The sequence below is a fragment of the Petaurus breviceps genome, unplaced genomic scaffold (assembly GCF_028583685.1).
Source record: "Petaurus breviceps papuanus isolate PSGF00001 unplaced genomic scaffold, PetGlider_PUasm1.0 183, whole genome shotgun sequence".
Lineage (NCBI taxonomy): Eukaryota > Metazoa > Chordata > Mammalia > Diprotodontia > Petauridae > Petaurus > Petaurus breviceps.
Window position 1 is genome coordinate 15541590 of NW_027185791.1, and position 72089 is coordinate 15613678.

The window sequence follows — 72089 nt, forward strand, 5'->3', positions numbered from 1 at the left end:
CTTTCTTACAGTATATTTTTTCTTTTACTTTGAATTTATTACTTTTAGCCATGATATTACAGGTATTTTCAGTTTGGAGTTTCAGGAGATGGCCAGTAGATTTTTTTTTTTTAATTTTCATTTTTTCTTTGGTTCTAAGAGGGCTGGGCAGTTTTCTTTTATGATTTCTTGACATATGGTATTCAGGTTTTTTCAAGGGGTCATTGGTATTCAATGATTTTTAAAGTATCTCTACTAAACCTGTTTTCCAGGTGAGTTTTTTTTAATAGTAGATACCTTGCATTTTCTTCTACTTGACCTTCTAATATTCTCATAGAATAATTGAGTACTGATCACTCCATTTGATTTTTCAAGGAGCATACTACTTAGGTAAGATTTCCAACCTTCTGTTCTAAGCTATTTGTTCTTCTTTCCATTTTTTCCCCTTCAGAACTAAAATTCCATTTTTAAAATCTCTTACTTCATTTCCTCTAGCACCTTTTCTAAAACTTCTGGCCAAACCAATTTTTTTTCCTCTGAGATTCAGCTTGCAGTAGTTGAGGTAATCTTCTTCTTCAGAGTTTACCAGCTGGATTCTCTGCTAAAAGAAGCATTTCTTCACTGTTTGCTGTTCTCTTCTATTCACTTGCATCTTCAGCCTCAGTTCTTAAATTTGGGGATATGGCTCAGACCAGGACTCTGGCACTAGCAGACGCATTGCATCTCCTTGTGTGACCCTATCCTCTATGTGGTCCAGTCTGCTGATCTGATATAGAATTATTATATTACTATAATTAGAGCCCTCCCTTTGACCCAATCCTGGTTAACGATGGATTCTGGCATTGGCCACTTTGTCTCCTCCTGGCATAATTCCTAACTATATATTAGTTTTAATCCTTATTTGTGTCCTGATAGGCCCCAAGGGGATATTAGAGATTGTGCTATTCTCAGGCCTCTTGTATGGTCCACCTGGACTAGTGTCCGTCCAGGACTCTGCAATGGTCCTGTCTTCTGCTCCAAGGATTGCACAGCTAGGCTCTGCCTCCTTGGACAGAGATTTCCATAGGCTGGTTCTGTGTCACCTTCTATTCCTACAGGCCAGGGCCAGGATCTGGCTTCCAGCCCGTAATTACTACAGATTGTACTGGCCTGCAACTCTGCCTGTCATTTCAGAGTATTGGAGGTTTCAGATCAGTTTTAAGGAACTTGTGCTGGCTTCCCTGGCACTCTTCTACCTGCCTCCTCTAGCTTCTAATTCACTTCTTAGAGTTTGCACTGGGTCCCTCATGCAGCCTCTCTCTGCCTCTGAAAGCTTCTGAATTAAGCTGTACTTGTGTCAGTTACCTTGATACCCCCTCTCCCCACCTTTGGATCATTTTTTTTTTTTTAATTCTGGACAGAATGGAAGAGGTTACTTCTGATTATTTTCAGATTTATCTTTGGTCTTTCTGGAGTCCTCTTCATATATTTGCCAGGGTTTATATAAGAGAGATGAGCTACTCTATGTCCTTTCATATCTCCATCTGCAGAGGCAGACGGGTGATACAGTGGATAGAGTGCTAGGCCTAGCTTCAAGTAGATCTGAGTTCAAATCCTGCCTCAGATACTTATTAGCTATGTGACTTTGGGCAAGTCACTTTAACCTCTGTCTGCCACAGTTTTCTCAACTTTAAAATGGAGACAATAATTTTATCACAAGGGTACAGTGGGAATCAAATGAGATATTTATAAAGTACTTAACAGTGTCTGGCACATGGTAGGAGCTTAGTAAATGCATACTTCCTTTTCTTTCCATCTTAACGAAAAGCGATTCTCTTAATTAACAAATCTAATGGCCTTTTTTTTTTCAGTCCTTATTCTGCTAGAACCCTCTACTGCATTTGATAATGAGGTCTACTGAATTAGTCATTAACTTGGTGGTCTCATACCTCCCCTCTTCAATCAATTTTTCAACCACGTGTCAAAACTGTCTAAAGTCTGAGCACACCATCTTGTTCAAAAATGTTCCAATGGCAGCCCTGACTGCAGGTAGGATGAGATACAGACTCTCCTGTTTGGCACCTTTGCTGTTCTCCACTTCTGTCTCTGTATCTCCGAAAAAACCATCCCCCAAGCCTGAAATGCACACAAAGTCTTCTCTCCTCTGCTTCTTCTAAGCCCTGGTTTCTATTAAAACTCAGCATAAACATGACCAAATACAGCCGCTCCCTGATACCCACAGGACTTATTCCTGCCTGACATTATCTGGTATGTACTTTGTATATGTTTTGTATTTGCTTAGATCCCTACATGTTTTTTCTGATACAATTTTAGTTCCGTGAGGGCAGGGACTATTTCATATTCATTTGTAAAATTTTGCAATTTTCCAGTAATCAGGCAGGAAAAGTATTCTGGGAATGAGAAGGAACCAGGTGGATAACACTGCAATTCCACCAGCATATATTCTGCCATTCACATGGCCCATCCTGAAGTAATCAACCATAGTTAGAATAATGACTTCTCTGAAATTCCCAAGCTCCCAGGGAACCAGTAGTGAACTGTTATGGGTCATCTCCCAATTCATTTCTATGGTCTTCTTCATTATCTCTCTGTCACAAAGCACTTCAGGCAAATCTATTCATCTCCATATGCTTGAGTCTGCCCATCTATACAACAGGTAACATTCTTTTATTTCTGAACAGGATTAAAAGAATCACATTTTCAGTGTAAAACTATTTTGTATTCTGTCTGATATACAGGACTATGTGACCTTGAATGATATTCACAAAAAATAACATCCCATGTGAAAAACACCAATTATGTTTGTTATGTGTACTCATTCAATTTTAAACACAGCTAAACATTTCTCTTCCCCCAGCTTAAACTGTCTTAACAGCAATTAGTTCTATGCTGTGGCACTAAAAATGGTCTCAAAAGTTATAAAATGTCATAGGGAGACAGAGTCATCCCTTATAATAAAGAATTTTTTTGAAAAAATAAAGTTTACTTCTTCGTTTTATTTTATTTTACTTTTTGCTTTTTGGAGGGGAGAAGGCAGGGCAATTGGGGTTGTGACTTGCCCAAGGTCCCATGGCTAGTTTTTGTGTGAAGTGTCTGAGACTGAATTTGAACTCAGGTCCTCCAGACTCCAGGGCCAGTGCTCTATTCACCGTGCCACCTAGCCACCCCTCCTTCATTTTATAGAGTAAGAAACTGAGGCCCAGAGAAGGGAAAGTGACTTGTCAAAAGATGGTATAGTTACTAAGTAGCAGAGCTGGCTGTAGAGATAAGAATCAGACAGAAATCAGCAAACTAAAGGCCAAGGTTCTGTTTTTGTATGCTTGTTTTTACATTTTAAATACAATAAAATCTTATTTTAAAAAGGAAAAACCATTCCTAACTCTGGCTGCCTCTCCCAGCCCGCCCCAGAGATAGCCAATAGTACAAATAGGTGAATATAAAGCTGAATAGCCAACCCAGAAAAGAGTCATTAATGATCTGTCATTAGTCAAAGTGGAAGACCCGGGAATTTGTGCAGGACCCCGTACTACTTAACATTTTTATGAAGGACTTGGATAGTCACTGATGGTTCTCCTTCTATCTGCAGATGGCACAAAACTGGGTGAAACAGCTAATACACCCAATATAAGAGTCAGGTTCAAAAAAATTCTTGAGAAGCTAAGTACATTGGGTTGAACCTAATCATGAAATGTAACAGCAATGAATGGAAAGCCTTCATGTTGATTCAAAAAAACTGCTTCACAAATACAAGAGATGGAACAGGTATGGGCACAAAGAAATTAATCAGATAAAAGGTCTGGGTTCTGGTGGACGATAAGCTCAACAGGAGATAACTGTGCAACACGACAGTCAAAAACGCTAATGCGATCCTGATTTTAGGGATAAAGTGGTGATTTCATCCATACAGGTTACTCTCAATACAGAACTTTCCTCCATTGGTACAGACCTGCACTGCCTGTACCTTAAAGTCTTGGGGAACTTGCTGGGACACTGAGACGGGAAGTCATTTGTTCACGGTGGGATAGCTGATATGTGTCAGAAGCAGGGCTTAACCTAGGTCTTCCTAATTCCCGGGCAAACCTCTCCTGTGCTTAAGCAGTGATGCACTCCCAGGCAATTTTAGGCCGCCTTAAGAGAGTCACAGGCTCTAGATGAGGGCTGGGGAGCCTGTGGCCCTCTCGATCTTCCAAACTTCACAGAATAAATCCCCTCAGTAAAAGGATCTGTTCTGCTAAATCTGAACTCGGTCACAGGGCGGGGCCCAGGTTCCCCACCCCTCGGCTAGGCGATGAGTGGCCCTTCCACTCTGGTTCAGCCTACATCTGGAACATCATTTTCCGTTCTGGGCATCACATTTCTAGGAAGGGCAGTGACTGGCCGGAGAACGCGCCGCAGAGGGCCAAAAGGGGCTCTGGGACCAGGCTGCACATGGAATGACAGCTGTCTGCCAGAACCGGAAGGTGGGACAAGTGGAGGAGGGATCGGCCTCGCACCCAAGGCCCAAACTGGGAAAGACGGGTCGGATCCGGGGGTAGCGGGAGAGCGCCCTCCCTGCGGTCCGGGCGCGGCCCTCCCTGCGCTACGGCAGGACCGGCCCTTCCCGCACAGGCCGGCCCGCGGACTCACGCTCAGCTCGGCTCGCAGCTGTCCGTACTGCTCCGAAACCCAGAAGCCCCTCCGGTCCTCCAGCGCGATGTACGGCTTGTCCGGGTACCTGGCCCTGAACTTCTTCAGGAAGCCGCCTTCGAAGTCGGCCAGCACCCCGTCCATGTCCACGAGCACCCGCAGGGCCCTGCCCCGCGCCGGGCGGCAGGACGAGGGCCGGCGGAGCAGCGCCCGCCCCAGCCGAATCATGGCGCCCGGGAGATGCGGCAGGGCCCCCGCCCGGCAGCATACGCCCCCGGGCCGAACGGCAGCTCGGGCCGCGGCCTTCCTTCTCCTCCTCCTCCTCCGTCTCCTCCCCTTCTCCCTCTCGTAGCTGCCCCTCCCTGCCTGGGCCCACTCAAGTGCATGATCCCCGCTGGCAGCGCCGGGGAGCCGCCGCAGCCGCCGCCGCCCCCCGGCGACCCCGAGCCTCGAGGGCCGGCGTCAGCGGGCGAACATCTGGGCGGCTGCACGGGCAGCTCCCCGCGCGCCTCGGCCCCGGCTCCGTCGGACCCCGGCGCTGGCGGCAGGAGAAGGGGCCCGGGAAAGGCCCTTGGGCTGGGCGGAGACGGAGGAGCCGGGCCGCTAGTGCCCAGGAGCCGGGCGGAGGTCACGGAGCCCCGCAGCCCAGCAACTGGAAACCGCCATAACCCGGCAGCGCTAACCTCCAAGTTCCTGTTCTGGTCGCGGGTAGGAAACTTAAAGCCACACGACCGTCTGAGGGGCTGGAGCCACGCCGGGAGGGCGTATGTACCTTTAAGAGAGAGGCTGACGTTCAGACTTCCTCCTCTCAGCCCCTCCCTCCTTCCGTCTGCCTGTCAAAGTAGTGTGGCCGTGGGAAAACCGGGAGCCCAGCGCGCGCTGGAGGCGGGGCGGGATCCGAGCATTCTGGGGGGCAGTAGAGAGCCGTGGCCGATGCCCAGCAATGTCACTGCTGCGCTGTTTCTAAAGAGATCAAAGGACAAGGAAAAGGACCCGCTTGTTTAAAAAGATAAACGAAGCCGCTCTGTTGGTGGGGGCACAGTATTGGAAATGGAGGGGATGCCCCCCAAGTGGGGAATGGCTGAGCAAGCTGCAGCCTGTAATTGTGGTGGAATGGAAATGCTCATGGATTCAGAAAAGCCTGGGAAGGCTTATGAACTGATGCAAAGTGAAGTGAGCAGAACCAGCACGCTGTCGTAACTGTGGGAGATGTAGCTATTCTCAGCAATTTAAATTCAACATTCCTTTTTGGAAAGATTTTGAGTTCCAAAATTTTTCTCCCTCCTTTTCTCCAGTTGTCCCTCCCCAAATGGCAAACCACCTGATATAGGTTATACATGTGCAATAATGTAAAACAGATGTCATTAGTTATGCTGTGAAAGAGGAAGCAGAAAAAAAGGAAACAAAAACCAGGCGAGAAAAACAAAAAGAAAGTGAAAATAATGTGCTTCAGTCTGTATTCAGACAGCATCAGTTCTTTCTCTGCATATGGATAGCATTTTCCACCATGAGTCTTCTGGGTTTGTCTTGGATCATGGAGAGGAGGTAAGTCATAGTTGATCATCAAACAATGCTACTGTTACTATGTACAATATTTTCCTGGTTCTTCTCACTTCACTTATATCAGTTCATGTAAGTCTTTCCAGGTTTTTCTGAAATCCGCCTGCTCATCATTTCTTATAGCACAATAGCACTCCATTACATTCATATGCCATAACTTGTTGGGTCATTCCCCAATTGATGGGAATCCCATCAATTTCCAATTCTTTGCCACCACAAAAACAGCTGCTATAAATATTTTTGTAGTGGGTCCTATTCCCTTTTTTATGATCTCTGTGGGATACAGGATCTGTGTCTTCTTTTGCAAAATGGCTAATATAGAAATGTTTTGCGTGACTGCACAAGTATAATCTATATCAAATTGCTTACTTTCTCAAAGAGGGTGGAGGTTTGGAATGGAGAGAGACAATTGGGAACTCCAAAGTATTTGGGGAAAAAAAGAATGTTAAAAATGTTTTCACATGTATTTGGAAAAAATAAAATAGAAAAATTTTCCAGAATAATATATGTATGTCTGTATATATATGTAAGTGTATATACATATATATGTACATATATATACACATACACTTATAGCTTTAGAGTTCAAAAACCTGACTTTGCTGGTGCTTCAGAGGATCCCTCTGGCCCTGGTCTATTGAGCTTAACAAACATTCACTTTTAACTAAATTTATGCATTACTGTCTTTATTAAGATTTTGACAGAATGCACCCACCAAAGGCCCTGAGGAAGGACAAGCATGTATTGCACCCCTCTGATCTGGGAGAGAGGTGATGGGGGAGGAATGACTACCCCCAAGTTCAAGGTACTTTGTGAGTCACATTCATAAAACTATAGTTTATGAGTCCCTACAGGAACACTAATTTTTTAATAGTAGGCCAGTAGACATGATGAACTCAAAGCAAAGGCATTTACTGAGATAACAGCCTAAGAACAAACATAGGAACTCCCCTACCTCCACAAACCTGGGGTGTACTCTTCCAAAACTACATACATGGACAGTGTGAAGAGTGGGCATATACAGAGTACAGTAGTGGAAAAGAACACACAGTGAACTCCTGTAGCCAAGCTAAGCCATACCTCCTGCACTGCAGGGACCTGATGCTTCCCCTCGGTGCATTATCTACTAAGCAGGCTCCTCAGCTGGGCTCCCTGGGCTGGCTACTCTTGGAATATTAGTACCCAACAGCCAGGGTTGGCACTCTTCTCAACTCACAGATCTCGCTCTCCACATTTTCTATTCCCTAACCATCTTCTTGGCAACCACCTTGCACCAGGATCACAGACTGTGTTCAGGAAGTATTAAACCTTTAATCTACAGAAATTCTGTCATAAGGGGCAGCTAGGTGGCACAGTGAATAAAAGCACGGGCCCTGAAGTCAAGAGGACCTGAGTTCAAATGTGACCTCAGACATTTAACACTTACTAGCTGTGTGACCTTGGGCAAGTCACTTAACCCCAATTGCCCTGCCTTCCCCCCTCCGGAAAAAAAAAAAAAAAAGAAATTCTGTCACAGTGGCTATCACTGTGGTGGCTATCACTATCCTGATTAGGGCCTGCTTCACTAAGATCACAATTTTAGGTAAACCATTATTCCCAGAAGGGGTGTGGCAATCTATGCCCTTTGGAGTCTTTTACAATTCCTGTAAGTTTTTGTTTCAAAGTGATCCTTCCATACCAATACTCACCTATACCAGTTGTTTTCCCTTATTGGATTGTAAACTCTTTGAAGGCAGTGAGTCTTTGTTTTTGTATTTATATTGCTGCCTAGCATTCTTCCCTAGTGGCTGATTTTGCTTCTTAAAGGGCTCTGGGTATTTGGTACTGACTAAGAAAAAGAGTGGTGGATTGGTGGGATAGATTAGGTACATAAAACATAGTAGTAAATGACTATAGTAATCTGTTTGACAAACCCAAGCACTCCAGCTTCTGGGATAAGAACTTACTATCTGACAAAAATTGCTGGTAAAACTATAAAATAGTATGGTAGAAACTAGGTATAGACCAATATCTCATACTGTATACCAAGATAAGGTCAAGATGGGTACATGATTTAGACATAAAGGGTGATACTTTAGCAAATTAGGAGAGCAAGAAATAGTTTACTTGTCACATCTATGGAGAAGGAAAGAATTTGTGACAAAACAAGACAGAGAGAGCAGAACAAGATGCAAAATGGATTTTTTTATTTTATTAAATTTAAAAGAGTTTCCACAAACAAAACCAAGGCAATCAAAATTAGGAGAGCAGAAAAATAGGATACGATATTTACAGCAAGTGTCTCTGATAAAGGTCTCATTTCTCGAATGTATAGAGAACTAAGTCAATTTTATAAGAATACAAGTCAAAATGGCCAAAGGTACAAACAGGTAGTTTTCAGAGAAGAAACCAAAGCCATTTACAGTCATATTAAAAGTTCTAAACCACTTATTGATTAGAGAAATGCAAATTAAAACAACTCTGAAGTACCATTTTATACCTATCAGACTGGCTAATATGACAGAAAAGGAAAATGATAAATGTTGGAGAGGATGTGGGAAAATTGGGACACTAATGCACTGTTGGTAGAGTTGTGAACTGATACAACAATTCTGAAGTGCAATTTGGAACTATGCCCAAAAGGCAACCAAACTATGCATATCCTTTGATCCAGAAATACCACTACTAGGGCCATATCCCAAAGAGATCTTTTAAAAAGGAAAAAGGATCTACAGTGAATGACTTAGCACTTCTCAGCAATACAATGATCCAAGACAAGCCCAAAAGACTATGATGGAAAATGCTATCTATATCCAGAGAAAGAACTGATGGAGTTTGCATGAAGATAGAAAAGCATACTATTTTCACTTTATTTTTTAATAGGTTTTTTTTTCTGTTTCTTCTTTCATAATATGACTAATATGGAAATATGTTTTACAATATTGCATGTAACCTACATCAAATTAATTTTTTTTTTTGCCTTTTGGAGGGCAACTGGGGTCAAGTGACTTGCCCAAAGTCACACGGCTAGTAAGCGTGTCAAGTGTCTGAGGCCGGATTTGAACTCAGGTCGTCTTGACTCCAGGGCCAGTGCTCAATTCACTACACCACCTAGCCACCCCCTATATCAAATTTCATACAGTCTTAGGGAGGAGGAGCGGGAAGGAAGTATGGAGAAAAATTTGGAACTCAAAATCTTATTAAAATGTATGTTAAAATAGTCTTTATATGTAATTGGAAGAATAAAATTTATATAAAATAAAGGGACTTGGGACTAACCAATGGCTAATACCTTCTAATTCTATCAAGCTTGAACAAAGAATTTCTTCCAGCCTCATAAATAGGTAATAACATATAGACCTTGATTTCAAATATGACTTCAGATTGTGTTGACCCTGGGCAAATCACTTAACCCTGTCTGCCTCAGTTTCCTCATCTGTAAAATGAGCTGGAGAAGGAAATTGCAAATCACTACAGTATCTTTACCAAGAAAATCCTAAAAGGGGTCATGAAGAATAGGACATCACTGAAAAAGATTGAAAACAACAATAGACGTTTCTTTATACAGCCTTTAAGATCCTTACATTAACAACTCATTATCTCTGCTGCCACTTTAGAAATGTAAATATTCACAATGAAATTTTAACAGTCAGGTCCCTAAGCTCATCTGTATGAGCTGGCTACCACAAGCACCTGCCTGGAACTCATTTGCATCACTGCATTCTTCCTTGTCCTATAGCTGGTTGTGTATTTGACTTATTGGCTTGTAAACTCTTTAAAATCAGAAAATGTTTCTTAGTATTTTGTATCTCTGGCATCCAGGACTGTCTTGAACAGAGGAAGTGCACAATGATCATTGAATTGAATTCTCTCAAAAGCATCATGGAGTGTAGATTCTTGGGAAAAAATCTTGCTGACTGTCGCCTAGCGTGTTCAGAAAAGTAGGGTAAATGACCGAGAGAATTATCTTTCTCTCCTACTTAGGTCCCCAGCCTACAGGTGTTCTTTCTTTAAATCTGCCCTCTCCTTTCAATTTCCACATCTGACAATTTGGGGAGGGTGGGAAGAGAGTGGATATTGGAACTGAACGATTTTTAAAGTTACCATTCTAAATGTAAAGCGATACAGCTTACAGACAATAAGATAGCAAGGACAGAGTCTCTGGCGTGATTGGCCTTCTTTGCCGCCATCCTAATCTAATTCCAATGCAGGCAGTTTTCCTCGTTCCTCATGCTGCTAAGATCGGAGTGGGATAGTCAGTCACTTCACTGCTTTGTTCTTAAACTTATATGGTAATGTTATTATGAGTTTTGCCCATTGCCAACCAACCCCCTAAGTGAAGTTCTCTATAATTTAGATTTTTATGAAATTATCAAGGCTTCAGAGAATAATAGGGATGCCCCTTACCTTTGTAGTCCAATTGGAGTGTTTTGCTAAATTAAAAGTTTTCAAGGTTTAAAGTAGTTAAGTTTTGAATCTGTATTCTTCAGTAAATATTTGGGTAGATAACTTTTTTTTTTTTAATTCCAAGCGTCTGTTTTGTCTCCCTTGGATTCCTCCTAGATCTTCCCGGTGTTGACTGGTGTTTTTTTGTGTGTTTGTTTTTGTTTTTGTGTCGTTGCTGTTGTTTTTACAAAAAAGTTGGGGCAGTGTCACTCTAGGGATTTAGCACTGTGTGGATTGAATTCTAGTAAACTGAGCTTGTAAAAGGAACTAAGATTGAAAACCTGTTTGGCCAAGAGCTATTGTGTTGTTATAAAAGACTGTTGAGGCAGATTTAAATGTTTTTAACTGATTATGAAAGCAATGTGGGAAAGAATTGTTCATTCAATTAACAAAAATTTTTTGGTTGCCTACTATGTGCAAGGTCCTGTGTTAAAAGCTGGAGATACAGAAACAAAACAAAAATGAAACACTCCCTGACTCCAAAGATGTTCCAGTCTTTAGGGGGGATGTTGCATGTATACATATTATTATAAATACAAGGTAACTTAAAGAGGAAAAAAATACTAGCAACAGGGAAAATTGGAGATGATAAGAAGCCTAGCTTACTAGTTGTATGATTTTCAATGAGACCCTTCCCATATCTGGGCCTCAGTTTCCTTGTCTGAAAAATGAGGGGTTTGAAATATTTTCTCAAGTTTGAACATTTTTTAAGATTCCCAAACCAAAAAGGAAATGTGTTCAGTTATTTACTTAATTGCGGGTAGGAAATGTCAACCTAACAGCAAAATAATGAAATGTGAGTTTGGGGATGTTACGTGTTTAAGTTAATTATAAAGATAAATATGCCAGAGGAAATGTTAGCCTTTTAACGGTTGTTCTTTGGTCCTTTCTTGTACGACTCTAACTGACTCCATTTGGGGTTTTCTTGGCAAAGATACTGCAGTGGTTTGCCATTTCCTTCTCCAATTCATTTTACAAATGAAGAACTGAGGCAAATAGGGTTAGGTGATTTGCCCAGGGTCACACAGCTAGGAAGTGTCTGAGGTCAAATATGAACTCAGAAAGATGAGTCTTCCTGACTTTAGGCCCAGCACTCTATCCACTTCAACACCTAGTGCCTTAAATGAGGAGATCCTGGGCTCAATGTCTTTTAAAGCACTCTCTTAGAGCCAAGCTGGTTTTCATACAGATTGATAATTCTAGCAGGCACTGTGCCTTGGGCTAGGAGTATAAATAAGAAAAAGACGGTCTCAGCCCTCAAGGACCTTACAAGGTAATACATAAAAAGGAAGATGAAAAGAAAGGGGAGTTGCCAGGAGGGTCCCTAAGCAACAAGTTTGTGGAATGAAAACCAAAGCTGAGCTGCTACCGAAAATGAAGGTTGGTTGGGAAATTCTGAGCCCTTGGTCATGGGAGGCTTTGGGAGTTTTCCCACCTTGCAGTCAGAGGGGAGAGATGAGTGAAGGTGCAGAGGAGGTGTTCAGGACCAAAACAAGGCCAATCTCACGATGAGTTTATCCTAGAGGAAGCATAGTCTTCTTGGGTGGAAATCAACCAGAGCAGCTAGAAACTATTTCTATTTTCCATTTGCAAGCATGGAATGAATTCCATCCTTACTACTCCTCTACATGTTTATATTTCTTAGGACTCCTCTGGCACTTATCTGGTATCTTATGTGGTTATCTTTTCATATGTATATTGGGAAGGGTAAATGGTCCAGTAGGACCTCAGACTCTTCTTCAAAACTATTGAGCAAGAGCACAGTCCATCTAAAATAGATAGATGCTGCTCAGCTTTGAAACAATCATCTGTGATCAGCGTCATGTATTTAGGGTTGGAATAGACTTTAAAGATGACTTAGTCCAGTAGTGTCAAGCTCACTAAATCATATCATATATAAGGATCCATGTGGGCTGCATATTGACTTAGAAAAACACATGTTAATACTATCTATATTTTCTTGCATTTTATTTATTTTTCCAAATATTCCCAAAGTACGTTTTAATCTGGTTTGGGTTTGACACCTGTGATCTAGCCCAATATCCTTATTTTTCAGATGAGGAAACTGAGATTTAAGAAAAGTCAATCAGCTAGTTAAGGGGCGGGGAACTTGCAGCCTTGAGGCCACAAGTGACCCTCCACGTGTGTGGCCCTTTGACTGAATCCAAACAAATTTGGTCAAAGGACCGAACTTGAGGAGCCATGTGTGGCCTCTAGGCTGCAGGTTCCCCATGAGTGACTTGGTTCTGGAATCCCTCCTGGCCTCTCTGTTTTTCCCTACAGTAACTTTTAGTCCAGAAGCTTTTCTGTCCCTTATTCAAAAGCTCTTCCCCCTAATTATTTCTGTAATGCCATTCTCATTCTTCAGACCACTCAGGCTCATATCTTTGGTCATTTTTCTTAGAAGTTTTCTTTATCTTTCTCTTTAAGCCAGTCCCTTCGGCCAACCCAGTTTTATTTTCACAGAATCATTGCATTGGGAGGATTGTTTAGATATTAACTATACTAACTTCCCACTGAGTTCAGGAAACCCTTCTGTAGCACCACGAGGGGTGTGGGGGGGGGGTGTGGGCAGTCAAATGGAAGAAGGATTATTATTCATTTCTGTGTCAGTTAAACCTATAGTTCAAATATTCCAATAAACCAATGATTTCATTCACCAATACATACAGCAACTCATTCATATCTGTCCATCAAATACAAATCTTATCCAGGTCTTCCTATAAGTTCAACACAAGGGATCCACCCAACATGCTGGGTCAACTCAACATTCTTGAATTCTCCTAACATCTGGAGAATACAGCATGTGGGTTGTCCATCATTTATCCCTCATTTTTGACATGTGACCAGCCTATTTTTTCAATCTTATATATTTTTGTTGACTTCCTTTGAACTGCTTCTGCTCTGTATTTGCTTTCTTTATAATGTACTTCGATCTACTCTGCTCATGCCTACCATCAATCAGCAAACACTTATTAAGCATCTGCTACATGCCAGGTACTGAGATATAAATACAAAGAGGTGGGAAGTAATCTAAAAGAGAAGGAATGAATAGTTCAGGGGCTAGGAAAGGTCTTTCTCAGGAAGTAGACTTAGAGCTGAGATTTAAAGGAAGCCAGGGAAACTAAGTGGAGAAGGTGACACGGAGGCAAAGTGTTTCAGGCATGGAGAACAGCCGATGCAAAGGGCCAGAAAGGGAGACAGGATGCCTTGTTTGAAGAACAGCAAAGTGTGCCAGTGAAGCTAAATCAGAAATGGAAAGGGTTAGTTACTGCTAATGTGTAATCAATCTGGAAAGACAGGCTGGAGTCAGATTGGTGAGTCATTCATTCATTCTTTCAGCAACTAATATTTACACAAACGTGGCCCCTGCCCTCCTTGGAGCTCACCTTCTAGAGAGGGAGACAACATGCAATTACAAAAGAGCTATAGACTGGATGAATTAGAATTACAGGGCGAAAGGTACTATCTTTAATGGGGTAGGGGCAGGAAAGGATTCTTGTACAAGGTAGGATTTTAGCTGTGACTTGGAGGAAAATAGGGAAGCCAGGCAGTGGAAACTCGGGAGAAAATTTTAGGTCTTGGAGAAAGACAGTGAAAATTCAAAGAATAGAGAGGTCAAATGTCCTGTGGGAGGAACAATGCAGAGCCAATTTCCCCATGTCAGAGAGTATATTGAGGGATAAGGGGCTTAAGAAGACAAGAGAGATGATGGACATATATGCAGAAAAGCAAATGTATTTTTGGACATTGTCAATTTGAGCATTTGTTTTGCTTGACTCCACTTATATGATGTGAGTTCCATTTTTTTCTTTCTTTCTTGTTCCTTTCTTTCCTTCTTCCCTTTTTCAGCAGGTGAAAAGTGGGAGAAAAAAAGAAAGGCCTGATAATATAAAATTTTTTAATTTATTTTAAAAAGGAAGAATCTAAAGGCAGGACTGGGTCAGGTTATGAAAGGCTTTAAAAGCCCAGGGAAGGATGTGCATGTTTGGTCCTGGAGGGTGTAGCAGCAAGCACCCCAAGCGTCCTCAGGGTTTGCTGCCAACACAGGTTCTTGGATCTGCTTTGATAAAGGAAAACAACTCAAAATGGGTTAACAAGCTTACTTTAATCAGTCAGATGTGTATCATTTACCTAGTTCAAGGGAAAAAGGTCAGCACCCCGAATTTCAGAATATACAGACAGAATTATCAAGACAGAAACAGATCAAATAGACAGTTTCCAAACTGTCCAACCATTACATCCATACCAAACATCTGGGTTTCAAAGCCGGGGAGCTCTGGACAATGGCTAGCCCAGAGTTTCATCAAATCAAACCACAGAACACTTCTCAAAGTGAGCCCCAAAACAAAGCCTCACATCAGGGCTTATATAGCCTTCTCCTGGTTCAGAGAATGTAACAACCTTATTGACTCCCTGGCCAATCAAGAAGTATCTACTGAAAAACAAGCCTCCCTCCCCAGGCTTCAGGTGCACTTTAGCCCAGGGGCAGGGAAGATCTTCAGATTTACATTCCCATTACAGAGGGTTACTGTGGTTTAGTGACACCGTCAGATCTGCATCTCAGGGACATCAGTCTGACAGCTGAGACTGGATCAGGCAGGGCAGGCAGGGCTGGCTGAGGTAATGACCGCTCGGGGCCGCAGTCGGTGCCGTCAGACGTGATGCGATGACGACATCGGTCCAGTCCGCGCTGCGCTGTGCGCGCGGGGGTGCATGCTGTGTGATGCGGCCCCAAGGGGTCACGAAAGCAGAACGGAGCAGACGTGCTGCAGATTGGAGCCGGGGCAGGGAGCGTGGAGGCAGAGAGGACGCCCCGGGGTCACCTGGGTCACCCGGAACTTGGGGGCAGCCCGGGGAATAACAATGGCAGCGATAATGTAGCGCTTTCAAGGTCTTCCAGGTGCTTCCCCAACATCTCAGCCCCAGCAGCCTCCTATCGCCCCCGCAGAGGAAGCGTCTCGATTCCGGGCCGGGCCTGTAACCACTGCGCCGCCCAGCTCCCTCGTGGGAACAAAGTAAATAAATGTATTTTAAAAGTAACAACAGAAACTCCCGAGGGCTTCGGTCTCCAAGAGGCCGTTTCCCACGTCAACCAGGAGCTGCGGACAAACACGCGTCGGGACCACTTCGCTGCCGGAAGGGGCAGCACCTGGGTCCACTTTTCGTGCTCCGACCCTCAGTTTCCCCTTCTGTCAAATGAAGACGCAGATGAGGGATGGCCTGGATGACCCCCAAGGTTCTTTTCTGCTCCTGTGACAAGGCTACGATGGGCGCCCAGACCTGAAACTTCCCCCAACTCCCCTTCCTCACACTATAGAAGGCGGACCGCTGTTTCTATGGCAACGGTAACCCGTCTCGGCGCGGTCGTAATCTCGCGATATCTACCTCGCCGGAAGTGACGGCAAGCGGGAGTTCCTGAGGGGCTACCCCCCCCCACCTTGGTCAATCGCTGCTAGTCCACAGAGCTCCAAGCTTTTCCCGCCTGAGAAGCTGCTACCGCCTGGGCCTCCCTCTGCCCTTCCCCCCCCCCGTCTCCCCGTTCCCTTCCTCCCCGGGATGAACATGGCGTCTGCCCTAGAGCAGTTCGTGAACAGCGTCCGGCAGCTCTCCGCTCAAGGTCAGTCTCCAGGCGGCCGGGCCCGGCCCGGTCCGGCCCGGCCCACACTCCTTCCCCCCGGCCGCCGCTCTCTGTCCTCGGCAGGCAGGGGAGCCTAGGTGGGGGAGGAGCCGTCTCGCTCGAGCCTCATTCATTCCCCCAGGCCTAGCCCTCGCACCTCCCGTGTGGCCCCCGCGCCGAGCCGCCTCCTCCGGCAGGGGCCCAGCTGGCGGCTCCGCGGGCCGGTGTGCACGGGAAGGCTCCCCCTCCCCCTTAGCTCGCCCCAGCCCCGCCTCCGCCAGCCGTTTGTGGAGGGAGGAGAGGGAGGAGAGGCGCCTTCCTCCTCTCCTCCGGCTCCCGAGCCCAGATCCCGTCCTTCTGGGCATCCAGGCCGGTCCCCCTCCGACCCAGAGTCGCTTTGCTTGACAGTTTGCTGGGCGGTGACTTCCGCCATCGCTCTGTCCTGCACAGCGATTGGCCAAGGGGGTCCCCCTTCCCTTGCCGCGATTGGCCGAACGCCTGTCAGTCTCACCCGCTACCCCCTTTGGGAGCTTCTGGGGAAGAAGGCTGAGGGTGTAATTTGAATTCCGGGCTCCCCATGGCGGTACCTGCGCTGTGCCTTTCCCAGCGAAACCTCAGAGGCGCGAACGGCCTGTCCGTCTTTACCGAGCTAATAGGCGGAGGTGGGCGGAGAGTGAGCCCCAGGCACTGGGCACCGCCTGTGCAGGAGCATGGCTGCGGGAGATGGAGTGCTGGGGCACACTGGGAGGCCCTGCCCCGCGGAGTGAGGGGAATTCCGGAACAAAGTATTAAAGGGGGGCTGTGGGGAAGCGGTGATTATTAGCAGTCATCAGGACCATGTAGTTCGGTGAAAGTGCTGGCTTTGGAATCAGGACGACCTGAGTTCAAATCCAAGACCCTTAATTATTCATGCTCAAAGTAGTGATTAAAACACTAGTGATAATAGCGTCTGCAGCCCTTCCTGAAGGGTGGGGAGCCAAGCATGAGCTGCCGTCATAAGAACAAGCCATAGGAGACCAATCTTAACAGGATTTAGACCAGCAAATCAAGGAAATAACTTGACAGGGTCTCTGACCATAACCTTACAGATTAAATGGACTAAATGACAAAACAGTTTAAATGGGCTTAGAGTATTGATTAATGTGTTGGAGAGAAGTCACTAATGACACCCCAGAGTTGTGTCTTTAGTCCAATTCTGTTCAGTTTTCTAATCAGTTACTTGCATGAATCAACTTAGATCAAATTTGTTGTTGAGACTAACTAATACATAGGATTACAGAAGCTGAAACTAAAAAGATGTTGATAGCCTGGTTTAGTGGCCAAAATGAATAGGATGAAATGAAATAGAAATAAATACAGAGTCTTGGACAGGGGTGCAAAAAATCAACTTGTCAAGTACAGAACGAGAAAGCAATGTGAAGATGTAGGACTTTTAAAGAACTGTGAGCTCATTGTTAGAGCTGATGTGATGTTAGGCATCACTAAAAAAGGAAGATAATGTTTATAGTCTGGGACATAATATACCACTGCGTCATGCCCTGTTCAGATCATCATGACGTTATTGTGCTAAATTCTGTGTGCCATAATTTAGAACACATTGACTAACTAGAATGTCTCAGGAAGAGGGTGATCAGGAATGTAAGGATATAAGAAGATATATTGAAGGAACTAGTGATGTTTAGGCTAAAGAATAGAAGATACAGGGGCATGTGACAGCTTCTTTGAGGTATTGAAGAATTGTCATGTGGAACGATTAGGCTTTTTCTCCTTGTCTTACAGGCTAGAACGAAGACCTCTGACCAGAAGACTATACAAGGAGGCACATTCCAAAGAAATCTAAAGAATAATTTCCTATTAGAACTGTCCCAAACCTGGACTAGACTGCCTTTGAGTGTAGTGAGTTCCCTGTCACTGGAAGTAACCACATGTCAGGGGATACTGTAAATTAGATCCATGATTTGCATAGGAATTGGGCAAGATATCTTAAAAGTCTCTCTTAGTATTAAGATTGGGATTCTGTGAGAGGCATTTTTTGCCTCATTTATTCATATCCTCTCTTAATTTCGTGTCCTAGGTGAGGCATTCAGGACCAAATACTAGATAGGAGAGTGAGGGGATCCCTTTCAAGGAGCTTTTAATCTAGCAGGGAGACAAAAAAGACACATATACATGTGTAATAGTTTGAAAGGGACCATGATTTCAGTAGTAAAAACACTAGACTTGGAATCCGGAGATTTAGATTTAAGTTCCATTTTCAGGTTTCCTACCTATATGGCCTTAAATCATTTCATCTCTTTGGACCTCAGTTTTTTCAGATGTAAAATTGGAATAATAATTGCAGTAGCTACCTTATAGTATGTTTGAAGTCAAATGAGATAATGAAGGTTAGGTGTTTTATAACTGTAAAACTTCATACATGTAGGAATTATTATGTTAGTTCGGCTGCAGATATATATTCTAATGTTGGGCAGATAGCTTTATTTATCTGTACTTCAAAGGATCAAAAGATTTGGAGTTGGAAGGCATCATATTTATCTCTTCCAACATTCATTTTGCAGATGAGTAAACTGAGGCTTAAAGAGATTAATTGGCATGTTCAAGTTAGTATGTAACAGTTCATTGCAAAATAAATGGGTGATAGTCTAATTGAATTGCCACTAAGATTTGTGAACTATTACACATGTATATGTGTCTTTTTTGTCGCCCTGCTAGATTAAAAGCTCCTTGAAAATAGGGATTGTTTCCTCCTTTTATTTGTATCTCTAAGACCTATAACAACAGTTCCTGGTACAGGAGCTTTTATTATGTTTTTTGATTGGTGGGTTGATTTTCATCCTTTGTTAACTGATGCTGTGTGGCATCAGTTCTTAAATAAGTACTTTGCTCAAGGAAGAGAAACACCTTTGATGAGATCCCATGTTTTTACTTCCCTAACTCTTAAGGCTTAACATTTTTGATACTGATGCAGAATACATTGCTACTCTATCTCTTTTTGTGCTTCTGTGTCTGCAGTATTAAAGGGGGGTAGTGATGAGGTAAATTTCCTTAACATGCCAGGGTCTTTATTTCTTTCCCAGTTCCCTACCATGACTTTTATTTGAATTTGATTATTGCTACTAATCATAACGTTATGACAAGAAGTAGAAAAGCAAAAGTTCAAACTTGAGTCATATTTTATACCTTGATTTGATCATCAGAAGCTAGTTTACCTTAAAACACTTAAGTGTTACTATTTCTTTAACCTGCCAAATGCCAGCATTTCTGACAGAGGACCTTTAGTATATATGAAGAAACATATTATATCAGATTCATTTGTTGTATTTAGTTGTTGTGATTAAATTTGGATCTATCTATGAATCATATTCCTTAGTCACTAGCAATTAAATGGGCAAATGGAATTTCTCATTTTCACTAAATAATAGAAAGTTTGTGACTTTTGCCATCTATTGATACTTTTACCAATGAATGTATTTTCAAAATTAGTTTTTCTTCTTAGTCTAGTATTGACTGATTCTCTATCATCAGTCATATGGTTTATCTTATTATACACCTCAGTCCTGCTTTGGCTTCCCAATTGACAAAAAGCTCATTGTTCCTAAACATTTTCTTGTTTAGCTGTTCTTTGGTATTTATTGGTTTGAAACATTTTTTACCTAAAAGGAGAGCATAGGAGAAAAAAAGTTAAGGTGTTACAAACTAGAAGAAACTATCAGAACTTTGATAAAGAAAGGGAATGTGTTTTTCAGTTGAACTTGTGGTCCTATTATGAAAGTATATATAACTGATATTAAGAATATGGAGCTTATTATGTTACACCTTGCCTATTATGGCACATTTCCCTTATTTTTTATAAGTGATCAAATTAGAAAATGATCAGTTAAATGCCAACATATCCTGTATTATGACCAGCAGAGAATTGGTTTATGGTTATAATGTAGCTACAATCTTTTTGTAGCAGTGATGCTGTTTTTAAATTTTTTCTAGATAAAATCTTAAATTTATTTTAATTTCCACTTAAGGCATTATGTTGTTTAGGTATCACTTTAATAAAGAAGATATCTACAAAATAAGTGGACAAGTGAACTATGAAGTAGTTTCTTTGTATCCCTAACAATCCCTATTTTCAAGAAACTTTTAATCTGGCAGGGAGACAAAAAAGATACATATACATGTGTAATAGTTCACGAATCTTTTAGTTGTTGACGTTTTGAAGTTTAAACTGTAAATCAGAATGTCTGGAAAGAAAACTTAATAGGGGTCTTCCAAAGATTAATTCCAGTGCAACTTCCTCCTTATTTTTTTTGAAATATGTACTGCACAGGGGCGGCTTGGTGGCGCAGTGAGTAAAGCACGGGCCCAGAGTCAGGAGGACCTGAGTTCGGTTTGGGCCTCAGACACTTAACACCCACACAAAAACACTAGCCGTGTAACCTTGGGCAAGTTACTTAACCCCAGTTGCCCTCCAAAAGGCAAAAAATAAAAAAAAAGAAATATGTACTTCACAAACGTGGCATTTGTTAGGATATGTTAATATACATTTATGATGATGGTGTGTGTTTTATAGATAGCTGACAGTGTTTGAGAGAATGGTATATAGCTTTAGCCATAATTATTGTGAAAGTTGACAGAATTAAATGAACAACCCTGACTTTTAGTGATTTCCTAAAGTGTTTGAGAATGAAGGACATCCATCTATTTATTTATTTGTTCACTTGTTTGTTTATTTAGAAAGATAGTATTTTATTTTTTCTCCTATTACATATAATTTTAACATTCATTTTTAAAAGAATTTTGAGTTCCAAATTTTCTCCTTCCCTCTCTCACCTCTTCCTTCCCTAAGATGGCAGGCAGTTTGGTAAAGATTATATGTATGTGCGGTCATGTAAAATATATTTCTGTATTAGTCATGTTGTGAAAGAAAAAACAGACCAAAAGAAAAAATCATGGGAAAAAAATAAAGTGAAAATGGTATGCTTTGATCTGCATTCAGGCTCTATTAATTCTTTCTCTGGACGTGGATTGCATTTTTTTCATCATGAATCCTTTGGAATTGTCATGGATCATTTTATATATACATATATATATATATATATATTTTTTTTTTAAGCAATTGGGGAATTGGGGTTAAGTAACTTGCTCAAGTTACACAGCCAGGTGTTTCTAGGTGGGTGCTAAGTGTCTGAGCCCAGATTCGAGTCCAGGTCATCCCAACTCTGGGGCCAGTGCTTTTACTCGCTGTGCTACCTGGCTGCCCCCATGGATCATTATATTGCTGAGAATAACTAAGTCATTCATAGTTGATCATCACACAATGTTGCTGTTACTGTATACAATGTTGTCTTACTTTATTTTGCTTCAGTTTACGTAGGTCTTTCCAGATTTTTCTGAGATCTACCTGCTCATCATTTCTTATAGCACAATAGTATTCCATTAATTCATATATCATACCTTGTTTAGCCATTCCTCAATTGATGGGTATCCCCTCAATTTCCAGTTCTTTACCACCATAAAAAGAGCTGCTATGAATATTTTTGTAAAAGCAAGTCCTTTTCCCTTTTTTAAAAATCTCTGTGGGCTATAGACTTAGTAGTGGTATTGTTGGACCAAAGGGTATGCACAGTTTGATTAACCTTTGGGCATAGTTTGATGAGCAAATTTAGAGACAGCTCCACTTCTAATGTTCATATGAACTCTTCATGCCCAATCTGTGGTAGAACCTTCTGAGCTCATGTTGGTCTGATATGGACCACATTTGGACCCATTGTACCTTGACTCCAACAAATTCCTTTTGGTTTTCTTCGAGAATGATGGACAATAACTTCTAACTCTAGTGTCCTGATTTTCCCACATCCCCTCCAATATTTATTATTTTTCTTTTCTGTCATATCAATATGAAAGCTATGAAATGGTACCTCAGAATTGTTTTAATTTTCATTTCTCTAATCAATAGTGACTTAGAGCATTTTTTCATATAATTATAGATAGCTTTGATTTCTTCATCTGAAAATTGCCTGTTCATATCTTTTGGTCACACCATTTATCATTTGGGGAAAGACTTGTATTTTTTTTAATTTGGCTCAGTTCTCCATATATTTGAAAAATGGGGCAATTATCAGGGATACCTGCTGTAAAAATTGTTTCCTGTCTTTCTGCTTTCCTTCTAATCTTGGTTGCATTGGTTTTGTTTATGTAAAACCTTTTTAATTTAATATAATCAAAATGATCCTTTTTACATCTTGTGAAGCTCTCTATTTCATTTAGTAATAGATTTGTTTGTGATATTAACCTCAGTTATTACAATTTGGTATTTATATACTCTTACAGTTTATTCTTTATTTTCTCATATTTTTACAATGTTGTCTTTGCCCCTTCATGTCAGTTTACTGTGCCATGAGTCAATGATACCATTATTTGATGTTTTCTAGGGCAAATGACTCAACTTTGTGAATTGATAAACAAAAGTGGAGAACTTCTAGCAAAAAATTTATCCCATCTTGATACAGTGCTTGGTGCTTTGGATGTACAAGAGCATTCCTTGGGGGTCCTTGCAGTTCTGTAAGTGATGTTTTATTGTGATAGATATAAACTTACCTTAACCCCTAAATTAACTTAAAAACTTTATGATGGGGCGGCTAGGTGGCACAGTGAATAGAGCACCGGTCTTGGAGTCAGGAGGACCCGAGTTCAAATTTGGCCTCAGACACTTAACACACATCCCCCCCCCCCAATAGCTGAGTGATCTTGGGCAAGTCACTTAACCCCAATTACCCTTCCCCCCAAAAAAACTTTATGAACCAGAGTTTTGTGGATTTTTTTATATGAGAAAAAAAGCAGATTATATGAAGAAAATTCCGTTTTTCTGTAAAATTGAAACTGTCATAGGAATGTTACTATAATACTATAGTAACATAGTAATGTTAGAATTCATTGAAACTATAGAATACTGCTGCTGGGTGGGACCTTTGAGATCATTTCGTTCTATTCTGTAGTTTTACAAAGGATGAAGCTGAACCAGAGAGAGGGGAATGATTTCCTCAAGATCATACAAGCACCTCTACCCAGGGCTCCTAGCACCTGGTTTTACAGTTGTGCTCATTGTGGTATTGAGTTTCATCAGGCTTTAAATTTTTTTCATTTGGATTGGTAAAGTGGGTTTTTTTAGTATTAAAATTGTTTTTGGAAATGAAAGGTGAATGTGACTGGTGAGGTGGGGGGAAGGGAATAAGCGTTTATATAGTACTGCTATTTGTCAGGCACTGTGTTAAGTGCTTTTTCTTACAATAGCTTTGCAAAGATAGGTGCTGTTATTATCCCCATGTTATAGTTGAGGAAAGTGAAGCAAACAGATGTTAAGTGACTTGCTCAAGATGACACAGCTAGTGTCTGAGGCTGGATTTGAACTTATACTTCTTTGACTCCAGACCCAGCACTCTGTCCTTTTTGTCACCAGTTGCCTCTGGCAGATTAAGTTGCTAGTACCCCTGAATATTTTGGGGGGGGGAGGGCAATTGGGGTTAAGTGACTTGCCCAAGGTCACATGGCTAGTTTTTGCATTAAATGTCTGAGGCCGGATTTCAACTCAGGTCCTCCTGACTCCAGGGCCGGTGCTCTATTCACGGTGCTCTATTCACTGTGCCACCGCCACCTAGCCACCCCCACCCCTGAATATTTTAAGCATTATTTTTTCAGTACTTTATCCAAAGATTTCTAACTGGGAAATAAAAATTCAGAATGATCAAGTCAGATATGGCTGAGATGGAGAATATTAATAAAATTACTATTGATCTTAGGCAAATTTACTTTGAATTCTTTTTTTTTTTTTTTAAAGCAATCAGGGTTAAGTAACTTGCTCAAGGTTACACAGCCGGTTATTTCTGGGTGTGGTGCTGAATATCTGAGCCCGAATTTGATCCAGGTCATTCCAACACTGGAGCCAACGCTCTTACTCACTGTGCTACCTGGCCGCCCCTTTACTCTGAATTCTTATGCAGCTTTAGGCTCAGTCAATTATAATGAACTTCCTTTAAGACCTAATCAAGTAAAACTTATTTTAAATGGGATTCCCAACAACACAATATATGATCTGGTATAGATAATGGAGTTTGTTTAATCAGTAGTAGTTTTAGTATTATGTAATAGGTCATTATAGCAAGTAATGATATTTGTATTAATTCATAAATATGTGGAAAAATATTGATTAACACAAAATGAGTTACTGTAAGAAAACAACAAGCAATGAAGAGATGCTATCAGTTAAGAGAAGCCCAAGAATCAAACTTAAAAGACGGGAGTAGTCTCAGAGCAAGTGCAGAGTCAGAGGAAGGAGTAATCTCCAGGTCAGAGGAAAAAAAAATCACTTGGCTGCAAGTAATGTAAGAAAAGCTAGAGGAAATGAAGAAGGGAAAAAATGAAATTAGAATTGAAATAGGAGCTCTTAAGGGGAGGGGGAATTCAAAGGGGAATAGAATAAATGGCTTCAAATAGAAAATGGAAAACCTTATTCAAGAAGTAAACTCCCTGAAAAATCAAATTAGAGCTTAGTAACTCCTTAAGACTACAAGGAATGGGAGGGAAAAAGGTCAAAACAGGATCAAATAAAAAAAATGTAAGGTACCTACTATCAAAAATAAATGATCTGGGAAACTGATTGAGGAGTCATCATTTAAACGTCATTGAATTCTCTGAAAATCATGAACAAACAAAAAACTTGGATACTGTGATTCAGGAAATCATTTTTTAAAATATCCAGAACTATTAGAACCAGAGGGCAAAGTCAAAATAGAATCTACTGATCGTCTCTTGAAACTGAGCCAGGAATCTTATATTCAAAATCCAGTTTTCAAGTTAGAGAAAAAAATACTATAAATAGCTAGAAAAAGGTTCATATACCTAGGAACAACAGTCAAAGTGGCACAATAATGAAAGAATGAAGCATTTATTAAGTCTGATCTATGTGCTAAGCACCAGGGCTACAAATAGAAAAGTGCAACAGCCCTTACTCTCAAAGAGCTCATGGTCTAAATGGAGGAGACTATACAGATGGAAGTTTTCAGCTGCAAGCCAGATGAAAAAGTTCCATGGTCCTTACGATGCAGCAGCAAAGCAAATGATGATGCCTCTTTTTTGTCATTTTTTTCTGATAAAATCATATCAGTTTCTGATGTTGAACTTTAGTGACAGTGCCAGACACAAGAACTCTCTTTCATGAGGCTTTAAGTAGATGTGACCTGCAGAATCAGGTGCCAGATTGCCTTTCCAGTCAGTTAGCCAGTAAACATTAGTACCTACTATCTTACCTGCCAGGCATGGTGCTAAACACTGCCATAAAAATAAGAAAAAGAGGGGTGGCTAGGTGGTACAGTGAATAGAGTACCAGCCCGGAAGTCAGGAGGACCTGAGTTCAAATGTGGCCTCAGACACTTAATACTTACTAGCCGTGTGACCTTGGGCAAGTCACTTAATCCCAATCGCCCTCCAAAAACCAAAAAAAAAAAAAAAAAGAAAAGAAAAAGAAAGACTGTCTCTGCCCCCAAGAAATTTGCCATCTAATGGGGAAGAATTACACACAAAAGGAAGCTAGGGAGTCAAGGTAGGGAAGGTACCCCAGCACCAGGGATTTTATAGAGAAGTACAGAAGACTAGAGCCCATTGGGAAATGAAGAGATGGTTAGCATAGGTGCCCTCCTTAAATGGAGGTTTTGGGAGGAATTCATCATTTCACCCTGCAGTCAGAGGGGCAGAAGGTAATTTTAGTTCCAAGGCTGATCTTACAGGATGATGAAGTTCCTAGTGATGAAATTCTTAGGTGCTTGATGGAGAAGTCCAAAGGAATGCAAGATGGTGGATGGGAAATGAAAAAATGGCTATAGTTCATGACCTTAGCTCACTTCCAGATCAACAAATAAAAGAGGTTTTTTTTCCTCAAGTTGATGGCTCAGGGCACTGTAGTAACTACTTTACAGGAGAGAAAATCTTGGAATATGGTATTCCAAAAGACAAAAGGGCAGCAGCCAAGAACAACTTAGCCTGAAAAACTAAGTGTAATCCTACAGGAGGGAAAATGAACTTAAACATTTTTAAAATGCATTTCATTAAATATTTCCCAGGGACATTAAAAAATTTTTGAACAATCTTTTTTAAAAATTTTGAGTTCCAAATTCTCTTTCTCCTTCTCATGCCTTCCCATCCTTGAGAAGACTAGCAATTTGATATCACTTATATGTGAGAAGTCATGCAAAACATTTTCTATATTAGCCATATTGCAAAAGAAAACAGCCAAAGACACACCCAAAAATAAATAAGAAATTTTAAAAGTATGCTGCAGTCTACCTTCAGAGTTTATCATTTTTCTGGAAGTGGATAGAATCTTTCATTGTGGATTCTTTGGAGTTGTCTTGGATTATTGTCTTGATCAGAGTAGCTAATTCTTTCTCGGTTGATCATCCTTAGAATATTGCTGTTATTTTGTACAATGTTCTCCTGGTTCTGCTTAGTTCACTTTGCATTAATTTGTGTAAGTCTCCCCAGGTTTTTCTGAAACCATCCTGCTTGTCATTTCTTACAGTATTCTATCACAGTGATATGCCACACTTTGTTCAGCCATTTCCCAATTGATGCGCCCTTCCCTTGAAATGCAATTCTTTGTCACCACAAAAAGAGCTGCTATAAATATTTTTGTACAAATAGGTCTTTTACCCTTTTATTTGATTTCTTTGGAATATAAAAAAATATAGTGGTATTGCTGATTAAAAGGGTATGCACTTTTTTATCTCTTTGGGCCTAGTTCCAAATTGTTCTCCAGAATGTTAGACTAGTTCACAGCTCCACCAATAGTTCGTTTGTATCCCAGTTTTTCCACATCCCTTCCAATATTTGTCATGGAAAATAGAGGTTTAATAGAATAAAGGACTTTTAAACTTTCCTAATGAAAAGACTAGAAATGTATAGAAACTTTAAATTCAAATATTGGAAATGAGAGAAACCTAGAAAGATAAATGCATTTGTTCATTTAGAAAGAGCTAAATGCTGATGAAGTATTTACATTCAAATTGAGAGAGAAGTGACAATGTTTCATTAAGGATCAGAGGGAGTTAAGTAAGAAATACAGTCTATCAGTATAGTTCTCGCCTGTTTTGTTGGGTTTTAGAGAGGGGAGAAAAAGGAAGAAAGGAATACTTTAGTACAGAAGCTAGGAGGAAAGAGAAGAAGCCCTTACTACTTCACATAAATATGGTAGGTGAAAAAAGTATACAAACATCTAAGAAAGTATAGAGGAATTGGGCATCTGATTAACCTCATTCTTTTTTTTTTTTTTTTGCCTTTTGGAGGGCAATTGGGGTTAAGTAACTTGCCCGAAGGTTACATGGCTAGTTTTTTTTTTGTGCGTGTTAAGTGTCTCAGGCCGGAATGGTCCTCCCAACTCCAGGGCCGCGCTTTACTCACTGTGCCACCTAGCCGCCCAATGTACAATTCTTTTTTTTTTTTTAAGCAATTGGGGTTAAGTAACTTGCTCAAGGTTACAGGGCCAGTTATTTCTGGGTGTGGTGCTGAGTATCTGAGCCCGGATTCGATCCCCAGGTCATCCCAACACTGGGGCCGGTACTCTTACTCACTGAGCCACCTGGCCTCCCCGATTAACCTCATTCTTAACTGAGTTTCAGAGCCAGAAAAAGGATTGCGCACATAGACATATATATAATGTAGTGCATTGAGAATTTTCAAGGTTCTTAATAGCTACTGTTCAAATAAGGCATTATAGGATACAGACAAGTAAACTGCAGTCTGTGTGGGACACACACCATCATTATTTGGTGTTCGTGTATGTGTTGACAATTTAGATAACACATACTATTTCTATATGTACATATGTGTGTATACATATATACATGCATATATAAGTATATACTCTCTCTCTTTCTTAAGCTGTTTGGCCACTGAGAGTAACAAATAAGAAATGATTTACTTCTTATAAAAATAAAAGTTTTGCTTAGGGCAGGTCCTGGGTACTTATGACAAAGGAGTATACTTAAATTGTTATTAGGGAAAGAATGTGGCCTTGTTAGCATAGCCCTTTACCATAGAAAAAGAAAGCAGTATCTTCTTAGTACATCAAAGAAATAAACAGAAAAATAGCCAATACTACTAAGATAATAGAATTTGATTTTTACAAAATTACAATGACCAAATTTGTATCCAAAGAAGAAGCCTCCCTCTATCATTTTTGTAGAAGTTGAGGTCCATGAGTATTAAATGTTGCATATAATAAAGCCACACTTTCAAAAATATATATTGGTTAGTCTTGTGGACGTTATTTTACTTTCTCTTTTTAAATTCTTTATTATAAGAGGTGAACTCTGTCTGGGATGGTGTAAGTTAGGGGTACCCTGGGAAATATGTAGGTAATATAAAAACAAAAGATCAATAAAAATTTTGTGTAAAAAAAAAATACATTAAATTCAACTAGGAAATAGGGAATAGGCTGGGATATGGCGAAAAGGACATAAGAAGTACAGTAGATTTGTGCTGTAAATAATCTTGGTCAAACAAAGTTAGCTCCGAAGTGTAAATCATAAAGGGAAAGAGAAAGAAAATGTAAGAACCAGAGACTGGGTTCCAGTATGGGTGAGGAAAGGAAGAACAGAGGACTAGGAAGAGACCATTTCAATCACAGATCACTAGAGTTAATCAGATTCCTTTTTTTTACCTTCTTCACACTGCCGTTATGGAAGGGAAAAGATTGGTAGAAAGAAGTGTGCCTACAGCAAGGACACCAGAGAAAAGCCAACAGGATGACAAAGACAGATAAAAACTTACTTAGGGGGAGAAATTAAACATTCATTGAAAAGTGTCATCTTACTGAACATTTATTTCGCAACTATTGAGATTAGGTCCAAATCCTAAGACTTGGAAGATGAAGAAGATGAGGATATTATAACAAATTCAGCAATTTCCACTCCATAACACCAAGATGCTGGAATGGTTCTAGAGAATAATTGATGAGTTAAGTAAAAGTATCAGTGAATAAGAAAAGAAAGTAGATCTTTGAATGAAATAAATCAGCAAGTCTGATGACAGGAATTTAGAACAAAATATAAACATTCTGTAGCAATAGATTTTTTTTTAATGGTGAATAAAAATCAAGGAACAGAAGAAAAGATTTAAGAGGATAGCAAAATCAAATTATTGTAAGCAAAGAGACTATAAGTGCTGACTTTAGTGAAAGAAAAGAATATATAAAAATGTTCAGTAGGGAAAAAATCTTAATTGTAATCTGAAATGTGAAGGGATTAAATTGCCTAATAAAAGAGAAGAGGAAGGTAAAAAAAGGGATTTAAGAACCCCATCTGATTGCTGCATACAAGCTATAGGCCTAGGGCCTGAACCTGTGATTTCATTGATGTTGGGAACTCCTAGATGTACAGTACAGATTTTTTCTCGCCAATTTAATCATAGAGAATAGCCTAGGAAAGGGTTTTTTAATAACACAATTAGTGTTTTTCTAGTGCTTTCAGTTTTGCAAAGCACTTAACAAATATCACATCTTATGGTCACAGTAATCCTGGGAGGTAGTTGTTATTATTATTATTTCCATTTTATATGTGAGGAAACTGGTGGGCAGAGATTAAATGACTTGCTCAGGATCACAGAGCTGGTAAACATCTGAGACCAGATTTGAACTCAGGTTTTCCTTTGTCCAGGTCTGACATTTTATCTGCTGTTCACTTAGCTACCATTTTAAAAATAAGGCTTTATGGTATTTTAAAACGTAAAAAAAATTCTCAGCTCCTGCGTACAAAAGCAAGAGGCCCTCTGGCAGTAGTTTATTGACCCTTTGCCTAGAGAACTGGAAGGATAAGTGCCTTGTCTGGTCACATAGGCTGTCTGTTCAGAGGGAGAACTTGAAACCGGGATGATGCCTGTCTCTGAATCTAACTCTTTAAAAAAAAAAGATTATATAATAAACAACGAAAAAGATGTTGAACTACAAGTAACGGAAAAAAAAGTTGAAATATTAATTATCAGACTTAAGGTGAATCTAACTCTTTATCCCCTTTGCTATAATGTATAAAGAAAAAAACCTTAACATATATAGATACTTACAGAATAAAAATGAAGGAATGGAACAGAGGTACTACTGGACTGGTTAGCCATTTCCTTCTCCAGATCATTTTTACAAATGAGGAAACTGAGGCAAACAGTTACATGACTTGCCCAGGATTATACAGCTAATAATTTTCTGAGGCCGTATTTGAACTCTGAATGATGAGTCTTCCTGACTCTAGGCCCAGTTCTCTATCTCTACTGTGCCACCTAGCTGCCCCCTAGAAACAAATGATTGTATCATATAGTACTAATACCAAGACTTAGTATTAGATTTAGAAAAGTACTCAGGAATTCTATCTCTGAAAACTTAGGTGAACAGAATAAAAAAGGGAGAACCTATGAGTTGAATATGCAGTTAGGGAACCTAGGAAGTAAATTAGCTATCTTACCTTGTGCTGCAAGTTATTTCTTAGGCATAGGACTGGGAACTAAGATTTCATTGACATAGAGAAGCTAGACGCATAGTGGGCAAAGTCTTGGACTTGGAGTCAGAAACACCTGAATTTGAATCCTGCCTCCATATTTCCTGTCTTATCTGGGTGACCCTGTGCAGATCACTTAGCTTTTCCTCATCTATAAAATGAGGATGGTAACAGTGTTACTTCACAGGGCTGTCAGGAGATCAAATCAAATCAAATGAGATAAAAGGTATAAAGTCCTCTGCAGATCTTGAAGAGTTATGTGAATGCAAGCTCTCATTATCATTTTTCTGGGCTTGAGGTTATTCATCTGTAAAATGACTTCTGAGATCCCTTCCAGCTTTAAATTTATGATCCTAGAAGAAATGTTAACAGAGCGAAAATAGAGAAACTTGAGAATAAAAAGACTATAGAACTAATATGTAAAAGAACTGGGTTTTTGATAAGCTATTAGCTAAACTAATCAAGAAAAACAGGAGGAAAATCAAAGAAAAATGAGCAAACTAGGTAAAAATCACAACTAGCAAAAAGTAAATAAAAGAAGTATCAGAAACTACACAACTAATATACACAGAAGTTAGACAATATGGAATAGTAGATAGAAGCTGGCCTCAGAATCAAAACCAGCTGGATTCAGGTCCCTCCTCTGACCTGAAGAGCAGATGCCTCTTTGCATTGGTAAAATAAGTTCTCTGTACCAGAGAAAGAACAGGGTTAGTCAAATAACAGCAACAACAACAAAAACACCATGTTTGATTACAGGCCCCCAAACCTTAAGAATCCAAAGGAAGCAGATGAATATCTACAAAAATGCCAAATACCTAAACAAGAAAAAAATGTTAAACACCTCCTTCTCAAAAAAAGCAGTCCTGCAAAGCCGTGAATGAGTGACTAGAGGGAGAAGACAAGAGAATCAGTGAAGAAACTACTTGAAACCATTAATAGCTTCAGTAAAGTTCTTGAATTCAAAATAAATCTACCAAAAACATCATTAGTATTTCTTTTTTAAAAGACTTACTTATTTTAGTTTACAACATTCAATTCCACAATCCCCTGAGTTTCAAATTTTTCCCCCTCTGTCTTTTCCCCCCACCCCCATGGCAGCATGCAATAAAATATTGGATCTACAAATACCTTCACATTAAACATTAGTCAAGTTGTAAAGAAGGATTATAACCAATGGAGTAAACAATGAAAAAGAGAAACAAAACAAAAAAAGAGAGCAGGTAGTTTGCTTCAATCAGCATTCAGACTCTGTAGTTCTTTCTCTGGATGTGGACAGCCCTTTCCACCAGGAGTCTTTTGGAGTTGTCTTCTAACCTTGCATTGCTGAGAGGAGCCCAGTCAATCAAGGTTAGTTGTCACACATATGATGTGTCTGTAATTGTGTACAAAGTTCTCCTGGTTCTGCTCTCCTCACTCAGCTTCAGTTTCTATAAGTCTCTCCGGGTTATTATGAAGTCTGTCTACTCCTCATTTCTTATAGTACAATAGTATTCCATTACATTCATATACCATAACTTGTTCAGCCATTCCCCAATTGACGGGCATCCCCTTGATTTCCAATTCTTGGCCACCACAAAAAGAGCTGCTATAAATATTTTTGTACATACAAGTCCTTTTCCCACTTCTATGATCTCTTTGGGATACAGCCCTAGAAGTGGTATTGCTGGGCCAAAGGGTATGTACTTATTTATAGCCCTTTGGTCATAGTTCCAGATTGCTCTTCAGAAAGTTTGAATCAGTTCACAGCTCCACCAACAATGTATTAGTGTTCCAATTTTTCCACATCCTCTCCAGCATTTATCATTTTCCTGTTTTGTCATGTTAGCCAATCTGACCAGTGAGATGTGGTACCCCAGAGTTGTTTTGATTTGCATTTCTCTAATCAATAGTGATTTAGAGCATTTTTTCATATGCTTATAGATATCTTTAATTTCTTCCTCTGAAAACTGCCAGTTCATATCATTTGACCATTTGTCAGTTGGGGAATTAGTATTTCTTTAAAGGAATAATAAAAATCAGAAAGAAACCATGATAATATGAGAAATTTTCCTCAAAATATCTGCTAAAGTACATTAAATATCTGGAAACTAACTTACCAAGACTAATATGAATGCAACTACAAAAAACAGTTGCAGAAAATAAAGGAAAACATAAATGGGTAGAGATATTCCATGGTCATGATTAGGTGGTTCCAATATAACAAAAAGGATGCAATCAAAATTATTTTATGGATTTGATGCTATACCCATCAGGTTACAAAGGGGATACTTTGTAGAATGTAGCAAAACAATTCATTTGGAGGAATAATAGGTCTAGAATCTCAAAAGAAATAATGAAAAGTAGAAAGAAGTATAAAGTACAAATGGAAGGGGCACATAGAGAACTTTACCTGACCTTGATTTATATTATAAACAATAGTCATCATTTTGGTACTAGTACAAAAAGAGAAAGAGTAGATCAGTGAAACAGACTGGATGAGCAGGAAGTAGAAGCAGCTGAAAACAGTAGCCCAGTGTTTGATAAACTCAAGTGCATAAATTTTGGGGGCAAGAATTCCCTTTTTGACAAGAAATGATGGAAAAACTTGAAAATAATTTTGTAGAAATTCAGTTGACATAATATCTTAGACCATACATCATAAAATCTAAAAATGGATATACTGCCTGTGGATTAAGGTACATCATAAAAAATTAGAAGAGAGTGGAGGAAGTGCTTTTCACAACCATAGCTATGGGAAGAATCTTAAATAAGAAAAACTGTTTTGATCACATAAAATATTTCTGCTGTTATTAAATCATTGAAAAAAGTAAAAAGAGAAACTAAGTGGGAAAATGTTTGCATCTCCAATTCCCCAATAAATTAAAAACAAGTGTTGTGTTGCAAATTAGCAAAGATTGAAATTTGCAAATTGTCGATGTTGAGGGGCCATGTGAAGACTAATTAAAACATTAATGCCCTGAATTAGTTCTAAATATAATTTGGAATTATAAAAGATGAGTGAAAGAACTAAGCATACCCTTGAACCAACCATTCTATTCTAAAGTTAGAGACAGAAGCCGTCAGTCAGCAAGTATGTATCCTGTGCTTATCCCCATCCCCCTGAGCTAGGCTTTGAGTTCTAAGCACTATGATCACACAAAGAATGAAATAACCCCTACTCCCAAGGAAGTTACATTTTAAGACCCCATATAGTGATTGAGAGTTCATTCGTACCTAAGGGGAACTCCCAGTTCAGCACCTTCTGTCTGCAACTTACTGTCTTAGTTGCCTTGAGCATCAGGAGTGCTTAAGAGTGATTTGCCTATGGTCACATAGACAGTATGTGTTAAAAGCGGAACTTGAACCCAAGTCTTCCTACATATGTTGCTGGTACTCTATTCATTTTGCTTCTTGAGAGTCACTGTGCATATCCAGATATTTATAACAGCTCTCTGTGGTAAAGGGGGTGCTTATATAAATGCTGTAATAGGTCAGACTTGGCTCAGGCTGGGTTGGTACTTTAGGTTCATGATTGGCATGTAAATTTAACAAGTTAATGTAGTCAAAGCAGGAGAAGTCAATTCAAATTAACAAGCATTTATTAAGTGCCTGCTATGTACACTGTACTGAATGTTGGGATACAAAGACAAAAACAGTCAGCCTTCAAGGAGCCCACAATCTTAATGGGGGAGACAACATACAAATAAGATATATTTATGATATGTTGGACATAATTTGAGAGTGAAAGCACTAACCTTAAGAGAGATTAGGAAAGAGAGGGAGAAAATTCTAGGCATGAGGGATAGCCACTGAAATGTGAAGATGTCGTGTCTCATGCAAGGAATTGCAAGGAAGCCAGTGTCACTAAATCATAGAATATGTGGAAGGAGGTGTTGGGGGTGTGGTGGTGTGAGGGTGGGGGAGGAGGAGTAGAGTAAGGTATGAGAAGAATGGAAAAGTAGGAAGGAGCCTACTACTTTCAAGGTCATTAAAAGGAGATTTAAAGGAAGATAACTAGCTGTGATCTAGTGAGTTTTGTTGTGTGTGTAGCATTTGAGGGGGGGGGTGTGGAATTTGTTTGTTTTTTATAGAGAGCAAGAAAGCAGCCAGTAAACTGAAAGAAATTAAAGATTAGTAGGAGCTGGGTGTGGGGGGAGGTGGATAAAGAGTCAGTCTGCCAGAGGAGACCAGATAATTGGGATCTTGTGTGCTTGTAGAGGAGTTTGCCTTTTACAGCCAGAAAGGCCATTTTAGGAGGGAAGCATACCAGGGAAAGGATATTCCAAACTGGGAAGGGATGTTAATTGAGACATTCTTGAATGAGCTGAGCACAGCATTCTTGTGGCAGTGCTGGTTGAGTTCCTCTGTCTTCAGTCAGAACCCTGAGCAAGGAGCTCCAGCCCCTTGTGTTTTGTCTGTTTTTCACTCAGGTGAACAGGAAGCTGTATTAATAGACCAAACCTTAGTTCTCTGAGTCAATTAAATCTTGAGGACAGTTTCAGTATCTTTTGAGGAATAACTTCCATAATCTTCATGAGGATAGAGCCTTAGGATATTACTCCCATCAAAAATGTAATGAAATATTTTGAGTAAGAATGTGAAAAACACAGAAAAGCATTGGAAGCTTTTTATGAACTGATGCAAAGTAAAATAAGCAGAGCTAAATGAGTATACACTATGACTTTGGCAAGATAAATGAAAAGATTAACTAACAGAAGCCAGATTCTTACTTAGTAAGTGAACATCTATTGATTTTACAGAGGAAGTGATAATGAAATGTACTGCTCTCCTTTCAGCAAAGAGGCAAGACTTAGAGGGCATGATATTGGATACCCTGTCAGATATGGTAACTGTTTCTGGTATTTTTGCTTAATTGTTTTTCTTTGTTATAAGGGAGGGTTCAATCTTGACAAGGAGGGAAGGGTTTTTAGAAATGACTGAGATAAAGACAAAAGGCATCAATAGGACATTTTTAAAAAGATGAGTTTAAAGTGCCTATCAAGGAAAGAGCAGAAGATTTGTGTATATTTGGCATGCGTAACTGTAAGTTATTTTTTTCTAGCTATCTGCTTGTTTCCCCTTCTCAAAAATGAAAGTAATTGAATCTTTGTCTCCTTACTTTAGGTTTGTGAAGTTTTCTATGCCCAGTGTACCTGACTTCGAAACATTATTCTCACAGGTTCAGCTTTTTATCAGCACTTGTAATGGGGAACATATTAGATATGCAACAGATACTTGTAAGCTATGTATTAATTTATTATTTTCTGTTGAATATGTTTTATGTTTACTACAATTACTTAAATTTTTAAATGATTTATTGTTTTATCTAGTTGCTGGTCTTTGCCATCAGTTAACAAATGCTCTCGTGGAAAGAAAACAGGTAAGAAATTTTATTTGGTCATTTTAAGCCCAATATACAATATTGTTTCGATTGAAGATTAAAGCTAATAATATTAATGCTTTGTACATAGTGCCTTCTGAGCAACTCAAAGTACTTTTCCCATGTCATTTAATTTCATCATTTTATTTAGAAGAAATAAGCATAAAAAAAATCAGTTGTGTGCAGTGTCTCAATTTTAAGGGACTAGTCTTAGGACTCAACCTAATATTTATTTTGTTGTAGAATATTACTTTTCTACCTGTTGAAATTTAAAATAGTTTTCAGTATGTTGGTCTGAGGGAGACTGAAAATACAAAGTATGCATTAACTCTTACTAAGAGTACTATAGTTTGAAAAAAAGGCTCATAGTAACCAGTCATTCTCTTGCCATGTGAGCTCTTCAATATATTTAAAATATGACTATAGGGGCGGCCAGGTGGTTCAGCGAGTAAGAGCACCGGCTCCACTGTCGGGATGACCTGGGGATCAAATCCGGGCTCAGACACTCAGCACCACACCCAGAAATAACTGGTCGTGTAACCTTGAGCAAGTTACTTAACCCCGATTGCTTTATAAAAAAAAAAATATGACTATAAGATGATACCACCCAAGAAAATCACTCAGTGTCCTTCCTTTAGTCACACCTCACAGTGTAAGGCCCTACATTTGATAGTATTATGTTTCAGTCTTAAATTCAAGTAGGAGATAATGTTCTTGGGAGGAGGATTTATGCTCTTCTAATTGGCCTTCTCAAAGAACAAATGCTAGCACTTTTAACAACAATTTAAAGTTTCCTAATTTACTTTATCTAGCTTATGTGTCAAAAATAGTACTTTGTAATATCTGTTATTTTATTAATATACTCCCCTAACTGATGCAAATCACAACCTTCCCACACCTACTTTATCTTAATGTGTATCTTATCCCATAAATCACCCAAAGAGAATCTGTACAGCTTGTTGGAAGCCTTTTTCTTGTTCTTTTAACATCTTGGAGATATTAATGTGTAACTGAATGTTTGTTGTCTCTTGTATTTGTTACATGACCCAGCTCACTTTATTTTGTTAGATATATTCTAGATGAAGTCTTTTGTGATGTTTCCTATAATGTTCGGGGATTGGTGATATGCCAGAACTTCTCTGTATTTATTTATACACAGACCTTTTTTTACATTTATATGTACAGAATTTCTTTATTTTGCTTAAAGTTAATTAAAATTTCTTCTTTAAACATTGAAGACGTCTTAGTGCTTTGAGGGCCTGACTTCCCAGTAAATACATAGTTTTCTGGTTTTCAAAGTCAGTGCTACAGTGGCAATGTCCCATAAAGAATTCTTGTAAACATCGAAGGTCAGTATTTCCTAATACATGAAAACAACAGTTTCCTGAAAGGATATGGAAGCCTCAGATTGTTGTTTAAAGGAACCTATCAATTAGTATTTTTTTTATTTGTAAGTGACAACATAAGATCCAATGTGCTGCCATCTATGAGAACTTATCTGAAAGAGATGTCATTTCTGACAGCCCCTGCGAGGAATTGGTATCCTCAGACAAGCCATAGACAAGATGCAGATGAATACAAACCAGCTGACCTCAATACATGCAGATCTGTGCCAGGTAAGAAGTAGTACTATGAAAAAATGTAAAGATTTAAATTTTTGTATATTTCATATACTAAGTGTTATGATCAACAGGGAAATATTACTGTCTAAATAGGCCCTTAGCTAGGAAATTACAGCTTTCTGAGACTTCTCAAGACTGATAGCTATCCATTTTTAATGATACTAATCATTAAAGGGACAAATGATAGTAATTGAATGTATTTCTAAGGATGATGAAATCCTGGGCAAGAGACCGTAGGAGCACAGGTAGTGTCTAAATCATTCCTTTCAGTTTGGTTCTTCATTTTTCAGTGCAGTATAGGGAAAGGGAACGAGCATTTATACAGTGCCTACTACATGCCAGGCACTGTGCTAAGCATTTTTACAAATAATATTTCGTTTTCACAGTAACCATGGTTTACTATTCTCCTTATTTTACAGTTGAGGAAACTGAGGCAGAAAAAATTATTTGCCCAAAGTCACGTACTCTAGGGAGTGTCTGAGGGCGGAGATGAATTCAGATCTTCCTGATTCCAGGCCCAGTACATGATCTACTATGACACTTACCTCTGGTCAAAGGGTGTGATCAGTTTTATGATTGCTATTGCATTTTGTTCTCCAAAATATTTTAACTAGTCTCTAATCTCATTACTCATATAAAATGTTCCTGTTTCTCCATATCCCTGCCAGCTTTAGATTTTTATCTTTTTAAAATATGTTTGCTATTCTATTACATTTTTCTGATTTTTAGGGATATATAAGTCTTTTCCTTTGGCTATTAAATTTGTATTTTCTCTGTCAAAAATGAACTATGTGTCAAGTACTTTAAATTTATCTTGTTCTGGGAACCTGTGATCCTTAAGCTATCTTGGTACATGTTGTCTTGCAGGGGCATTCACATAGGCTTGTGCAGGATTCATATAATCTTTCAGAGTTACTGTTTTACTTTTCGTTTCTCAAATTTTCTTCAGCTTATGTTTTTTTCTTATTCCAAATGTGGCACTTTTCTTTTCAAATTCTCTATTACTTTGACATGATTCTGAGTCATGAATTCTAAGTGGTTTCCTTGGTTGGTTGTATCTTATATTTTTATTTCTTCTTTTTTCATACTCTTAGTAGGTCATCTCTGGCTTCCCTCCTCATTTGTGGCCTCTTCTCCAAGTACTGATGTGACATGGACCTTTTCTCTTGCATTGTGTATTCTTAGCCTCCTTTGGTCTTTCAGGGGTTTGGGGGAGAATTACTTGGGACTTGGCCAGTTCTTTGTCTAGAACCACTGTTCCTAATTTGGAATCCACAAGCTTATTTAATATTTTGATAATTGGGGGGGCAGAGTCAAGATGGCGGAGTAGAAACAGGACTTCTGCTGGGCTCTGGCTCCCAACACCTCCAATTCATGTAAAAGGTGACTCTGAACAAACTTTGGAGCTACAGAACCTACAAAATGACACAGAGAAGCTAACCTCCTGCTGAGGACAGCCCAGCAGGCGGCAGGGAGCAGCCAGCACAGAGCTCTGGGAGCCGAGCCCAGCCCTACGACAAGGCTTTAGCCCCAGGGCTGGCCTGATGAGCCGCTGGCTGGAGGGACTTCAGATCACCAGCAGCTGTGGCGGTTTCCAAAATTATCTACACATAGATGCTAAGGATAAAGTGAGAGGTCAGTGCATTGTGGACTTTGGGATCCAGTAATTGGGAGTGCAGTTGGGCCTTTATCCTGTGGAGGGAGAAGTGGCTGAGGCGCTGCAACCATGCAGCCCCCACCCCATGGCTGTTTCAGCTCCTGGCTTACAGATTATAGGGGGACCAAGCAACCACTCTGAGGGGTAATTATTCTTGCTTTAACGTGCTTGGATCTGGATTGCAGTCTAGGGTGGAGGTCCTGGGGTGTGTGTCCAGCTTGTCAGAGCATGTGGAGGCTTCAGAGAGGGCACCCAACTAATACCTTCAGCAGCTGAGAAAACCCCAGGGTTTGGTTGGAAACTCCTCTGTCTGGTAGCAGAGTCCTACTGTGGCAAAAAGCCCAAAAGCCAAGTAATTGAGTGTCAGCATGACCAAGCAAAGGAAACAAAGCAAACAGAAGAACCCAACATTAGACTCCTATTTTGGGGCAAAAAAGATCAAAGCATGGAACAGGAGGAAAACAGTGAAGTCAGAACTCCTGCACCAAAAGATTCCAAGAAAAATATGATCTGATTACAGGCCTTAGAGGACCTTAAGAAGGCTTTTGAAAACCAAATAAGAGAAGTGGAGGAAAAATTGGGAAGAGAAATGAGAACAATGCAAGAAAATTATGAAATGAGAGTCAACAACCTGACTGAAGAAAATAACACCTTAAAAAAATAGACTAACTCAAATGGCAAAAGAGGCTCAAAAAGTCAATGAGGAGAAGAATGCCTTAAAAAGCTGAATTTGCCAGACGGAAAAAGAATCTCAAAAGCTCACTGAAGAGAATCATTCCTTCAGAATTAGATTGGAGCAAATGGAATCTAGTGACTTTATGAGAAATCAAGATACTATTAAACAGATCCAAACAAATGAAAAAATATAAGGCAATGTGAAATATCTCATTGAGAAAACCACTGAACTGGAAAATAGATCCAGGAGAGATAATTTAAAAATTATTGGATTACCTGAAAGCCATGATCACATAAAGAACCTAGAAATCATCCTTCATGAAATTCTCAAGGAAAATTGCCCTGATGTTTTAGAACCAGAAGGCAGAATAGAGGTTGAAAGAATCCACCCATCACCTCCTGAAAAAGATCCCAAAAAGAAAACTAGGAATATTATAGCCAGGTTCTGGAATTCCCAGATCAAGGAGAAAATATTATAAGCATCCAGGAAGAAACAATTTGAATATTGTGGAAACACAATTAGGATAACCCAGGATCTGACAGCTTCTACACTGAGGGATCAAAGGGCTTGGAATATAATATTCTGGAGGTCAAAGGAGCTGGGATGAAAACCAAGAATCACCTACCCAGCAAAACTGAGTATCATATTTCAGGGGAAATATGGTCATTCAGCAGAATAGAGGACTTTCAAACATTCTTGCTGAAAAAACCAGAGTTGAATAGAAAATTTGACTTTCAGATACAAGAAGCAAGAGAAGCATGAGAAGGTAAACAGGGAAAAGAAATCATAAGGGACTTATCAAAGTTGAACTATTTACATCCCTACATGGAAAAATGATTATTGTAATTTATGAAACCTTTCTCAGTATGAGAATAATGGAAGGGAATAGAAATGTGTGTGTGTGTGTATATACACACACACAATGTATATATACACATATACACACCCACACATATATATGTCTATATAGAAGGGGATATGGGCTTATGAATACATGTGTGAATGTTTGTGTATATGTTTACAGGTATACATAGATAGAGGGCACAGGACCAATTTAAGAGGAAGGGATGATACTTAAAAGGTGAGAGAGGAATATAAAGAGAGGAGATGGGGAGAGACAGTTTGAGGTAAACTATCTTATGTAGAAGAGGCAAGGGAAAATGGTTACAATGGAGGAGAAGAACGGGAAGGCAAAAGGGAAGGGATCAACCTTATTCCTATTGAATTTGGCCTGGGGAGGGAATGACATACACACTAAATAGGGTATCTCACCCTACTGGAGAGTAGGGGGGGTAGGAGATGAGAGGGGGGATGATGGAAGGGAGGGCAGGCTGGGGGGGAGGGAAGTTGTAAGCACCCACTTTTGAAAAGGGACAGGATGGAAGTAGAGAATAGAACAAGTGGGAGGTAGGATAGGAGGGAGGGAAATGTAGCCAGTCTTTTACAATATATCTGCTATGTTATTGTTTTGCATTAACTACACATGTACAACCTATACTGAACTGCTTATCTTCCCAGTAAGGGTGGGTGACAAGGGAGGAAGGGAATGAATCTGGAATTCAAAGTTGTAAAATAAAATGTTTTTTATATATATATATACATACACATATATATATACATATATTATTATCAATATCATTTTACATGTAATTGGGAAATAAGATATACAGGCACTGGGGCATAGAGATCCACCATGCCCTACTGGAAAAGTCAGAGGGGGGATGGGAGAAGACATGGGAGAGAGCAGATTGGAGAAGGGGATACCCTGTGGGACTACTATTTGGGGTTGGTGGGTAGGGGAAAAACGGGGAGAAAATTTGTAACTCAAAATCTGGCGGAAATGAATGACGTAAACCAGAAGTTAATAAAGCATTTGATTAAAAAATATTTTTAGAATTGAATTTCATTATAATTTATTTCCTTTGTATTGCTATGTGTTTTATTATAGTCATTTAAATAAATTATTCTGAAGAAACTTCTTCACACCACCAAAACACATCACTGAAAGCTCACTATTTTCTGGTTTGCAGTAAAGTCCATGGGGGGTAGTGATAACCACTGACTTTCATGCGGTGCTCACCACACGCCGGGCACTCCTCACAGCTGCCCTGGGCGCTGGCTGCTCTTACTGTGCCCACTTTAGAATTGAGGAAACTGAGGCTGAAAGAGGGACCATGACTGCCTGGGGCCTGAGGCCCAGCCTAAGGCTCCTAGCTCTTGCCCTCAGGTTTGGAAGCCTCTTCTTCCAGTGGCTTCTCCCCTAGGATATGTTTCCTCTTCCACATTTCCTTGGCACGGCCATACCCAGTGCTCCTTTTCCTTTATGGGCTGTGTTAGAATCCATATTGACTCGCCTCTCTAGGAAGAACTAGACCAGCAGTGCTGGCCCTGAATTTGGTACCTGGCATTTGAGTGAGGAAAAGGGAGAGTGGAAACTCCCTTTAGTTCAATAATATGTTTTACATTTGAGAAAATATTCTTTTTCATTCTGAACTTTAAAGTCATCCACGTGAGGCAGAGCAGCCTGGCGTCGGGAGCACTTGCCCTAGAGGGAGAGCCAAATGCAGTTCAAATGCTGTGTCTGACACTATCTGAGTCACCTTGGGTAGGTCACTTAGGCTCCTGAGCTGTCAGATGATGGGGCCTCCAGTGGCCTTCCTAAGTCTTTGACCCTATAAATATTTCACTACACAAAAAATAACAGAAAAGATGATTGTATATATAACAGTGAACTTTGATATAAATAATTTATTTTTTTCTGAGTGTATATAAAATTTTACAGGATAGTAACAAAATTACCTTATTTGGGTATCCTCAATTTCCTTTTGTTTTCTTCTTTGTACTTTTAATACTTCTGTCATTATCTACTTACTTCACTCTTCACTCTTCCACCCAAAATAGAAATCCACATTTATGCAAATCAGCATAGTTTAGTGTAATGTTAATAGGATTTAAGCTCTTCCCTACCCATTAATAGTCCTCTGGTAGAGCCCATTAAGGGAGGGTTGCTTGTAGAAAGGCTTTCACCTCTTTTGCTAATTCCTAATTAGACACTGAATCCCAAGGTTGTGATGCCTTCAGACTCTGAGAAGTGTATATATATCCTGAGTTGGTATTTTACTTTGGTGACTCTGTTATGATGAGGAGGATCTTGTAATTCCCTGGTAAAGGTTCTGAGTGGTCGTATGTTCAGAGCTCCCCAACTGCTCAGATGTAAAGACTCTCTCCAGGGATGTATGTAAAGTGTATAGCAATATTTAGGCAGTCAGAGCCCTGTCGGTTGGTCTTTATTTCTCTGTATTTTCTCTGAAGTTCAGGGTGATGACTATTCCCCAGCACTAGTGAATGTGATTAAAAAAGACTGCCGACCCCTTAAACAGCTGTCTTTCCTAGTAAAGCAGGTCTGAGAACCTGTGCTAGCAGCCATCCTGGGTGTCCCAGTGTGGTTGCTGCTACATTAAGCAAAACAAGTCAATGTCCCGATTGTGTCTGAAGATTTGTGTCCTATTTTTTACCTTCAAACCGTGAACTCTCTGACAGGAAGTGGGAGCGTGTTTCATCCTTACTCTTCTGAAGGCATGATTGAGCAGAACTCTGAAGTCTATTGTGGTCATTGTTCAGATCGTTCTCCGTGTTCTATCCATTTCATTCTCTCTCTGTACAAGTCTTTCCAAGTTTTTCTTACTGTGTCATCTTCCTAGATTCTTAGGCACAGTATTCCATAATGTTCATAAACTACACTTGATTCTTACAGTCCCCAACTGATGGACATTCACCTGCTTTGTTTCAGCATATATAGTTTTTATTTTTCCTTTTACAGTGTTTGCTCATAGGAAGAACTTGGTAAATGTTTGCTAACCAACAGATTTTTCCATTTGTTCTTAACCTCTTTTCTCTTAATGTGGGCACTGTCTGGTGACTTTTCGGGTATAAATGCAAATTTTTTTCCAGAATGGTTGGATTAGTTCAGGTCCACCAATGCACTCTTTATTAACGTTCCTGTCCCTCATAGCCCCTTCAATAGTTGCTGTTTTCCTTTGCCAGTCTGACAGATTTGAGGTAGAATGTTGTTTTTAATTTGCATTTATCTTATAGTAAGTGATTTGGCTTTCATGTGGTAGTTAAGAGGTTCATATCCTTTGTCCATTTATTCACTGGGGAGTGCTTCTTGGTCTTACGGATTTGTGTTAATTCCGTATGTTGTGTTCAGTTTCTTACACATAGCATGTGTTTAATAATTGTTTATTGAATGGAATTGAGATTGGAATTTGGATTTCTGGACCATTGAACCAGACATAGGATTTTTATCGTCTACCTGCTTAGGGCTGATAAAATTATTTTTGGTAGCCATTATTTTCATGGAGACTTGCAGATTTTATCTTTTAACTGAAAATTAAGGGCACAGAAAAGACTTTTGGCAGGATAGGACTTGACCAGAATGTGACTATGGGATTATATAACTTTGTTCCAAAGGAAGAAAAAAATGGATAAAATAGGCAGTAAACTAGCATTGTGTATATAGTCCTATGAGGAAATCCAGAAGTATTGTAGGAAAATATTTGGGATAGAATAAATTGAAAAAAGAAATAAAGGTGGTATTGTGAATGAAATATGCTGTGGACCATCTATCCAGAAAGAAGAAAAACATCATAAATATAGCACAGAGGTAGGATACAGTTGTGATAGAAGAATTCCGATATCTCATATGTGCTGAAATACTTTCTTTTCTAAATCTGAGCAGCTAATATATTTGTTGCTTGCCTTACTGATGACTTAATTCTTCAAAAGATGGAAGTAGCAAAGGGGAATGGTATTCCGGACCTGATTTTGCCCACTAAGGAAGAGAACTGGGTGTTGAAGTAGAAACCATGGGAATCTTCAAAGGAAATGTCTCCTCCATCTCAAAGGCACTGCTAGAGGAGGAGAGGACAGTGAGGCGTAGTCTGATATGTGCCTTAAGTTTTGGAGAGAATTGACTAATCCCATGGCCCAAAATCTTACAGGGATAGGGATGAAAAGCTCTCAGGTATGAAATTTTGATGAAATTATTTGGATGAGTAAGAAAAGGGAGAGCTCTCAAAAGAAACAGATATAGATACCTAGGAAAGTCATGAGCCAGTTTGGACTTAAAAAGATGTATGTAGGAACTTGAGCAGGTAATTGAGGATGAAAGAAGAAAAGTGGCATGGTCTTGTCAGGAGTTCTCAATGGGCTGGGGCACTGAAAGTAGTCTTTTTGTCAGTGATGGTCTGGAGAATTCTTGATGTGGAAATGCCTTCTCCCAGTGCAAACAAGCAGGTCATTTGTAATTATATTCTTAAAGAATTGGCAAGGGGGCGGCTGTTTGTTTCCGGCCTCAGACACTTAACACACACAACACACACACATACACACACATAACCTTGGCCAAGTTACTTAACCCCAGTTGCCTTCCAAAAGGCAAAAAAAAAAAAAAAAGAATTGGCTAGGAATCCTTACAGGTTTATGACTCGCTCTTGGTCATATCATTTATTATATGTGTCAGAGGCAAGACTTGAACCCAGATTTTCTTAACTCCAAGATCGGCCATCTGTTCAAAATTTGAGATTTAAAGTATTTGAAGGACTTTAAGGATTATTTTCTTTTACTTTATTCCAGAGGGTAGAACTATATATAGAGTAGTTGCAAAGAGATAGAAAATAGGCTTGATGGGGGCGGCCAGGTAGCACAGTGAGTAAGAGCACGGCTTCAGTGTCGGGATGACCTGGGGATTAAATCCGGGCTCAGATAGTTAGCACCCACCCAGAAATAACTGGCTGTGTAACTGTAGCGGCAAGCACCCCAAGCGTCCTCAGGGTTTGCAGCTACCACAGGTTCTTGGATCTGCTTTGTTAAAGGAAAGCAACTCAAAATGGGTTAACAAGCTTACTTTAATCAGTCAGACATATATCGTTTACCTTGTTCAGGAGAAAAGGTCAGCACCCTGAACCTCAAAGTATACAGGCATAATTATCAAGACAGAAACATCAAGTAGACAGATTTCCAAACTGTCCAACCATTACATCCGTACCCAGTCAACATCTGGGTTTCCACATTCTGGGTTTTTCAAAGCCGGGGGACTCTCAACAACGGCTTCCTAGAATTCAGATCAAATCACAGAACACTTTTCAAAGTGAGTCCCAAAACAAAGCTACACATCAGGGCTTATATAGCCTTCTCCTGGCTCAGAGAATGTAACAACCTTATTGACTCACTGGCCAATCAAGAAGTATCTACTGAAAAACAAGCCTCCCTCCCCAGGCTTCTGGTGCACTTTAGCCTAGGGGCAGGGAAGATCTTCCAAATTTGCATTCCCATTACAGTAACGTTGAGCAAGTTGCTTAACCCCGATTGCTTAAAAAAAAAAAAAAAGATGGGCTTGATGGGGGGCGGGGGGCAAGGGCAGATCTTAGCAATTAGAATTGTCAAAAAGAAGAATAGACTGATCTAAAAGATGATAGGTTACTTATAACTGGAGGCCTGAAGTTATTTTAATTGTCCATCTTGATAAACAATTGACTGAATATAATGCAGTAATGTCAATTGCTTGTGAATAGTTAAAAGAATAATCTGCTTTCCCCTTCAAGTTTAACTTTTTAAAATATAATGAATGTAAGCTTAAACATAGTAATACCGTTTCTCCTAAAAAAAAAAATCCTACTCTGTGAAATTACTGCTTTTATTCAAGCTAATTTAATGCATTGGACTTTTCTTACAGCTTTGTTTGTTGGCAAAATGCTTTAAGCCTGCCCTTCCCTATCTGGATGTGGATATGATGGACATTTGTAAGGAGAATGGGGCTTATGATGCAAAGCACTTTTTATGTTACTACTACTATGGTGGAATGATCTACACGGGGTTAAAGAACTTTGAAAGAGCACTCTACTTTTATGAACAGGTAATTATTTCTTAACTTTTATGACCAACGGAACGCAGTTCTATGTATTAGATTGTTCTAAGAGACTAGAGTTTTGTGGGTAGATATTCCTTTTCTTTTAAAAAAAGTTATCATTAAACATTGTTTTAATGGTCATTTAAAATTTTTTGATAGTCTCTTTGATTCTTTGGTTTTTAAGGATAAAAATACCATAATCTAAAGACTACCTAAAGGGTCATAGTCCTAATTAAGGAAGTTAGGATGGTGTAATAATACTAGTAATGATAATTACATTTATATAGTACTTTAAAATTGACAAGTTGACCACCTTGCACCTCACATGACATAGCTGCAGAATGACCAGTGAATTTATAGGTCAGGACATTGAGGCTCAGCCATATGTAGCTGTTACACAAAATCATTTCATTTCTCTCTTTCTTCATCCATAAAATAAGAAGATTGGATTAAATGATTTCTAACTAGCCTTTTCCAACTCTTAAGATCTTGTGATTCTAATGAACAAGCTGTAAGTAATCTAAGTAGATATGGTCCTTGTAATAAAAAATTGGTGAGAGTCAGGATAATGGATAGAAAATGCTGGCTTCAGTCAGGAAGACCTTTGTTCAAGTCTTGTCTGACACATATTGGTGTGACTTGGGGCAGTTGATTTAATTTCTTAATAATGCCCCTGGTCTGAGATTGTGAATCGCAGAACAGTCACAGATATGTTATTGGTAGAGGTTATTTCCACTAAAAACTTTACTTACAAAATCACAGGTCCAGAGTAAAATGGAAAACTAATAATGTAGACAGAGAAAGCAGTTAGATGGCACAGTGGATATCGAGTCAGAAAGACTTGAGTTCAGATTTGGCCCCCAGACATTTATTAGCTGTATCACTTAACCACTATATGCCTCCATTTCCTCACCTATAAAATGGAGGTAATAATAATACCTACCTCCCATGATTGTTATGATGATAAAATGAAATAATTGTAAAGTGCTTAGCACAGTACCTGGCATATAGTAATTGCTACATAAATGTTAGCTGCTATTATTACTTTGTTTTGTAATGATCATTCTAAAAGCGTTTTATTTTCAGTTCCAAATTCTCTTCCTTCCTCCACCCATATGATGCCTATTATATGAAGCCATTAAAAACACTCTTACATTAGCCATGTTGCCCCCCCCCCGAAAAAAAAAAGAAAAAGTGAAAAAAAATGTACTTCAGTCTGCACAGAGTTTTATCGCATCAGTTTTATCTCTGCAGGGGGATAGCATTTTTCATCATGAATCCTTTGGGATTGTCATGGGTCATTGTATTGGTTAAAGTAGCTAAGCCTTTCACAGTTGATTATTGTTACAGTACTGTTATTGTATACAATGTTCTCTCTCACTTCACTTTGCATCAGTTCATCAGTCTTTCCTAGTTTTTGTGAAACCATCCTGTTCCTCGTTTTTTATAGCACAATAGTATTCCATCACAATGATATATGACAACTTGTTCAGCCATTCCTCAACTGGTGGTCTCCCCTCAATTTTCAGTTCTTTGCCACTTCAAAAAGCACTACTCTAAATATTTTTGTAAATATGGTTTTTCCTTTTTCTTTGACCTCTTTGGGATAGAAACCTAGTAGTGGTATTGCTGGGTCAAGTTATGTAAAATTTTATGGCCCTTTGGGCATAGTTCTAAATCATTCTTTAGAATGCATGGACCAGTTCACAACTCCACCAGCAGCGCATTAGCATACCTATTTTTACACATTCTGTCCAGCATTTGTCATTTTCCTTTTTTTGTTGTGTTAGCCAATCTGATTGGTATGAGTTGGTACCGTTAAGTTGTTTTAATTTGTATTTCTCTAATTATTAGTGAGTTAGAGCATTTTTTTCATATCACTACTGATAACTTTGATTTCTTCTGAAAACTATCTGTTTGTATCCTTTGACCATTTATCAATTGATGAATAGCTCTTATTTTTATAATTTTTATAAATTTGTCTTATTTCCTATATATTTGAGAAATGAGATCTTTATTTTTAACTCTTTTTTTGTTTTTTTAATAAAATTTTATGTTTATTTTTAGTTTACATCATTCATTTCCACAAGATTTTTTTTTTGGAGGGCAACTGGGGTTAAGTGACTTGCCCAAGGTCACACGGCTAGTTTTTTGTGTGTGTGTGTGTGTGTTAAGTGTATGAGGCCAGATCCAAACCCAGGTCCTCCTGACTCCAGGGCCGGCACTCTATTCACTGTGCCACGTAGTCGCCCCTTCCACAAATTTTTTCCCCATCTTTCCCCTACCCACCACCCCAAAACAGTGATCCCACTGTATACCCCTTCCCTTAATCTGCTCTCTCCTATATCCTCCTCCATACCCCCTCCAACTTTCCAGTAGGGCAAGATGGATCTCTATACCCCAGTGCCTATATATCTTATTTCCCAGTTGCATGTAAAAAAAAATAATAATATATTTTTTTAAACATTTGATTGCTCACATTGTCAAATTTAGCACTTCTATAGACATAGTTCTAAAGACATAGAAGTTTGTGGCTGGGCGTTTTATTCATTAGCAGCAACTCCATGTATAGTGTTGACAACAACCCTGTGCACGAGGTGGAAGTAATAGTGTCTGCATTTTAGGGGTGAGAAGACTGAGACACAGACAGGTTAAATCACTTGCTCAGGATCTTTCAGCAGAGCTGCTCCCATGTTCTTTCTAACACTTTACGATGTGCTTGAGTCATCAGGAATGTGGTTATTGGGCTTGTTATCCTCTGTTTAAAGGATGTATCTCTGTTAAAGAAAGTGGGGAGATAGGCACTACAACTATTCACCATAGTTCAGAATTTGGAACTTGAAGGGGAAATTTCAGTTATCTGAAAACTGTGCAGAATGACATTACCAGACAAGTGAGGCATGTATCTTTCATGTGAGTATTGAATCTTAAGCAAGAAGAATCCTATGCTCAGTGATTTACCAGCTCTTGCTAGAATACACCTGTATCTGCTATTATCGAGGCACTATACAGCGGTAGTAGAGCTCTAAACTTGGAGTCAGGAAGAACTGGGTTCAAATCCTGTCTCAGAAACTAGCTTTGTGACTCTGGGCAGATCTCTCAACCTCTCTCAGCCTTAGTTTCCTTATTTGTAAAATGGAGATGTTAAAAATAGCACCTATGTCACAGGAATGTTGTGAGAATCAAATGAGAAAAATGTATCTAAAGAGATTCGCAAACCTGAAGTTAGCTTTTGTTATCATTTATTGCTAAATCTAACATCTTTTTCTTGCTCAGGCCATCACGACTCCTGCCATGGCAGTCAGTCATATTATGTTGGAGTCTTATAAGAAGTATATTCTAGTTTCTTTGATATTACTGGGCAAAGTTCAACAGCTGCCAAAATACACTTCTCAGATTGTTGGTAGATTCATTAAGGTGAGTGTCTTAAAAAACACCCAACTGTTCTACTTAGGAAAATTGTTCAGATAAAAATAAATTTAGTGTCATTGCAAAGTCAATGTAAAGGAGAATTCTTTCATTCAATACTATCTGCATAGTGTGTTTTGTGTTTTATGAAGAATCAGACTTAAGTTTGTTTCTGCTTGCTGACTTTATAATGCTTTAAGTTCCAGTTGAGGAAATTCCTCATGGGGGGAGTCCTTCCACAGCTGTTTATTAGATCCCTTGCCCCCCCATGATCCAGTCATACACAGAGCACAGCATTTCACATGGTCAGGATTCTTGATGGCGGGTTTTCAAGTCAGCTCGTTGAAGATAACAAGGCAAACTGTTAAGTATCCAGATTGAGTTTACTCCTACACTAGCTGAAGCAACATTCTGACTAAGGAATGAAAGAGCAAGGGGAGGGTACATGGCAGCCCTTCTCAAGAAATAGTTTGGGGGCCGCTTGGGTCCTGCAGGTGACCCAGGGTCTGATCTCTTGTCATATTCCATAGTTTCCTAATGACAGTGCCTGTACTTTTTGTTTCTGCATAAATTAACAGCTTAGTTATAATATTAATGTGATATTCGTAGCAAAACCATTTATCCTGTTAATTCCAGTGAGGGAGCTTGATGTGGTTCATCTTATATCATCTTTTGTTTTTCTTCCTTTGGATGATCAACAGCTAGAAAAAGGTTGGATTCTAACAGTATAAGAAAAGCCAGCATACTGCCTTGATAATTAATTATATGCTCCATTTTACCAGGAGATAGTTAGAAAATTTTATTGACACTAACTTTCATTTTGAAAAAAAATTGTCTGCCTCACCTACCTGTAATATCTATAGTTGTGCTGTATCAGAAGGGCATTATTTAGGCAGTCTTTTGTCCTCATTTTTGTTTGTATTTTTAATGATTTTTTTCTTATACATTACTTGTACTTACAGAACATCACCACTTGTTTGCTTTCTATATACCTAACTTTGTGTATTGATTTGTTTTCTCCTTTTAAAACTATAGCCCCTTAGCAATGCTTACCATGAATTAGCACAAGTTTATTCAACCAATAATCCGTCAGAACTCCGAAATCTGGTAAACAAACATAGTGAAACTTTCACTAGAGATAACAACATGGGGCTGGTTAAGCAGTGTTTGTCCTCTCTTTATAAGAAGAACATTCAAAGGCTAACAAAGGTAAGATGAATTCTCATACTTTGTCGCAGGTTTCTTTTAAGGTTTCTACAAAATCTCTGCTCCAAAAGTAGTGTGGTTGGAGTTCATTTGTTAGGAAGATAGTTGGGTTTTCACCTTTTTAGGATTGGGTTTGGGTAGCCAGGAGAAGAGAGAAAAGCAGGTACAGAATGACTGGAAGGACTGAGGAGCAGACCAAGTGACAGGGCACTGAAGGTGAGGTGTATCAATAGATGTTGTTCTAGTGAAGTAGGACCAGTTTCCATATTTTACTCCCTTGAAATTTGTAAGCGTTCTGACCTTCAGTATGAGAAACACACTCTCATGTTTGTCATTGAAACAAGCTTTTCCATTATATGAGATGAGATCATCAGTACTATGGGACTAAATTTTGGTACATGGATAAAGAGCTATATTTTTTAAAATATGAAAAAAATTTCCCCAACTAGCTATTTTGAAGTGTGCTCACTTTTAATCCTTTAATTACTTTTCTGTTTTTTCCACGAGTAACCTTGTGACATAGAGAAAATAGAGACATGGCCGAGAGTCTGGACAACCTAGTTTTATGTACTCACTCTGACTTTATGTCTTTATGATCATGGTTAAGTCACTTAACCTCTCGTCTTTCAGGTAGCTCTCTAGGACTAAAAATTACAGGACTATTTTAGATCTGTATTGGTAGAAGTAGTTCCTTTTACCATGGAGCTCTTTTATTGATGAAAGCACAATTGTGGACCAAAAAACCCCCCATTTTGTTGTGCATGATTCTTGATTTTGTCAACTCAAATGGCTGCGGTAACAGAATAAATGAATAGACTTTTTGGTGAGTGACTTTGAAAGAACATTGACTTATATGTGTGTATACCCAAATCTAAAAGTGCAAATGTTAGAAATGTAGCCAGTGGTATAAAAGGTGTTTTCCAACCTTCATTTTATCAGTGTTGGACATCAGAAGGAGATAGGTCATTAATTTCAAGGGAGAGAAAGTGGAGTGTTGATTTCTTGTGTGCCACCAAAAATAAATGACCTATTGCTTTTTTTTTGTTTGAAATTTCTACTTTCCCATATGACTTCATCCACTGGAGGGTATGGATTTTTCAGTTTCAAATTCCACTACACAGAGATTTTATTTTGAAGTACTTTAGCATATTAGTAGAATATAGAATAGTTTTCCACTGAGATAAGTGGAATTATGCGATAAATACATTCCTCATAGCTATTGTATCTAATTATGTCCAAATTCTGCTTCTCAATTTCAGACATTTTTAACATTGTCATTACAAGATATGGCAAGTCGTGTACAATTGTCAGGACCTCAGGAGGCAGAAAAATATGTCCTTCACATGGTAAGTAAAGTCATTCTTGAGATAATTATGTAGATGAAATTTGGCCACTTACTAATAGGCAAGAATTCATATGAACGGTAGTACTTCAAAAGATTTCATCAATGTCAGTCAGCTAGCACTTATGAAAGCACTATGTGGTAGTGATAGCTGGGGGTGCAAACAGTCCTGGCTCTCAAAGAGCTCGAAGTGTGGTCAAGAAAGGCTCTCTATAAAAGGTTGGACTTTAGGTGAGATTTGAAGGAAGCCAGAAGAAGAGGGAGAGCATGAGGACTCCCCACACTGATAACAGACTTCAGTTCCTCTTCCCTTTAGTAGACAATTTTATATCTTGTGGCCAAAAAAATTCACAATCTGGTTGACAGCTTTTTGGAGATGAACTTCTCCAAATTAAGCTAGACTAGCCTTTGCACAGCACATGGCGTCCATCATTAGGCCCATAGGTGAAGTCTTTCCAGCTTTGTATGTATGTACACCTCTGCCTGTACTTCCATTAAAGTCATGCTCTAAATGTGTTTATGTGTAAACATTGACATTTTAGTATTCCTGAATTTTTTCTTGCTATCCATCACAGTCCCTAATGGAATTATTAGTTACTGAAATTTGCTACCTTTGCCTTTCAAATTGGAACATTTAACCCTGGCAGTACATTTAGCAGAGGTGTTATAAGATTTTCTTCCTTTAAAAACCACAGTCAAAATTAACTGTCCAGCTGTTATGAGCAGGCTTGTAATTGAAGAGTCACCAATTTTTACCTTGATGGCTGGTATAGCACATTTAATAAAGCTCTTTTTTCTGTGATTCCTCTTATTTATAGATAGAAGATGGTGAAATTTTTGCAAGTATTAATCAAAAGGATGGTATGGTCAGTTTCCATGATAATCCTGAAAAATACAACAATCCAGCCATGCTTCATAACATTGATCAAGAGGTAAAACATTAATGTCAGATGTTCTAGTTTGGTTATTGAGATTTTCAGGGGTTATTTCTGTGCCTTAAGAACTCATTCTTAGAACCAGGGGCAGGCATTTCCCAGATTACTAATGAATTGTGTTCCAAAAGTTTGCTTATGAATGTGTAGTTCAGCATGCATACGTTTTCTTATAGGTGCAAGGCTTATAGGAATGGTGATCGGGTTTCCAGACCAGCTTACTCGTTTCATATTGTGTCTGGTACTGTTTTTTGCTATAACTAAAAGTTACAGTGTTTCAGTGGCAAACTGCATTTTATATTCTAACTCAGAATGTTAGGAACACATAAACTTCTGTCCTTTCAGTTCCTCCCTCCTTTCTTAACAGGAGTACCTCCTGTGGTGATGGCATTGTTAAGGACTGGGGTGGGTGAGCTCCAATGGCAGCCCTCCTGAGCAGGAGTAACTTGTTAGCTCACAGAATCTACCCAGGATAAAGTACATTAGTGTCCTGTGTGCTCTGAGTTAGGAAACAAGGGGCAGTTGACTTCATAGCAACTTCTCTATGTCCTTTCATATGTACTTGTCTTCATCAGCTGAAGACTACCTGTAGTTAGAGGGAGTGGGGAATAGAGGGGTCTTCTTGTATAGATTGCTTTTTCATTCAAGTCTTTGAATGCATTAAAATCATAAATACTTTAAACTTAGAGGTGCTAGGGAAGCTGATTTAAATGGTAAATGTAAGCCTAGCAAAGTTTCTATTTTCTTCTATTTTTTTCATTCTTTTGATTTTGTTTGGGTGATTCTTGATGTCTTATAGAGTCATTAGCTTCCACTTGCCCAATCTAATTTTTAAGGAATTATTTTCTTCAATTAGCTTTTGTACCTCATTTCCCATTTGGCCAGTTTACTTTTTATTTTTGCTTTTTGGAGGGGCGAGGGCAGGGCAATTGGGGTTAAGTGACTTGCCCAAGGTCACACAGCTAGCAAGTGTTAAGTATCTGAGACCAAATTTGAACTTGGGTCCTCCTGACTCCAGGACCTGTGCTCTATTCACTGGGCCACCTAAGCCCCCCACCCCCAGGTCTATTTTTTTTTTTTTTTGGCCTTTTGGAGGGCAGTTGAGGTTAAGTGACTTGCCCAAGGTTACACGGCTAATTTTTTTGTGTGGGTGTTAAGTGTCTGAGGTTGGAACCGAACTCGGGTCCCTCTGACTCCAGGGGCCGGCGCTTTACTCACTGCGCCACCTGGCTGCCCTCCAGGTTCTACTTTTTAAGGAGTTGTTTCTTCAGTGGATTTTTTTTCCCCATTTGGCCAGTTGTATTTTTAAGGAATTGTTTTCTTCAGTCAATTTTTGTCCTTCCTTTTCTAAGTTGTTGACTCTTTCTTGCATAACTCATTTCTTTTTCTAATTTTTCTTCTGCCTCTCTGATTTTTAAAATCCTTTTTGAGCTCTTACAAGAAGGCTTTTTAGCCTATCTTGAGTCTTTTAAGGTTGAGTTCTGTTCTTGGGGCACAGGGGGCATTCTCTTAAGCTTCTTGTGTTGGGGCCATGGGCCTGCTCACTGGCTTTCTGCGCTGCATCCTCACGTGCTAGCAGCTTGCCCACTGTGCAGGGGAGGCCTGGCCTAATCACACCTGTTGTGCCCTGGGTTCTGGCGCTAGCAGTTGACCACCTGTGCTGGGGCTGGAGACCTCACAGCTGGCCTGCTATGCCACTAAGCCTGCTGAGCCAGAACTGAGGAGCCTTGGTTACTGATCTGTGCTGTGGCTAAGGGCTTCCTGCTCTCTTGCCTGGACACTGCCTGTGCTAGGCTGCCCTCCCCTTTTACCCAAGTGAGACAGACTTTTCCTGAAGTCCTTCTAAAGTATCTTAAACTGGAAAATTGTTTCACTCCATCTTTTTTATAGGTTCTGTCCCACCAGAATCCATTTAGAGGCTTGATTTAACGTTCTTTCAGAGAGAAACTGGGGAGAGCCCAGGCAACTTGCTGGCTTTTCTCTGCTATGTTCCTAGCAAAGTTTCATAGTGAATTTGAAATCATGTACATTTTTGTGGGTGTGTTAGGTGTGTAGGTGATGATGATGGGAGAATAAAAGTATGTATACTATGTTTATTTGTGTAAGAAAAATGATTTGTTTTGAGACTTGCAATCCTAATCTCAGTGTAGTTTTGGTTAATATGTTTTATTGTCTTTATATTTTGAACAAACTGTAATTTAAGCCAATTTCCCTTTTATCATATTAAGTATAAATTCCTATATCTCAGATGCTGAAATGTATAGAGCTTGATGAGCGGCTCAAGGCCATGGATCAAGAAATCACAGTGAATCCCCAGTTTGTGCAAAAGGTGGTTACTTCTCTTTATTTAACACGGGGAGTGGGAAGCTGGAGGAGAAAAGAATATTTATGGCCACATGTGGAATAGAATTAGGATTTCAGATTATTGTAATATTTAGATACCAGAGTGGCCTGTTATGTATTGTAAAAGAGAAACAGTCTTGTGGCTTGGTAGTAGGGCTTTCAGTTCTTGACATCATGACTATTCGACAGTTTTATTTAGGGAAGCTTGATTCCTTGAAAGGAATTTTTGGTACAAGTGAGATTACTATATAAAAAAGAGTATTGTAACTTTTTATAAATGAGAAAAATAAATGGAAAGAGTAAAAAAAAAAATAACCTTTCTTTTCCTGTTCTGCAGAGTATGGGCTCACAAGAAGATGATTCAGGAAGCAAGCCATCCAGTTATTCTTGAAATTAACATTTTCTGTGCTTTAAACTGAAAGAACCACCACTTTGGCCATTGGAAAATGTGAGAATGGCAGGGAGGACTCAGACTGTTTTATCTGGACATTAAGAAATTTAAATTTTGTTTTGAATTCTTCAGTCCTATATACTTTCAAAAGTTTTCTCTCTGCAAAGAAAGGAAAAGATCTCAAACTTTTAAAGTCTCTTGTGGATTTATTTATCTTCAGATTAACATCGTTAATGCATTAAATAATCTACCTTTTGTTTTGAATGGCTTGAATGTTGCTGTGTTCCTGTAGCACTTTTTTTCCCCTTCTGGAAACAATTTTCTTCTGTGAGAAGCAGGCACAGAAGAGTACTAGTTATTATTGGAAAGCTTTTTTGGCTCCTTAAAATCAATGATAGTTTGGTTTTACCAAAAAATTTTTTAAAAGGAGGAAGGGGGGGAATGGGGTTTACTTGAAAGGCAAAAGCTGTTTAAGACTTTATGGACTTTGTAGACTTGGACATTGCCTACTAGATTTGGCAAAACTAATTTTTAGTTTTCAGAGAAACCAAAATATTTACACAGTCTGCTGGTACTGGTGTAGAATTGAAAATTAAAGGGATGCTATAAAAAAATTTTAAGCACTTTCCAAAATAATGGTGCATGCAATACCCTTTTATAGTCTTGAACATAGCTTTTTTTCCCCCTCTGCCCATTTTAATCTCTTCATTTGTATGCACCTGATTTGTTTTCTCTTCTTAGTCCCTGTTAGTAGCATTTTCAATTAAGCTGCAATTAGCATGATTTTGTTTTGATTACTCAGTGAATCTCATTCAGAGTTTTGAGATTAATTTGGCTATCAGTTTCTCTGAGTTCACCCTATAATGTTGCAGGGCCTATATAAATTAAAACTTTTGAATTTTGCCATAATGAAAAATTTCAGATTAAAAAAACATCAAGATTAGTTTGGTCTCAAACTAAAAGATATGTTTTTTTCTAACAACATTCAGTTTTTTTAAAATGTTGACATGCTTTCGTGTGCCTTTTTTAGTGGAGAGTGTTAGCAAATCAGGTTTTCATTATTTAAAACTCATGAACCTCATTGTCATTACCCATATTATGAACTAAATGTAGGTCATTACTTGCAATGAAGGATTTTGTAAGGCAACATAGCCCTTTTTTAGTATTTTCATCTCTTACTTTTGCTTCATTGTTTTTTAACCAGGTTGTGCTTTTGTGCTCCATTAGCTGAAGGGTCTTAAATTTATAGCTCTGAAATGAACTTAAATTACTGACTTATTTGTGATGGAAATAATGGTGTCCTGTTGTGGAAAGCCAGTTATTGAGATGGGACATACTCTAAAGTATTTTCTTTGTGTGTTTGGAACCCCTAAAACATAAGTAAAGTTAAGCAGTTAGTCATGAAACACTCTACATCTTAGAGAAACTTTGTGTTATTGCAGAGTACTGGACTGGTCTTTAGAACATCTGGAGTCTAGTCCAGGTTCTGTCCTTAGCCAACTGTGTGGCTTTGGACAAGACATCCATTCTCTGGGCCCCTTTTTTCTCATCTGTAAAATGAGCAGGTTGGATTAGATCCCTAAGATCCCTTGTGACTCTGAGTTCTATGACTTTATAAGATTAGCACTCTCATAATCCAAGACTCAGTTTTTGGAAACAAAAGTAAAGGAAAAAAATTCCTGCTCTGATGTGAAAGAATTTCATTCTTAACAGTTTGCAGTGTTTCCATTCCTGCCTGTAGGAGATACTTATGCCTTGGCTCAGGATGGTCTTTGGCTTCTTCCACTGATGAGAGAAAAACAAGCTATTGAAATATATTTTTGTTCTTTAGTGCGAAGCAGTGATCCTTGATGTCTTTTTTTAACCCCAAATTGACTGTATCTGAATTACCAGGATCTACAATAAAAGCTGTCTGAGACATGGTGGTAGGCAGGCCAGAGTTTTGATAGAATAACTCTCCTTATTGTGGAGATTATTCATTCTTTCTGCAGTGGATCCAATAAAACATGCCATTTCACCCTTGTTGCCTTTTCCCTGTTTCATCCTGCCATCTGGTGAATTAGTTAATGATATGACATCTATTTGGGGTTATGTTTTAAGTCTTGTAGGGGAAATGATCATTGAACTTAGGACATTGGTGCCTAAGAAGTGTATTGCTTGGGCTATTAGTATGTGCAGTTTTGTAACCAACAAATCTTCCAAAATGGTGGTTGAAATAGCATGGGTTATACATGTTATTTCATTAATAATAATTCACATCTATATAGCACTTTAAGGTTTGCAAAGCACTTTCCTCACAACAGTAGGTAGGTAGTGCAAGTGTCACCTTCCCCATTTGACATTTGGGGAAATCAGCTCTAAGAAGTTTTAAGCGAGTTGCCTGTTCTGAAAGAGCTAGTAAGTGGCAGAACTTGAACCCAGGTCTCCTGACTCTTAAATCTAACACCCTTTCAACTATGCCATAGTAACCTCTTCATTGGTTCAGCAGTAAGATGCTTTTGTGAAAACTCTTGCATATCTAACACCTATAGTGTTTTATGTGAGCCAGAACTCAGCATATATACAGCTATGGTGTTGAAGATATTATTTAAAGAATTTTTAGCTAAATGTTCTAGGAATGACAATGGGAAGATGTTTTTAAGCCAAAGAATGTCATCACCAAGCAATAAAATAGTGGGAATTTTCTGTTCCATGTTGATGGCATCATTTAAAAGAATTGTGTTATTCATTGATTAAATATTGCCCTAAAGCTATTAGAATTGAAGGATTCCAATTAATTCCAAAGAAGGATACTAAAAAGTAGCCTTTGTAATAGAGCAGTGGTTTCCAGCATTTTCATGTACAAGGACCCTCTTTACATCTAAAACTTTCAAAGCTTCCCCACATAATAGTAATTGTTTCTTTACTACCTGTTGATTGTGAAAAGGCAGAATGGCAAAAAGCTAATATGTATTCATATAGTCTTTGAATGATTTTGCATTTAATTATCACAATAGCAAAAGAAATTCTATCATTCCAAAAAATAAAAAAATTCCAGACATATGATATCAAAAATAGTCACTATAAATATTTATGTTGCATACTTTGTGGAGATCAGAATGATAATGCTTTGTGCACATATGGAGTCATAGAAACCCCCTATGGTAACTTATTATACCATGGACCCCAAGGTTGTGAACCACTGTTCTAGAGAAAAGTGTCTATTTCAACAGGGGATTTTATAGTGGGGAAATTCTCTAAATCTTAGATTTTAAAACTGCTTATTTCATCTTGTCAGTGCTCTAAACCATTAATGTTCATCAATTGCCCTGACGTGTCCAGATTCCCTTCTCTTTCTGTTAGATCCTACAATGAAGTTGTAATTCTGAATTTCCCTTATTTCTGAAAGATGTCATTGTATTATAAACAAGAATTGTGCCTGTGTTGCAGCTTAAACATTAGATTGTAAGAAAAAAGCTATATATACATAAATTTGGACAGTTGGAAAGAGCATTTATTTTTAAAAAAGAATAGAAAAGATCAGCTATTTCTGTACATGAAAGTATTTGCACCTATATGAGAAATGCATTTAAGATAGATCGAAGATAAAACAAAAATATCTGCCTATGACCTATTTCAAACCAGTAACTAAAATTACAGTATATTTTTTGTTAGCTGCTGGTTCTAGGGATACAATAAACTCAAGTCCTTTAAATAACTTAAAATTAGAATGAAAAACTACATGGTTGGTCAAAATCAATTACATTGGGACCCTCCCTCCAAAAAACAACAATATGAGAGCCAAGTGACTGAAAAAGTAGCTTTGGTATGAACACTCTCAAAGATAGCTTGATGTTTAGTTCATAGACAGCTGGCCTCATAGTCAAGACTTGGGTTCAAGTTTTTTGTCTTGAAAGATATTGCCTATGTTATTGGCCAAGCCACTGAACAGACAACTCTCTAAGACTAGATGTTGCCAAGCAATTGCACATCTCCAGTGGTAGAGGGAGGTCCTGATGCTAATAAAATCACAGATTTGGACAAAAAAATGTATCAGTAGTTCCTTGATTTATTTGGGTGTGTTTGTTTTTGAAGAAAATTATTAGTCTATTATTTCCAGAATTGTGAAAACTCCCCTAAACAGGAATAGTTGATTGATTGATGATATTGAAAACAGCATGGGTCAGAAACAAGGCTTCTTATTGCTTTTGTTTGTGATATCCATCCCTCAGCTGACCTCAAGTGTTACCTGTGAGTCTGTTTTTAAAACCTTACTAGAAGACATTTTCTTGGGTAACATCCATCAAAACTTAGTCATGTGGGAGAAAAATTTTAGAAAGCTGATCAGAATCCTTCTGGGGAAATTAGTCTGAAATAAAGGAACTTCTAGAAGCTTTGTTATTCTTTCATACAGCAGAATGTTCCCCTTCCTAAATTTGGGAGTAGTAATCCAGGACTGTAGAGGTTTGGTCTGAAATATAAGTGCTAGTGCTTGTGGATTATTGGCTCAATAACCAAATAACCAAAGGTCCTTAGTAATACCCCTGACAATTTAGGTGCAATTTCACCTTGCCCTCCTATCAGTCTTGGCAACAGGTCCATATATTCCTAAAACACTTGTTCTCAATATGAAGACTTCAAAAATGGATCATCATTCATTTGAGGCCCTCTTGGTATTATAACAATGCAATACTTTGAAAGGATGGTTAAGCTTAAAGCAATCTCAGTTCCAAGCAATTATTGAATGTAGTGTCCATTTCCAAACACTTTGGGTTCATCACTGAAGGGAAAATGTATGAAATAAATGCAAGGTGGTAGTTTTTTCAATGCTGTTTCTATGTTTAATGTTTCAGCAAATCCCTAACGCAGTTCAAAAGCTCTTGGCACGTAAGAGTATTTCAAAATAGAATCTGTGTGTTAGTGAAGGTCATTAACTTCGTGTTATGAATGTTGCAGTTGGAGTGTCTTTAAATCTTAATTTGCACTAATCATTTGTGTAGTTTTTTGGGTTTTTTGAACTTTTAGGCGGTCTGCAAAGTGTCCACATTATTGTGCACTTTTGGAATTTCATGTAACAAAAACCCCCCTTTGTTTAACCATTGATTAAATGGTCAACATAACATTGTATTTTAACAGCATATTGAAGACAATTCATCCAGTATAGCTAGGTTAATAAAAAGAAGGTATCTCTAAGAAATAACTGATGACAGAGTTAGCATGCCATCTCAAGAAGTATGATACGTCAATTGATTCCATCTGTGGTATACGTACTGTTGGGTTTTATTATAACTGGCAGTGACTGATGAAACCTTAACCTGTGCCCTCATAGCTTGTTAATAGAACATAGTTTAATTTAAGAATGGTGACCTGCACGGGCAAACAGACAGGGGTAGTTAGTCCTGAGATTAAAAAGAAAGAAAGAAAAGTCTAATTGTAACCTTGGAAAATAAAAACTAAATGCAAAAAGATACATAATTGCCAACCTTTGTTTGCTTCTTTTAAAAAAATTTTTTAGGAAATATATTTTTTAAAGACCATTGTACTATACGGAATTTGTTGTACTATATGGAATTTGTTCCCACATTAACATCATAGTAAGCAAACCTTTCATCCATCTAGAATTTGATGGAATATTTTCCTTGTTGAAGTCAATATGGTATAGGATTGAATTTTTAACATGCTTCCATCACCTCGTTAAACATCTCCATAGGAACAGGTATTAATTGAAAATTGTGGATTTTTGTATTCTAAGATGTACTGTTTTGCTTATAAGAGTAGAAATCTGTTTATCAAAATTTCTGTACGTAAGATTCAGAAGACCTGGGTTCTAGCTCAGTTTTACTTTGAACACAATCACCTTCACTGGGTGACAGGTCATCTGTACAATGCAGCAGCTGAAGTAGTGACGCGAGTAAACATCATTTTATAGTCCTGTAGAACACAAACTCTCATTCCAAGTTCAACATGCCATGGAAATCTTGTCATTAGATTAAAGGCTTAGGATCAATCAATAAGCAGATCCCTAAAAGCCCTTTCTAGGTTTGACATCTCTGCTGTTTTTTCACTAACCAATATAATTTTTGGCACAATACATTCACTTTTACTGAGATGCAATCTGTTGGGAAGATGCAAGAAAACAGAGATATGTTGGTTTGTTTGTATGCTTAACCGAGGATCTCAAAAACACTTTACAAACCCTTAAGTCTCACTGTACTGAGTTTTTAATAAGGTCCTCTTAGCAATAAAGGTTGGTGACTGGGTTTAGCACTTGCTCACGGACATTTAGAATTTTTATTTTTATGCTTTTTCCAAAAAATCTTTTTTAGAGATCTACATTTATTCTTTGTTTTTGTTGTTCACCAAAAATCGAGGCCAGGAAAGATAGGAATAGAAAACAGCACAGGGGCGGCTAGATGGCACAGTGAATAGAGTACCAGCCCTGGAGTCAGGAGAACCTGAGTCCAAATCCAGCCTCAGGCACTTGACATACATATTAGCCGTGTGACTTTGGGCAAGTCACTTAACCCCAATTGCCCTCCAAAAAAAAAAAAAGAAAACAGCACGAGTAATTGAAATCACTAACTCCAAACCTCATTTAAAAATTTTCAATCTTCAATTCAGTTCAATAAGCATTTGGGGATACCAAGTCAAAAATGAAGACAATTTCTTCCTTCAAGAAGCTTACTTGAAACTTCTAAACCATTTTACTAGAGCTATTAAGTAACAAAATAACTATGTTTCTTGGATGTTTTAGAACTCTGGGCCAGGAGTTAAGATCTGAGTTTTAGTCTGAATTCTGCCCCAACTGAGTGACCTTAATCAAGTCACTTTGTTTCTCTGGGCCCTGATTCTCTCATCTGAAAAGTTAAAGGTGCTCCTTTTGTTTCTCTTGCCCATGAAGAAAAATGCAATGAAATGGATAAAAGGCAAGCAGAAGGAAAAGAAGAATCTTGCCTTGGATAATTCCCCCACAGAAAACCTTTCTGCTTAATAGATTTTGGAGCTGAAAGAAGGCACGTCAGGCCAAGTGTAGGACATTGAGCTTCCACTGCATTTGACATTGCAAAATCTATGAACCAATGAAAAAGAATTTAGGTATTAAAATGTGCACTTTAAAAAGCAACATGTCCCTCTGTGTCCCTTTGTGTCATACACTCTACTTGCTTGTTGACCTATTGCTAATCCTGCATCTGGTAGTGACAAGAGTAAACATCATTGTATAGTCCTGTAGAACACAAACTCTCATTCCAAGTTCAACATGCCATGGAAATCTTGTCATTAGATTAAAGGCTTAGGATCAATCAATAATCACTAAGTATTTACTATGGGGTTGGCACTTGGAATATGAATACAGAGAATGAAACAATCCCTTTTCTCAAGGATCTTCCATTTTAGAGTGTTCGGTAATTAATCACACTAAGGATTGGGTACTGTCCAAACTTTTAGCCATAACATTGTTATGAGGAAAATATAATTTGATTTTGAAACAAATCTTTGCCCAGGGAAGCCCAATGAGAGCACATTAAGGGGACACTGGATACAGAGCTGGAGGAAACACAACTCAAATGTTTCATAACCTGAAGGAGCTAGTAGGGGGATAAGATGCCAATAGAAGTCAATATGCAGCATAACAGGAGAGGCACATTATTTATAGAGGCAGCTAAGCAGATAGAACATTGGACCTGAATTCAAATACAGCTTCAGCCTCTAGCTGTCCACAACCTCAGGCAAATCACTCAAGTCTATCTGCCTCAGTTACCTCATCTGCAAAACAGGAATAATATCTGCCTCCCAGGATTGTTGAGGATAGAGTGAGAAAATCTCCATAAAATGTTTTACAAATCTTAAAGTACTACATAAACACCAGCTATTAAGAAATAAAGTCTAAGGGACATAACTAAAAAAGGGAAAGGAGAGGTAAGGCTACTGGAGAGACCTGGGTTTTTTTGTTTTGTTTTGCTTTTTGGAGGGGGGAGGGCAGGGCAATTAGGGTTAAGTGACTTGCCCAAGGTCACACGGTAATAAGAGTTAAGTGTCTGAGGCTGAATTTGAACTCATGTCCTCCTGACTTCAGAGCTGGTGCTCTATTCTGTGCCACCTGGCCGCCCCAGATGTGGTTTTTAATTTGGCATTTAAACAATGGGTAGGAGTCCATTAGGCAAAGAGGGAGAAGTTATACGGGACATGGGACAGCCTAACTTGAGGGAAGCCATGGGCATGTATATTTGAGGTGCAGAATTTTCCTGTTGGGTATGAAAAGTGTATGAAAATTAGTCGAAATATGAAGTTCAGCTCAAGAAATCAGGTGCTTCAATTTGTGGGAAACTTGAATGACCAACAGGAGTGTGAACTTTACTCAGGAGGAAGTAGGCACGAAAAATATCTAAATAGGAAGAAAGATGACCAGAAATATGAATAAAAAAAGATTAATTGCCAATAGTATGAATTGAGAGTAGAATGAATGAAGGTAAGGAAGAACTTTAAGGATGTTACATACTAGTATATACTATGTGTTAGAATGACTGCTCTGGGAATAAAAGAGGGAATGAAACCTCCAACTTCACCTTTTTGTCTCCCTTCTGCTTCCTCAGGATGGGGTGATCAACCAAATGTCTAAGTCTTCTGAGATGTCGGGACTGAAAAAAAAAAGGCCATTAGGTATAATGATTAGGATCAAGTGATCAATCATTGAGAAGTTAGTGGAAAAGTGACAGGACAGTAACTGAGGTAGAAGGATGAAGACAGGTGTTTTTATTAAGATGGTGGTTGCTTTTTTTTAAGATTAGGGAAACCAAAGCATATTTGTAGGTGGATGAAAAGGAACCGCGGTAAGGAAGAGAGGAAGCAGAGGGTTAAGCTCCTGGAGGAGACCGTGGATGTAATGAATACAGGTTTGCAATAGACACCTGCATGACTAATGCGAAGCTATCCTTCCGCTTGGGACAAAGCAGCCGGGGAAGGTCGGCACGATGACCTCTTCACCTGTGATGAAAGAGGCTTGGCAAGAGGGGGAGAAGGCAAGGTTTGGAACAGCAGCGAAGCGTGAAAGAAAAGCAGCAGCAAGGAACTGCGGAGCAGGAAAGGAATCGACTTGATTTTAACGTCATTGTCTTAAAGCCCATTAGCCCTGAAGCAATAGGGTAGAAATCGGATGGTGAATGTTTTCCGGAGAAGATTTGCAAGTAGTGGGCCATGCCTGTGCCAGGAGGCAAAGACATTCGGAGCTAGGCGCTCACGAAACATTGAAGCAGGAAGGGTTTCAAACTGAGGTCTCTGAACTTTTAAAAACACGGCTATTTCGCTATAATTGTTTTTCTTTGTAATCCAACGTATTTTGTGCATTTAAAAACATTCTGAGGAATCCATAGGCAAAAAAAACCAGCAGCCGACAATAGCCCCCGCGTTAAAGCACCCAGGAGGCACGAAGAGGCAGGACTTGCTCTGAAGGAGTGTACCACGCCACTGCGGGCGGCGGGTGGCGGCATGATCCGGAGCCTTAGACAGGAGAAGACAGCCGGGCTCTGCCCGCAGTGCTCGGCTCCAGTACGCGCTTCGGGACTCAGCTGAGGGGAGGCTCCCTAGGCCCGCGCTTCCATCTGGCGTGAGGTGACCGGGATTCCGAAAGCGGGGCTAGTGAAGTTCAAGTTGGCGCTCAGGTTCACCCCGGCCGGGGCGTGGCCTCCCTTTTTTGACCAGTGACTGGGGTTGGGGGGCAGCAAGGACGGCTTGCCATTTTATTCATGGCACAGGGCTTAGCCCAGGGCCTGGCAGACGTTCATGACATCGGCACCCTCGCGCTCCTTCTTCCGAGCTCTCGGGAAGGCCGCTGCCCGTCCCCCCCGCCCAGCCACGACTTATCCCAACTCCCGGCAGCATCACGTGACGGCCGCCTCCCTCCTCCCAGTCGCCTCCCTTCGGATCGTACCATTTCACCCCTCTGGGGAAACAGGCTCTTTGGTATTTAGTGCAAGCCAAACCCCACAAGTAAAAGAAGTGGGGGTGCACATCGCCGTTAGAAACGCTTTCTTCTTCTTGCCCGTCTTTTAAAAAGTGGGCTAGATACACGGACGGGCTTTTGGTTTCCGGTCACCCCCCCTTCTTTTCCTTCTTGAAGCCCGCTCTCCCCTCCGACTCTAAACGGTTTGCTCCGGCTAGTTTCGCCCGGAATGGGTGGCCTGAACCATTTTGGCGTTTTCTTGGGGGGAGCACTCAGGGGCGAAAACGATGAAGACACAACTGAGACGGGCTGCCGCTAGAGCTCTCGATGCTCTAGGGTTTAAAACGCCTCCCAAAGAGGGCTGGCTGTCTCTGCTTCGTCGGACTGCTTTCGGAGGGCAGCTTGTCTTCCCTCGCTACGCCGCCTCTACCTGTGCTCGCGGGTGGTGGAATGGTACGTCCGGCCCGTGTCAGGCGCTCCTGGGCCGGGCGTCCCCTGCACAGCCGCCGTCGGGGCCGGAGGTGAGCGCGGCGGGGTCGCGGGCCGGGGGGGCTCTCTGCTGTCCCCGGCGTGCAGGGGGGGGGGGGGGGGGCGTGTTTGGGTGTGTGTCCCGGAGGTTGTGGAGCTGGGGGAGAAGACGTCGGAGCGTGTTGGGATGGGAGTGACCCGGGGCCAGGGTCGGCGGGTGGGGGGCGGAGGAGGGTCCCAGAACCCTACTTGCCGGGCACCCCACTTCGTTTGCAGCCGTTTGCCCCGAGGTCCCCCGGGGGGGGGTGGGGATTGGGGTGCGGAGCGTGTTGGAGCACGTGCTTGAACTCAGTGACCTCATCCCATTGCAGTCCGGGCCCTTGTGAAGCCGGAGAGCTCTCACCTCGCCCCCTCCTACGGCTGCGCGGGTTGGGGGAAGTCTTCCGCTTGTCCTCCATCCTTTCTTTTTAGGCACATCGCCTGCAAGCATTATCCAGTTAGCCTCTTTCAGGGAATTTTTAAAATTTAATGGAAAAGCATCAATATGAAAAAGTTTTCCTAGGAAACTTGTATCAAGGAGAGTTTTTAACATTTTATTCTATGTATTTATTGTTAAAATTTAGAATAATATATTATTTTTTCCAAATTACATGTAAAACAATTCTTAACATTCTTTTTTTTTTAATTTTGAATTCCAAGTTCTGTCCCTTCCTTCCTTCCTTTCCTGTCCCTAAGACTGTAAGCATTTTGACATAACTTATAAGGGTGCAGTCATGCAAATCATTCCACTTTAGTTATGTTCTTGGAGAGTTTTTTTTAAGTATTTTTAATTTAATAGACTAGTAAAAGCTGTAATTCCTGTCCTCATCTGAATTCTTCTGTATATTAAAAAAATGTTATTGCTATTCTTTCTTTTTGCATCTCTATCACTACCCACTGATTCCTGTCACTTTCACAAATTGAAACCTTCCCTTTTCACAAATGTGTAGTGCCAAGCAAAACAAATTAACCTACTGTGTCTGAAAATGGACTTTACCATTCTTTCCTAGCCCATCACCTTTCTGCCAAGAGGCAAACATCATCAGTTTTCGGAAGTCATTGTTGGTCCTTATGTTGGTCGGAGTTCTGAAGTCTCAGTTTTCCTTTACATGCATACTTTACGCATGTAAGTTCTCCTGGTTCTCCTCATTTCATGATACATTTGATCATACAAGTCTCTCCAAATCTCTGAATTTTGGAACGATACTCATCATTGCTTTTGGTATAATAACCATTCAGTTACAAATGTACACACATCCATTCCCCAATTGATGGATAAGTAATTTGTTTCCATTTTTGTCTTCTACGGAAGATGCTGCTAAAAAGATTTTTGTAGTGTATTTGACTTTTCCCTATGCTTTTGATCTCTTTTTGGGTCTCTCTCAGATAGTGATAGAGCTATGTCAAAGGGAACGTCCAGTTCAGTAACTCTGGGATGATATTTCCGTATTGCTTTCAAAAATGGCTAGAACAGTTCATAGTTCTACCAGCAGATCATAAGTGTGCCTATCCTTGACCCACCAGCAATTGCTATTGTAGTTTGTAGTCTTTACCTGCTAAAAGAGGAGTCAGAACCTCAGAATAGTTTTACTTGGTTTCTCTTTTTAGTGATTTGGAGCATTTTTTCCTATCGGGTTTGCTGGGTTGCATTTCTTCATTGATTAACTGCCTTTTCATGTGCAGTAGCCAGTTATCTATTAGGAAATGTCCTGTGTTGTTAAGTATTTTAATCATTTCCATATGTATCTTGGATATCAATTCTTCATCAGAGAACTTTGCCACAAAGAGTTTCCTTATTTTGTGTCTTCTTTAATCACTCCTATTCATTGTTTACTTACCAATTCTCTTCCTATCCAGGATTGTGAAAGGTTATTTCCTCCTCTATTAGTTTGTGATGTGACATTTTACATTTAGGTCATATCCATTTGGAGCTTATTGTGATATATACTATGAGATTTTTGTCTAAACCCGATTTCAGCCAGACTGCTTCTAGTTTTCTGGACAGTTTTTTTTTTTTTTAAACCTACCACAATAGTTGCTGCCCTTGGGTTTATCAAATGCTGTGCTGCTATATTCAGTTGCTACTGGGGGTCTTAGGCACCTAATCTTGTTCCACTGAGCCAACTTTTTAAAGCAGTACCAAATAGCTTTGATAATTACTATTTTATACCCTTCATGTCTTTTTTTTTCCATTTGTTTCTCTTGAAATTATTGATCTTTTGTTCTTCCATATGAATTTTTATATTATTTTTCTAGTTCTGTTAAAAAATAAACCCTTGGTAGTTTAGTTGTTATAGCACTAAAGCTATAATCTAATTTGATGTGATTTAATTTAGTTTTAACTGTGAACAATTAATATCTTTAAAACAATTTAAATTTTCCTTTATTTCTCTAAAGTATATTGTATAGTTCTATTTATAGAAGTCCTGAGTGTGGTGGCTTCATAGATTGATTCCCAGATATTTTATACTTTATCTGGGTGTTTTGAGTTGAAATTTCTTTTTCTATTCTTCCTAGTTTTCTTAATAATTTACAGAAAGACTGACCATTTGTATGGATTTATTTTAAGTCTTGCTATTTTATTGAAGTTACTGTTTCAATTCATTTTTGCAAGAAGCAAAATAATGTGGATTTTGTTATTTTTAAAAATTAAAATTGTCTACTTTGTTGATAGTTTTATTCAACCTGGTCATAGGGCATAATTTTTTAAAATGTGTTTTTGCATTTCCGTATTTTTGCATTATTGTTCATTAGAGATATTAGTCTGTAGTTTATCTGCTTTCTTTCTCCCTGCTTTGGGTTCGGCAGTGTTTACATAGGCAATGTAGACAAACTCCTCACCTAGGAGGAGTTTGGTGGATGTTATCTCTCTGCTTTTACAAACAATTTAGGTGATATTAGAGTTAGTCATTAATGTTTGCTTTCGAGTCCACCTGGGCCTGGATTTTGTTTCTTGAAGAGTTCTTCCCTAGCTTATTCAGTTTCTTCTTATGAGTTCAGGCTATTTAAATGTTCCGTACCTTGTTCTGTTCATCTCAGTATCTTCTTGTTGAGATCAGGTTGTCCGTTTTGTTGACATGTAATTGGACAGAGTAGTTTCTAACAGTTTCTTTTGCTTTATCTTCATCTGTTGTGAATTCTTTCTCATTTTGGTAATTAACTTTTAAAAAATTAGCTAATGACTAATTAGTTATTTTTTTAAAAAAAGAGTTCACAGTTTCGTTTGTCACGTCACAGTTTTAAAGAAAATAAATTTTTTTCTCTTATTTTCAGAATTTCTATTTTGGTGTCAACTTAGTCTTTTGATTTATTATTTTCCTAGGTTTCTTTTTTCCCCAAGAAAGATTTTTTTTTTGGTTTATTTTTGGTTTCCAACATTCATTTCCACAAGGTTTTGAGTTACAGATTTTCTCCCCATCTTTCCCCTACCCCCACCCCAAGACAGCAAGCCTACTGAATACTCCTTCCCCCAATCTGCCTCTCTCTTATATCCTCCTCCATCCCCCCTCTTACTTTCTAATACAGCAAGATGGATTTCTATGCCCCAGTGCCTGTATATCTTATTTCCCAGTTGCATGTAAAAAACAATTTAAAAAAATTTTTAATATTTGTTTTTAAAACTTTGATTTCCAGATTCTTTCCCTTCTTTCCTTCTTACCCACCTCCACTGGGAAAATAAGCAGTTCAATATAGGTTGTACATGTGTAGTCACGAAAAACGTCTCCACTATATTTCCCTCCACCCTGTCCCACCCCCCACTTATTCTATTTTCTACTTTGACCCTCTCCCTTTTCAAAAGTGTGTGCTTCTAACCACCTTCTCCCCCAATCTTCCCTCCTTTCTATCATCCCCCTTCTTATCCCCTTCCCCCTACTTTACTGTAGGGTAAGATACCCAATTGAGTGTGTATGTTATTCTCTCCTTGAGCCAAATTCAATGAGAGTAAGATTGTCCCATTCCCTTTCACCTTCCTGCTCTTCCCCTCCATTGTAACAGTTTTCTCTTGCCTCTTTTATGAGATAATTTACCCTATTCTATCTCTCCCTTTTCCCATTGTATTCCTCTCTTACCTCTTAATTTTATTTTTTAGATATCATCCCTTCCTGTTCAACTGATCCTTGCCCTCTATGTATACATGTACACACATATACTCACACTCACATATGTATTTATATGCATATATACCCTCTTATAATATATGTATGTATACATATATATGCACATGCATGTGTATGCATTCATATATACATATATACACACACATGAACATATATTCCTGATACCGAGAAAAGTCTCATGAGTTACAATTATCGTTTTTCCATGTAGGAATATAAATAGTTCAACTTTAATTTAAAGTTCCTTATGATTTCTTTTTTCCTGTTTACCTTCTCATGCTTCTCTTGCTTCTTGTTTTTGAAAGTCAAATTTTGTGTTCAGGTCTGTTTTTTTCTTATTTTTTCTTTTTGGAGGGCAGTCGGGGTTAAGTGACTTGCCTAAAGTCACACGGCCAAGTGTCTGAGATCAGATTTGAATTCAGGTCCTTCTGACTCCAGGGATGGTGCTCTATTCACTGTGCCACCTAGCTGCCCCCAGGTCTGGTTTTTTCATCAAGAATACTTGAAAGTCCTCTATTTCATTAAATGACCATATTTTCCCCTGAAGCATTTTTACTCAGTTTTGCTGGGTGGGTGATTCTTGGTTTTAATCCTACCTCTGGAATATCATATTCCAAGCCCTTTGATCCCTTAACGTAGAAGCTGCTAGATCTTATGTTATCCTGATTGTGTTTCCACAATATTCAAATTGTTTCTTCCTGACTGCTTGTAATATTTTCTCTTTGACCTGGGAGCTCTGGAATCTGGCTATGATATTCCTAGGAGTTTTCTTTTTGGGATCTTTTTCAAGAGGTGATTGGTGAATTCTGTCAATTTCTATTTTGCCCTCTGGTTCTAGAATATCAGGGCACTTTTCCTTGAGAATTTCTTGGAGGATGATTTCTAGGCTCTTTTTTTGATCGTGGCTTTCAGGTGCCCCAGTAAGTTTTAAACTTTCTCTCCTGGATCTATTGTCCAGGTCAGTGGT

At 39.2% G+C, this 72089-nt stretch overlaps 3 protein-coding genes across 6 annotated transcripts in view; 2 read left to right on the top strand and 1 right to left on the bottom strand.

The window, feature by feature from the left end:
• NT5M (5',3'-nucleotidase, mitochondrial) overlaps positions 1 to 5060 on the bottom strand; it is a 21183-nt gene extending 16123 nt beyond the window's left edge. Inside the window, exon 1 of one of the 2 annotated variants that reach the window (XR_011168273.1) lies at positions 4606 to 5015. Coding sequence is in view for 1 of the 2 variants with exons in the window: in XM_069087907.1 (XP_068944008.1) it covers positions 4606 to 4833 (228 nt within the window). In the remaining variant the exon portion in view is untranslated. Of the gene's footprint in view, positions 1 to 4605 lie in introns of both variants that reach the window. The other variant, XM_069087907.1, reaches the window with a different exon arrangement.
• A 10940-nt stretch (positions 5061 to 16000) lies between these two features.
• COPS3 (COP9 signalosome subunit 3) lies at positions 16001 to 58606 on the top strand. Of its 2 annotated transcripts, XM_069087905.1 has the most exons (12): positions 16001 to 16210; positions 22636 to 22765; positions 35842 to 35954; positions 36048 to 36097; positions 37621 to 37713; positions 46789 to 46968; positions 50239 to 50379; positions 51406 to 51579; positions 52836 to 52922; positions 53737 to 53850; positions 56099 to 56179; positions 56531 to 58606. In XM_069087905.1, the coding sequence occupies exons 1-12, from the start codon at positions 16150 to 16152 to the stop codon at positions 56582 to 56584; spliced, it is 1278 nt and encodes a 425-aa protein (XP_068944006.1). In that variant the 5' UTR covers positions 16001 to 16149; the 3' UTR covers positions 56585 to 58606. The 2 variants fall into 2 exon arrangements, with proteins under 2 accessions (XP_068944006.1, XP_068944007.1); XM_069087906.1 differs by lacking the exon at positions 22636 to 22765 and having other exon boundaries at positions 16016 to 16210; positions 56531 to 56857.
• Positions 58607 to 66849: 8243 nt separating this feature from the next.
• The window catches only part of FLCN (folliculin), a 35426-nt gene continuing 30186 nt past the window's right edge, over positions 66850 to 72089 (top strand). Inside the window, exon 1 of one of the 2 annotated variants that reach the window (XM_069087909.1) lies at positions 66850 to 67021. The gene's annotated coding sequence lies outside the window, so the exon portion shown is untranslated. The remainder of the gene's footprint in view (positions 67022 to 72089) is intronic. The other variant, XM_069087908.1, reaches the window with a different exon arrangement.

Coding starts and splice junctions, on each gene's coding strand:
- COPS3 (XM_069087905.1), top strand. CDS start 16,150: ATGAACATGGCGTCTGCCCTAGAGCAGTTCGTGAACAGCGTCCGGCAG. Junction 50,380..51,405: donor TTGTTGGTAGATTCATTAAG/GTGAGTGTCTTA, acceptor TTAAAACTATAG/CCCCTTAGCAATGCTTACCA. Junction 52,923..53,736: donor AAAAATATGTCCTTCACATG/GTAAGTAAAGTC, acceptor TCTTATTTATAG/ATAGAAGATGGTGAAATTTT.